The 55,220-nt window shown below is 35.0% G+C and overlaps 2 protein-coding genes across 2 annotated transcripts; one reads left to right on the top strand and one right to left on the bottom strand.

Annotated features, from left to right (window-relative positions):
• Positions 1-23,991: 23,991 nt before the first annotated feature.
• LOC114256100 (uncharacterized) lies at positions 23,992-41,145 on the bottom strand. The gene is made up of 8 exons (XM_028195678.2): positions 40,636-41,145; positions 29,895-30,353; positions 26,920-27,221; positions 26,712-26,811; positions 26,377-26,648; positions 26,141-26,220; positions 24,232-24,430; positions 23,992-24,145 (listed from the first exon to the last, which is right to left on the bottom strand). The coding sequence occupies exons 1-8, from the start codon at positions 41,074-41,076 to the stop codon at positions 23,992-23,994; spliced, it is 2,007 nt and encodes a 668-aa protein (XP_028051479.2). The 5' UTR covers positions 41,077-41,145.
• LOC114263129 (protease Do-like 7) lies at positions 34,079-38,042 on the top strand. The gene is made up of 10 exons (XM_082896550.1): positions 34,079-34,106; positions 34,213-34,279; positions 34,573-35,122; positions 36,013-36,195; positions 36,278-36,383; positions 36,871-37,041; positions 37,165-37,244; positions 37,321-37,548; positions 37,718-37,749; positions 37,841-38,042. The coding sequence occupies exons 1-10, from the start codon at positions 34,079-34,081 to the stop codon at positions 38,040-38,042; spliced, it is 1,647 nt and encodes a 548-aa protein (XP_082752676.1).
• Positions 41,146-55,220: the final 14,075 nt, after the last annotated feature.

The following is a 55,220-nucleotide window of genomic DNA, read 5'->3' as shown; positions in this document are numbered from 1 at the left end:
AACATAATTACACCGATTTTCTTTTTAGTAAGATTACTGTAACTAATAAAAATAGTGTAAAGATATAAAGATAAATAAGAAAATATATATTTCTATATAAAAAATGAATTGTTGATATAAAAAAATCAAGGTTATTGAAATTAAAATTTTAAGGAGCCTAAGGTCAAAATTGTGGAGCTTGTAGTATTTTCATCAAATCTTAGGAAAAATCTATATAATTTACTCAAATTTCTAATATAGTAGGTGTTGATTACTATATGCAGATTTTCCAAATTTAAATAGATTTTGTTTTAATGTAATACATGATGAAATTAAAGATGCTTAGGAAAGATATGATTGTTTTATATTGAATCGAGAATAAAATTTAGGCCAAGTTTGGGAACATCCCAAAAAGCTAAAAAGTCAAAAAGTTACTCAAAAAGTTAAAAAGTTATCACTATTCACCAAAAGTCAACAATTACGGCTGCACAACTCTCAATTCTAATTTTCTCCTACAAATCCATTTTTACAATTTTTTATTTCACATTTTTCCATAAAAAGTCAAAAAGTTAACCCAAACATCCATATTTTCAACCTCAACTTTTTAGTCTAAAAAGACAAAAAGTACACTTATTTAGGCCAAGTTTGGCATTACCTAAATAATACAAAAAGTCAAAAAACCACTATCTTATTTAAGTCACATCATCTTATTTAAATCACATCACCTCTCTAACACATCACATCAAATCCAACCCAAACCCAACCCATATAAGCCAATAAGTCAAAAAGTGCACTTTTTTAGAACATCCCAAACCAACCCTTAGTCTTCCCAAACTTGGCCTTAGATTAAGTGTTTTGGTTTTTTTTTTTTTTTTTTTTTTTTTGGGCAACCAACATCAAAAAATTACAACTTTGGTTAATGTGCTTGAGTATGTGATTTAAAAGTTATATGAAAATTTTGTTCAAAATTAATATGGAAATAATATTTCTAAAACTATAAGATTTATTGACAATTTTGTTTTGATTTGAAGTAGAGGTTAGACCATCTCCAACCCTTCACCAAACCTAGCATCAAATTTGAAATTTGGTAAAAAAAACACTGTTTGGAGCTCTAACGGTTTTACCAAATTGATATCAAATCGAGAATTCACCAAACGTTTCACCAAAAGGAGGACATGCTCCGCATTTCACCAAAACACTGTGCATGACCGTTGGGGGAGACCAACCGGTTGACCAACCGGTCGACCACCACAAGGTTCAAACAGTTGAAAAAAAAAGTTTAAACACTTGAAAAAAAAAAAATTTTGCCTCATCGGTCGACCAACCGGTTGACCGGCTGGTCGACCACTAAAAGGTTCAAACAGTTCAAAAAAATCAAAAAAAAAAAATTTGACTTAACCGGTCGACCACCTGGTTATCCCGGCACAGATTTGATGAAAATTTGATGAAAATCAACCGTTGGAGCACTCGTTATCAGATTGAGGAAAAAGTCATTTTTTTATTCAGATTTGATGAAAATTTTGGTTCAGGGTTAGAGATGCTCTTAGTATCAGCTCATTAGCCCATTCAGTCTGCCTGGCCTAGTCCAATTTTGTAAGACTTGGGAACACTGTTTTACCAATAAGGCTGGGTTGGATCAAAATTTTCAATCCGAGATATTAATGGACTGGGTTTGGGATTTATCCTTCCAACCCAGTCCAACCCGATCTGCTATTAAATTAATTAATTATAATACATTAAATATATATGTTTTTGGTTGATTTTATTGAAATTCGCATTTGTGGTGATGTGCCTGTTTGGTGCAGCTTAAAAGCTGCTTATTTCAGCTTTCAGCTTAATTTAAGTTATTTTGATGTGTTTGGTTTAACTTATAACTTATAACTTATAGCTTTTTGGAAGTCAGAAATCAGCTTATTCTTTGAGTGGGGCAGGATATGCTTAATTTATAAGTCAGAAATCAGCTTATGTTCATAGTTATAAGCTATAAGCTGTTTAGGCATAAGCTATAAGCACTTTCTCACAGTTCTACCAAACAGGGCTGATATGTGATTAAATTTAATTAAGAAATTCTTCAATTTATACACGCAATCTTTCAATTTATAATGACGTCAATATATTTATTTAAGAAATGTAATGTGTGAGTGAATATAATTATAAAATATTTTATAAAAAAAAATTAGCATATAATCCGATGGGTGGGTTTGAGATTTATAATTATTTTTTGGATCAGGCTTGAACAAATGTAAAGGCCCAATGTTAAGATCATATCAAATTTGGACAAATACAAAATCATTTATTATATAGTATCTATCCGAACCCTGGCTTAACAATTTGTTACTCTAAGGTCTTAACGCAATAAATTATCGAATTGTTAAAACATACACAATAGCATTTGAATTTAAATTACATCTTAAATAACTTGCCTTCAAGAACCCAAAAAAACAAAAAAAACAAAAAACAAAAAATCAAGAATTAAGGCCAAGTTTGGGAAGACTAAATAAGTACACTTTTTGTCTTTTTAGACTAAAAAATTGAGGTTGAAAATATGGATGTTTGGGTTAACTTTTTGACTTTTTATTGAAAAATGTGTAATAAAAAATTGTAAAAATTGATTTGTAGGGAAAAATTTGAATTGGGAGTTGTGCAGCCGTAATTGTTGACTTTTGGTGAATAGTGTTTACCTTTTTAACTTTTTGAGTAACTTTTTGGCTTTTTGGCTTTTTGGGAACATCCCAAACTTGGCCTAAATAAAATGGTAATAAATAAACAAATAAATCATCTTGCAGAAGATCAAGGTAAAAGTTTGAGCTTATTTTTACTTGGATTTCGTTAATTCACTTGCTAATAAAAGGAAAAATTATATATCACTAAATTTCTCTATAAATAATTATAGATTAGTGAAAAAATTTATCAATATAAACAAGAGCACTCAGTTGATAAAATTCAAATTTTGAATTTTTCTTGGTCAAAGGTCCAGCCACTCAAATATTTTGTCCCAAAGGACAAACTCAATCAAAATAACCAAAATATCCCCACTACTTCCCTTGCGCACTATTTCTTGCACTCTCTTCAAATCTCAGACTATCTTCTTTATCTTCTCACTTTGATGAATCAAGAATGGCCATAACTAGAGAATCGCCACCGCAGCACCTCTTCCTCTTCCCTTTCCTTCTCCACTACCTCATTGCACCGTTGTAACATCTCTCTCTCTCTCTCTCTCTCTCTCTCTCTCTCTCTCTCTCTCTCTCTCTCTCTCTATTCTCCATTCCATAATCCTCCTCCCTCGCCGACACCCACATTCCGAATCACCGTCGGAGTCCATGACGAGGCAAGGCGAACTCCATCACCGGCTTCAATGCCCACTAAACGAATTCATTATCTTCATTCCATTTCCGATTACCGATCAAATTGATCAAAGCAGAAATCAGTCTGTAAGGTATGGGACACAATTGGGGAATATGAGAGAAACAGACGTAGAATTTGAGGCAGGACCTGAGCTCTTTGGCCTCGTTGGGTTCGATTGAAAAGGCTTGGCTTGGGGTGTCGACGAAAGAGAGCAAATTAAAGGGTATGGCTTTGGGAGTGAGAGGGTTGTTTGGTGGAGAGGGATTGAGCTTGAGAAAGGTCGAAAATAGTGGACGTGAAGAAAAGGAAGTGTAAGACGCTGCGGAAAAGACGAAGAGAATGAAAGTGAACCTTATGGAGAGAGATGGACTGCTTATCCTTGTCACTCTCTTTCCTCTACACTCTCTCTTTCGATCATGTGGATTGATTTTCAGAGATGCCTTAGATTTGATCTTGATTGTCCAAGATTTGATCTTTATATATATATATATATATATATTCATAGATCTAGTTTTGGTAGTTCAGAGCAAATATAGCGATTATGGTTTAGACTCGAGCCATTTGATGGTTTGGATCCGGGTTTCACTGTATTATATAGTTGTTCATGTCTTGTTTCCACTTATTTCTCCTTGAGTTGGCTATTGGGTTATGTTGGTTGCGTTTAGAACAAGTTGGTAGCTTATTTTTTTCAAATTATTGTTGCCTAGAATTTTGCCTCATCGCTCGAACAAAACTTCTTGCGCTCAAGCGGTCCCTGTGTACTCTTAGTATTTTTGTAGGTCTGCAAAAATATTGAAAGTTGGCATTCTTCACTTGACCGAAGCTTCTTACGCTCGAGCGGTGCAACTTAATGTGTCTGGTCGCTCAAGCGACACATCTTGCGCTCGAGCGAGCTGTACGTATATCAATTCGTAAAGTCACTTTTTTGAGTCACTTTTTCACTCCTCTACCTCTCTTTAAATATTTGAAAACCGACTGTGTTTGGTTGTGTTTTGCAATCATGATTCTGCACCTTCATTCAAGCATCATGTTTGGTTAGAGTTCTCAAAACACGTTTCCAAAACTATGCACAAAACACTGTGTCTCAGGCGCGGTTTTCGATTTTTTTTTTTCAAATTTCGCCTAACTGGTCATCCCACCGGTTGACCGGAACAGTGATTTTTTTTTTTTTTTGCAATTGATATGTTAATTTTTCTATATTCGAAAAAAATATTTTCTGAATTTTTTAAAAAATTTTATGTGTTTTAAAACAATTTTGAGTTGTATGTTTGGTTATGACTTGTAAATTTTTGTATCACATATCAAATGTCACATCAATAATTCCCCACTCAATTCAAAACTCTTTTCAAAACTCTTTACCAAACAAATTTTTCACACTCAAATCATAATTTCAAACCTCATAAACTCAAAATACAACTCATACTCTCAAATCATAATTATAAAACTCTACCAAACGCAACCCTATTTTCTCTCACTTTCTCTCTAAAACTCACCTATTTCCCTTGAATACACCTAGATCTGCCGATCTTTTCACCCATGTCCCTTTGTTAAAAAGGTCAAGCTCAAAGAGGGCTTCGTTCTAATTAGAGCAAAGTTGGTTTTCGGCGTCTTTGAGTTTCCCACTCTCTCTCTCTCTCTCGTGTTCTAGCTTGAGATAGGGATATCTCCACACTTTCTTATGATTTTTAACTTAGCTATTTGTGTATTGAAACAATTGTGATTTTGGGAAAATTTTAAACAAATCTAGGGTTGTTGGTTAAAACTCAAAAGATGGATTTTTCCAATAGTTTCATGGAAATGGTTGTGGGAGTGGAAATGAGATTGAGTCATGATAAAATAGTTAGTTTCATTATGTGCAAATAATTTTAGAAGAAGAGGGGTTTTGCCCCAGCTATGTTAAATGTTGACTTTATATAAATTATGGCATTGATGTTGAGAATATGAAATTGGATTCGTTTTGATGAGAATGGTGGAGTTGGATATGTATTATCACCCACACCTTAAACTTTGAAAAGTTTATTTTTATTGAAAATTGTTTATCTGTTTAGAAATATCTATTTTGGGCTATCGGTGGAAGATATTTGTGATTGTATAAGAATTAGGAAAATTGAAACTATTTTCTCATTTAAATGCATTGAGCATTATCTCGCATTTATATATTGGCAATGTTTATCGTTTTGAGAAAAATGGGTGAATCTGAAAAACATGTATTGTCTCGTTGAAACAAGTCGGCCTACGTATCCATAACAAAAGTCTTAAAAATCGCGCGTATACATGAGTGCCGATCCCGCGGACAAAATATTCGTAAAATGGAAATAGTAGTGCTTGTATAGCCTACGTTTACATGAATGCCGGTTCACGGTTTCCTGCGGACAAAATTTTCTGTGAAAGGTTGTATTGGTTATGAGATTCCCATAATATGATTCATTGCCCTGTTTTCTATTGTAAAGGAAATGAATCATCATACTAACTTGGCATTGCATAGTTTTGAAAAGAGATATAAAACGTGTTGGCACAAGCATTCTATATGCATTCACCTTATAGCTTGGTTAAGATTTATATACTGTGTTAGATTATTTCTATTGGGATTTAGCTCACCCTATGTGGGAAAAACATTTCAAATGTTGATGATATGCCTTCACCAAAACAATAGCTTGGGAGGACTTGGAGTAAGAGGTTCATTTTATTGATTTTTGTATATGTTTCGTACAGGCCAACGGCCTTTAACTGTATTGGACTTGAATTCCACTTTTGTTGTAACCAAGCACTGTCTTGGGGAGGTGTAAGCCTCTAAGGCATTTATTATTTGTTTAATTTCATATCTTATCTCTTGTTGTAACATATGCTATAGATTCAAGATTAGATTTGTGAATGTATATCTGCATATATTACCCTTTTGTATATGCAATTGGGATTAATGGAAGATAATTATTTCATCGCTTGTCATTATGTAATTAATATTGTGAATGGTTTATTGTAATTATTTCGGGACGTGACAGCAAATATAGTGGTCTCTGTCTCTTTTTTTTTCTTCATTCCGACAGATAGATAGATAGATAGATAGATAGATGAGGAGAGACAGAAAGAGATGTTGTTGTTGTTGTTGATGATGATGATTTGCAACAAATAGTGGCTTAGTGTATTGATTAGCTTAGGCCTAAAAAAAGTCAAAAAAATCACTATAAATTGTCATATCGCTCTCTACTTTTTTACATATTTTTTTGTAAAAAATCAAAAAATTACTAAAATAGCATGTTCCCAAACAAGGCCTTGGTGTATTTATTTCCTCAAATGTTGTTGTTGTTGTTGTTTTGCTTGGGATTAGATTTCAATAGATAATACCCTTTTTTCTCTAGGTTTGTATTCAACAAATAGGTTGAAAATAAGAAGAAGAAAAAAAGTTTGGAAAATTTCAATAGATAATAGAGAGAGAAAAGAGAAGTGGAGAGAGGAACAGATAGACAGAAAAAGTTTGAAAATTGTGTGTATTTGAATAGATAGGAAAAAAAAAGGTTAAAAAATTTAACAGATAGTTCAAAAAATTCAATAGATAAAAAAAATTTCAACAAATAGGTGAAAAAATTTTAACAGATAGACAAAAAAATTTGAACATATAGATATAAATTTGAACAGATAGTCAAAAAAAGTCAAATAGATTATAAAAAAATAAAAATAAAAATTAACAGATAAATTAAGGGATAAAATTGAAAAAAAAAAATCCTTTTAGAACAACAAAAAAATTTCTCACCAAACTATTTTATAAAGAGTAGACCTCTCACTAACAAAAAAATATTCATGAATCTAATGTCTTATACCCTCCCTACCTTGGACTTTTCAATAATTATCTCTATTAATAATTAAATTCATAAGTTTTTTAATGATTTTGAAAATATTTTTTTTTAAAACACACAGGAGCGTAATTTCCCCTTAATAAAATTGTAGAATAATGCTTGGGACCCCCTTTTGGGGGTCACCCTCTCACCCCCCTTTGCCACGTGGCAGGGAGTGATTGGAGGAGCAGGAAAAAAAAAGAAAAAGAAAAAGAAAAGGTAACCAATGAGAGAGAGAGGGGGTCAAAGGGGGTGGAGGGAAAATGGGGGATGAATTTGTGTTTATAGATGTAGATGCCTTTAAATTGTAGTCATTTTCAGGTGGGATTTTTCAAGTAAAATCTGAAATTAAAAGAACTTAAGGCTTGTGGAGTCCACTAGGTATCATGTTTTGATTAATCAAACCATTCATTTTGTAATGCCCTTTGTGTAAGTTGTTCATGAAAAAAATTAGGTCAATTCAATAATCATAGCCATTTGATTTTATTGTGTTTGTCTCTAAAAAAATGAATAATTTATTTTTAAAAATATATTTGTCGTCCATTTTTTTAGAGACAAACGCAACAAAATGAAAATGATACAATTATCGAATTGACTTGATTGTTTCATAGATGATATATATTTGAGACCCTACAAATGAACAGTTCAGATTATTTAAATGACTATCGTGACTCTCAAGTTCTCTCAAGTTAAGATTTGAACTTGACAGAAGATAAATCCATATTTTAAAGGGTTCAATTTCTCTGAGAGAACTGCTCGAGCTTGTGAGGTTTATCACTAGTTCTATATTAATTATTCAAACCGTTTATTTTGTAGGACCTTTTGTATATCATTCAATGGAAAAATATAGTTCAATCTGAGAATTGTAACTTTTTTTTTAATTTTACTTTGTTTGTCTTTGAAAAAATAGATGACAGGTGTATTTTTGAAAGGGAAAAAAAAAAGGTATGTTTTTTTTAAATAAATCACATTTTTTTTTTGTACACACATGTAATAAATGAAAAAGTTATAATTATTGAATCGATCTAATTTTTTCTTTTTTATGAATGATATACACAAAAAAATCTTACAAAATGAACAACTCAGATCATCGAAACAGGATACGTGGTGAGCCCACAAGCCTGAACACAATTCTTTTAATTTTAAGGCAGTATTTGGCATCCCCTACAAAAGTGTATTTATTTATCTTTTTATCTTTTTTTGGGTCACATTAGCTCTTTAATTTTTTGCATATCTTTTTTATAAAAGGTTAAAAAATATACTTATTTAGATCATTCCAAACACCCTCTAAATGTAAGCTTGAGTGAAACCCACTCCTATTTTATAATTGCTTACAGATATATTTGATATGCAGACTAAATTTTTAACATTAATTGAGATTAATAATACTAAGATCAATATCGATATTTAACATAGAGTAAGAAATGAGATTATCTAAATTGTATGAGTTCTTGTACTATGTTGGATTATGGCAATATATAGGAGAGAATTACTCTTGACAATTGCATAGGATAACAGGTCTGAAGAGAGGGGTGGTATTGTTAATTGGAAAAATTATAAATTAGTGTAATTTTTAAAAAGTAATTATAAATACATGATAAATTTTATTATTAATTTGTAATTTCTGCTTGTCAATTTTACTATTTGAGTAAGTTTAGATATCTATAAATGTATAAATTTATATAATGTGGAGTATATGTATAGAACCCATTCTTTATTTTTATATTTGTAACTTGTTCTCTAAATTTTATCTGTATTTCTAGAATACTGGTTGTCATTTAGAAAAATTAACAATATAACAGTACTCTCAATTCACCAATTAATATATCAATTAGTGTATTAATATATACTACGATATTGTCACTTTAAAATAATATATATTATTTATTATATAAATTATAAAGATTCAAAACTTTTAAAATTATGTCAAATAATTTATTAATACAGTAACTAATATATCAATTCATGTGTATAATTTTATTCATTTTTGTCAATCAAAATATTTTATTACCAATTTCAATTCCTCTAATCTTCTCTATAATTATTTTAACGAGATGAATTATATTTTAAAGAGCATTATTTTTTTAACAAAGGAATGTGTAAATTATTGATATTTTTGCGGTGATGCAGGGCGGTGATTTAGGAGAAAGATTGGTATGGAAGTCAAAAAGGAAAAAACAAAAGATATGAAGGGTCAGATTGATTCTGACATTCCCAACCATGCATATTCGTTAGTGGAATTATTTATTTTCTTGGTTTTGTTTAGTGGAATTATCAAATGAGTTTGGAAGATTCAGGAGCTCCTTGACAAACTTGTCCCTATTAATTGCATAATTTACATGATTATAGCTATCTTCCATTAAGAGCATATATTAATTGTGCGAACCTTCCTTTTGGTGAAATTCAAGACACAAAAATTGATACAGATGGTATAAAGATGTAAGAATATAAATTTTAGTATAAAAAAAATATGATAATATCATTTTTTTTATTAATAATATCAATAATTTTTGATAAAAATAGGACAAGCGTTATTTAAGTTAAAATTTTAAGAGAATCTAATACAGGTATGCTAAATAATTAAGGACAAGTGTTATTTAAATAAAAAATAGTTAGTTATACTGATAAAAAAAATAATGATGTTATCATCTCTTTTGTAGTTAAATTTATTTTACCATATTAATATTTATATTTTCATATCATCTGCATTAATTTTAAATCATTTAGACTTAAGAGGAAAGTCAATCTAATTATATCAAAATTATGAAAGAATTTATATTTTTTTTAGTCTTCAAAGGTGATAGTGTAATTTACTCAAAATAATTATATGGGACTCTCACTTTGTGATACTTCAAATGTTTAATTAATATCACATTAATATTAAATTATATAAAAATAAATAAGTAAATAAAAATAAAAATACTAACTAAGAACAATAATAATAAAATAAATATATAAAATATAAATAATGGTGTAACTGTTGTAATCTAACTTGACATTGATTTATTAACTGTGCAATTAATATATTAGTAGTTAGCTGGAAGACTGAGAAGTAAGCCCCCTGTGAAGCCTAGTGAATAGGGGGATGAATCACCAATTTAGAATAATGATACGGGGTGACTCATCACCACTGGCCCAGGTATGTAACGGAGTCCTGTGAGGCCAGTGAAACCAAGGAAATAAGTAAAAAAGAGAGAGCAAGCGAAGAATCGAAAAATCAACGGAGATAGGAAAGAGATGGTAAAAATTAATATTTAATTGAATTATATTCACCTTACTTGTTTTTACTTTTTAAAAATTTTTATTTTTTTATTTTTCGTATTTTTTTGTTTTTATTAAATTTTTTTAATAATTTAAACAATTTTTTTTTATTTTTTAGACACACCTAACATAAATACACTTAAAAAGTAAAAAAATTATAAAAAAAACTTTTTTAAAAATTCACTAAATACCAAAAATAAAAAAAAATACAAGAATTCAGTATAATTTTTGTATTTTTATGTATTTATTAAATTTTTAAAATATTTTTCACAATTTTTCTACTTTTTAGATACATCTAAGTAAGGTGCATCTAAAAAAGTATAAAAAATGTTTAAAATTTAAAAAATATTCACTAAAAACAAAAAATATGAAAACCAAAAAAATCAATTTTCAAAAAACTTAATCCAGAAAACTCAAACCAAACACACTGATTATATTTTAAGTTATTATAATATATTTTACGTATGTTTTGAATTATCATAATTTATTTTACGTAAATTGTATTTTATAAATTATATTAATATTTCGATTACGTTGATTATTTGTTGAACTCTTTTTGTTTAAATTGAAACCTAAAATATGTTTGTTTAAATTTTAAAAATTATTTGATAATGATTTTATAAACAATTATTTTCTATAAGTCTCACTATGAAAATCCCATGACTTAGAAGACTTAAATAAACCATTGGCTTCTGATTGATCACTTTGTGGCTTTCTTTTTGTCATGGATCCATTGACCTCTATTCTGATTGTCATTTCAGTAACCTCTATTTTGTTCTATTCTATACCCTGATTATGATTATTTATTTACATAATTTTTGTATTTCATCAGTTTATGCGACTTCGAATAATTTGTTTATTCAAATTAAATTATGTTAATGTTTTAACTTAAATAACTATCCATAATATACTCTCAGGATAATATTTTTCACTCTGTTATATGTTTATAGCTGTTATCCCTTTCAGGTGCTGAGATATAAAGAAGAATTGTACCCTCGTATAGTGGGACTGAACGGAAATTGATGCCGATCAGTTACTTTCTGTTTTTCTTTTCTTTTTTTTTTCTTTTTTTCTAAAATTCTGTCACTACATAAAAAATAATAAAGGTCCTATGGATGTATCTCCTTAACAGTAGAATGATTACCAAAGTTAATTTTTTGTTTAATTATTTTCTTTACTTCCTTTCTGTTCCCGCCTGCGTCATTTAATTTATTAAAATTAGAATTAATTAATAAATTACGATTTTAGCCCTAAGTATCTGGGGGTTAGGTCGTGGCACACTTCTCCTCAAGTTCGAAAAAAAATAATTACTCTCACATTTTTTTAGGTAATTACACTGGTCTCCATTTTAGTAAGACTAAAACGATCAAAATTAATGTAAATAGTTGGTAAAAACTAAAAATAAATAAAGATGATATACATTTTAGTAGAAAAAATATAATAACATATTTTTTTTCATTCATACGACTAATAAATTATTGATTAAAAGTAAGCCTAATTGTTATGTTAATTAAAATCTCAAAGAAAATAAGTGTAATTATTTCAAAAATGTGGAACTAATTATATATATATTAAAACTCATGACAAGTGAATGTAATTTATCCAAATTATATTTTGCTCAGTTCTTTGGTGCTATAAATAGATAAAAATAACATGTGATATATAACCAAAAAAAAGATATTATTTTACTTTCCAAATTTACCCTTGATTTTACATATTTATTGGCCCTTTCTCTTACGTTTCCGACACGCAAGGATCCTCTAGAGTGAATCGGTGGAGTGAGTTGGTGGAGTGAATGGGTTTGGGCGCAACACTTGTTCCCACTAAAAGAGCGAATGGCTGAGATCTTCCCTTATGAAAATGATGTTTTGGTGAAGGAAAACCAAATAAAAAATTTTCTTCCTTTAAGATCGAAACACGAGATAGAGAGAGAGAAGCTCTTTTTCGCCAGTGCCACTAGGGCATTCTCAGACCAGCCTCTTTCTCTCATCCTTTTTCTTTTAGTCATCCGTCGTCTATCATCTGTCCTTCGCTGCCTCTTTCTTTCTTCATTCTCCTTTTCTTCTTCTTCTTCTTCTTCTTCTTCTTCTTCTTCTTCTTCTTCTTCCTTCTCCTCTCCTAAAGCCCTAACCTTAGATCTAGGGTTTTTAGAGAGTGGTGATGGCAATACCCATCACGACCCAAACCCGGCCCTATGGGTTTAGCACCGTAACCGGCCAGTAATCCGAGATTACCGAAGGCCTGCAGAACAGTAGTACAATAAACAGAGTACAGGGCCTGGCGGAAGCCAAAACAGTAAATAAACAATGCCCAATGAGCTGTGACAGTCTGTATGCCAAAAAGATTTTTCATGCATTCACATGTACAAACAATACAGTCTATACAAAATTTACAGTCACACAGTACAGGGACCTAATCCCTTGATAACAGTACGGTTAGCTAACAGTCTATACAGTAAATCAAACAGTACGGAGACAGACGGTGGAGGGGGAACAAGACACCTCAAGGCCATAGCATGGCAACTAGGAACCTCGCAGTGAGGCACAAAGGCTGGCTTGACAAAACTGGAGTCTAACCCACGCTCCTAGCTCCGATCTGGCGACTGAGCACCTACATATATATATATAAACAGTGAGCTAAAGCCCAGTGAATAACATAATGCGTAAAGGGGTTATGAATGAAATGTCCTTACAGTAATGAAATCAGTTCATTAACAATACTTCAGTCTTTCAGTCAGAACAGTTATTCAGTCATATGTGGTACATCCATTAGCATAGCAGTAAACAGTAGGTCTTAAAGGCCGAGCAGTAATGATGGCCATCAATCAGTAAACAGTAGTGGTTCCACGAGGGAACCGACAGAGATCTCTGTAACAGTAACAGTAACAGTAGATGCCAAGGATGCCACAATACAGTTTAGAATATAGGACATACATTCATTCAGTAAACAATATCAGTTCAGTAAACAGTTCAGTTCAGTATTCAGAAGATAATCATTTGAACATATCTTTACACAATCGTTACTCACAGAGTTTGGGCTACAGTATGCTAGAGCGTGTCTCCCCAGTCGCCAACCCTACACAGTTAACAGATTGAACACACACTAAGCCACACAGCTGGGAAAGATAATAACTTAACCCCTAACGCCTCGGTGTGTTCTACATCTATATCCTCAATAAGATGCCTTAAACTAGGTCTAAGAATGCCTAGAATGGGATGAGGATGCAAAAATGCACTTTTAAAAGCATTTTTAGATTTTAGCAGAAAAACAGAGTCCCGCTCGAGCGCAGGTTTCCCCGCTCGAGCGGTCATGCAACAAAGGTACACGCTCGAGCGTCAACTTTCCCGCTCGAGCGTACTGTAAAAGTACTAGATGGGTGAAATCTCCGCTCGACGCCCGCTCGAGCTTGAGACATGACTCTGCTCGAGCGCCCAATCCTCCGCTCGAGCGGACTGTAAAACAGTGCAGAGATACTGGATGCTCGGATTCTCTGCTCGAGCGCCAATTTCCCCGCTCGAGTGGGAGTGAAAAAACTGGAAAACCCAGATTGCACCTCCAAGCTCAAAACCAAGTTGTTAACAACTCAAAACCGATCCTCTTGGGCTCATTTTCTGGAAAACTCTTACAAACACATGGAATAACTTGATTCAAAGCTCAACTTTGAGAAATCAAAGCCCAAGGGTGGTCAATCCAAACCCAATTTCAAACCATTTTCCAAGAACAATCCTCAAATATAACATGCATGATCTTAAATCATTTTCAAAGCTTTAATGCTGTTTCAAAAGAGCTCAAACCTTCAAAAACAAGATGAACTCATGGAGTATGACCAAAAGATGGACATGCATGTGAGGTATTATGAACTACCACCTCAAAACTTCAATATATGTACATGCATACAACAATTAAGCTTCAACATAGCAATTTGAGCCATAGGGTGGCTCTAGACTTCAACTTAGCTCTAAACCATGCAAGAATCAACTCAAAACATGAACAAGAAGACAATGGAGCTACCTTTAGTCTTGTAGTTCAAGAAGGGAGCTCAAATATGCAATCTCCTCAACAATTCTTCAATTTCCAAACAATTCACAAGCAAGATTGAGATGAAATCAACTCCTCAAGTCTCTCTCTCTCTAAGGTCGGCTAGAGCACCAAACAAGGCTGAGGAAATGTTGTTTTAATCAAATGCATTAGGTGTAATAAGGCTCAAAAGGTTTGAGGTAGTGGGCCACTACAAGGCTAGTTTGGTAAATAAGGCAACTATTGCAATTTAACTCATTTTAATCTAATTTAATCATACCTAATCACTTTTTCAATGAATGTACCATAAAATTACATTAATTATGAGGATCATAAAACACTAACCAATTCCCGATTCGGCCGCCGATAAGGCCTTCAATTAGCAGTTTAAACATAAAACATGAACAGATCAAACAAACAGTCAACAGATAAAATGCAATTCAAACAGATGTATTCATTCAATTCAGTTTCAATTTCGGTCAGTCAGTCAGTTCAGTACTTTTAATCAGTTCAATTATCAGTCATGATCAATTCAGTTTAACGGTAATCGATGGTTATCGGTAATCAATCAGTCATTAATTGGTAAACAGTATGAGGGTTGTTACAATACCAGTGCAGGTGGTGGGTCTCCCGAAACCCTTCTCTTTCCTCTGTCGTCTGCTTGTCCTCTTCTTCTGAAACTCTAATCTTAGATCTATGGTTTTTAGAGTGGTAATGGCAACGATAGTGGGCAGTGATGGCAGTAGCATTGAGTCGCAATCTGGGTTTGCAAAGGTTGGTTATGATCAAGAGAAGAAAAGAAAAAGAAGAGGAAGATGAGAGCTAGCCGCGAATGACAAAAGAAGAAAATGAGGAAGAGGTTAGTTGGAGATGAAAGGCCACTGGCGAGGAAGGTTTCAGGAGAGGAGTAGGAAAAAGAAGATAATAAGGAGAAATAAATAACAGGATGGCGGATGGCAGACAACAGACGACAGGCGGCGGAAATGAGGATAAGAAGAAGAGGTTAGCCGAAGATGCCCCAACGGTGCCAATGATAAGGAGCTTCTCTCTCTCTCTCTCTCTCTCTCTCTCTCTCTCTCTCTCTCTTTTCGATCTGAAAACGAAAAAATGATTTATTTATTTATCTTTCTGGTTTTCCCCCACGAAAACGATGTCGGTTTGGTGAGGGAAGATCTCATCCGTGCGCCCCTTTAGTGGGACAAGTGTTGCACCCAAAGCATTTCACTCCACAGATCACTCCATATTTTTTACATAATTACACTAACTTTTCTTTTAGTAAGATTAGACAATCGAAACTAATGTAAATAGTGGGTATAAACTAAAATAAATAAAGATAATTTACATTTTAGTAGAAAAAAGATGATAACATAAATCTTTTATTCATACGACTAATAAATTATTGATAAAAAATAAGCCTAATTATTGTATTAATTAAAATCTCAAAGGAGATTAGTGTAATTATCTCAAAAGTGTAGAACTAATTTTATTTTTTAAAAACTCATAAGAAGTGAATGTAAGGGAAATTCTACTTACGCAACAAAAACAACTCATTACAGTCCATATTTAAAAATTAAAAAAAAAATTCCTATTACACTTTTATTCCTGTTTAAAATTACTAAAAGACCCTTCCAAACCCTAACCCTAATTTCTTACCCCCGACTTTTTACCAACATCTTTGCTGGGCACCACCATTGCCATTACTGTCGACGATCCCATTCCTATCGTCGATGACACCTCTGTTTCTTCCGCTACCTTTGACATCAAACTCCACCATTGTCGTCTTTCCTTTCTTCTTTCTTGTTTCCTTTCATTGTCGCCCCATTACAACCCAACCATGTTTCGCACTCCTCTCTTCCGTTGAGCTTCTCAACCCTAACATGAATCAGACCCACCATGTTCCACTGTTGCAAAAACATACAGGAAAGAGAGAGAGAGAGAGAGAGAGAGAGAGAGAGAGAGAGAGAGAGAGAGAGAAAACCCTAGGGTATGGTTGTGACGGTGAGGGATTGTGAAAGTGGTGGTCGGCGAAGGAGAGATGTTGGCTTCAACAGAGAAGGGTTACGTGATGGTGATCAGAGAAAGAAGAAGAAGAAGAAGAAGAAGAAGAAGAGCCTTACGGTTGTCGGAGGAAGAAGAAAAAAAGTGAGAGGGAAGAATAGGGTTATGGTGGTCAGAAATGGCAAGAAGGGTGGTTGCTGGCATTTACTGTTGGAGTAGCGGCAGTGACATGGTGGTGATTGGGGGTGGAGGCTAGGGTTTAGGTTTAGAAAGATAGGGATAGATTTGATATTATGATAATTGTAATGAAAACAAATGATAGCATTGGGGAGATTGCTGCGCACCATGCGCAACAGTCACTGTTGCACGGTTAATGGAGCCTTTTTTGGCCTTCATTCTAACGATCCGAACTGTTCACTTTTTAAAAGACATTGAGTAGAATATACCAATAAAAATTCTAGTTAATCGGAAATTGGTATCCTTTTCATTTAGACGTATTTATATCTAAAAAATTGAATGGTAAATTTAATTTTAAATATAAATATGAATACAAACATGTCTTGATAAAAGGGATACTGATTGACTTGAACTTTTGTGTGGATATTCTATTCAATGTCTTCTAAGCATTGAATGGTTTAGATTATCAGAATGAGATTCGAAGAAAGCCCCAGCACAACAGTCACTGCTAGTCATAATGCGCAATTGCCTCCTCAAACTGAAAAATGATTTATAGAAAAAGTGTAAAAAAAAATGGGTGTAATTACTCTTAATGTAATTTACCCAAATTGTATTCACTATGCTTGGTTTCCCTTTTCAAAAAATACTTTTCAGAAAATTCTACTTTCTTATTTTCCGTATTTTTTTGTTTTTACTGATTTTTTAAAATATTTTCAGTAATTTTTAAAATTTTTAGACATACTTAACTTAGATGTATCTAAAAAGTAAAAAAATTGTGAAGAAAATCTTTTAAGAATTCACTAAATACCCAAAATACAAAAAAAATATGAAAATTCAGTACATTTTTTGTATTTTTATGTATTTATTAATTTTTTAAAATATTTTTTCACAATTTTTTTACTTTTTAATACATCTAAGTAAGGTGCATCTAAAAAGTAAAAAAAAATATTTAAAATTTTAAAAATATTCACTAAAAATAAAAAAAAATACGAAAATAAAAAAATTTAATTAAAAAAACTCAAACCAACACAGTGATTGTTTTGAAGGTAAAGTAATTTCCAAATTTACGCCTAATTTTTCATATTTATTGGCCCTTCTCGTACGTTTCCGACAGCCAAGAGAATTATGACCCAATAAATTCGTAGGCTGTGAGTGAGCTGGAGTTCAGCTTAGACATTCATGTTCAAAGACGATTTCGCAATTGGTAGAATCAATTGGCAAAGACTAATGGGTTAGTTTCAAAGTTAAGCCTCACTTTTATTACCACTTTTATTACACGTCTGGTTTTGATTTAAGTTTTGTTATAAATAAAAAAAATAAAAAAATGGTTAAATTATAAATACATTTATCAAGATTTGTTTAAAATATAAATTATTTCATGTAGTTTTAAAAATTGCATCCCACCGCTTAAAGTTTCTAATTTCATAACAAATAATTCTTTTATTATTAAATCATCAATTCAATTAATAATTTTTAATGATATTAAAAATTTATTTCAATTAATAATTTAGATAATATTATTGTTATTTTTAATTACATTCCACCGCTTAAAGTTTCTAATTTCATAACAAATAATCCTTTTATTATTAAATCATCAATTCAATTAATAATTTTTAATGATATTAAAATTTTATTTCAATTAATAATTTAAAAAATTTTATTATTATTTTTCAGTTAATTCTATTAAATAAAAAATTTTGACATGAAAATATTTATAATTTTTCAAATCACATAGTGCAATTCATATTTTAAGCAAACTTTAAATGATGTATTTGTAATAAACCCAAAACATTGTTTTATCCCTACATGATTATTGTTAAAAATATAATAAAAAAAATATTAAAAAATAAGTAAAACCTGTCTTATAATTAATTTGAATAACTTTTTTTTTTTTTTGAATAATTAAGTGTGTAGACCAATTTACATGCATCTCAACTAATTGCAGGAGACTTTAAAATTAACAAATGGACATACCTCCAATGACTTCAAAATTTGAAATATTTGATTTTCGGTGAGATTTGACCATAAATCTTGGGATGTTTAGCCATATGGCTTCACTATTTCTAAAACATATTTTACCCACTTTTTGACATTAGAACATTCATTAGAACATTCCACAGAAAGCACATGTTAGCATTTACCATTTAAAAGTATAAGAAGGCTTAACACCTTAATATTTTTATTAAAGTTTTATGTTTTTTATTTTTAATTATAATAATCAATTCTTTGTATTTTAAGTCAAGTTGTAATATTATTTTTTCGTTTAACTACGGTTGATGAGATTGACAAAAATTAAAAATAGAAAAATCAAGTTCATCTACTATTAATGAGGTTGAAGGATAAAAAATTGATCATTATAGCCTGACTTAAAATGTAAAAAGCTAATTGACACAATTGAAAGTAGGACTAAAGAAATTTTAATAAAATTACGTAGATGCTAAGTGTGATTAACTCAAAATATAATTTGATGTAGCACCGCCAAACAGGCACACCACAAACATGATCTTTTAAAACACTTTCATGGGTAATTGATTGACTTTTTTTTAATTGATTGACTTGAACACATTTCTATTGTATAATGTTCTACTAAACATATATATTTATGAAATTAGACAATATATATGTTGTTCTATTTCATTATATAAATTAGTTTAAAGTTGTGTTTGGATGCTATCTCATTTTTATTCTCCGTAAAGCAGCCTCCCTTTGGGGTAGTTTAGTTTATTATATGGAGAAGGAGAAGAGGATGATTTTTTTATTTATTAGTTATTTTTTATAATTGGCTAGCTAGCCAGTTTGTGTGTATTTTGACTAATGGAGAAGTTGTCTTCTTCTACAATACTATTGAACATTTTCTTGCTAAGATAATTTTAATGAGTTAAAATATATTTTGAAGATGTTTTGTTTTATAATAATGAATGATTGTAATTCAATCATATTATTTTGTGCAAATAACTTTTATGTATTCTATTCATCTTTGCTCGAAGTAATAAGCAATAGGCTTAAAGCACTTTGAGAGGTGCTTTTTAGAAAGTTTGGATCCAATTTATTTATTTATTTTCCCTAATAAAAAGAGGGTCTTTTGGCGTTGCTTAAAATTCTTCTTCTTTTTTTTGTTTCTGACATTTTTTTAAAAAAAATTTACTTTTTAAAAACAAGTTAACAAAAAGGCACTACAAATTTTAAAAAACACGATCACATTTTTTTTATATAAAAAAGACCATTGAAAAAATGATTTCCTACCATATATGAAAGAGTACGGGTAGCTCTAAATGTATGGTTGTGGTGACCTCATTAGATTTTGAACGAACACCGAAAAATTATATATTTAGGCAAACTAATATCATCATTTTACAAAAATTAGATTTACCTTCACTGTAAATAGTCAAAATAAAATTTTAAAAAGTTAAATCTAATTACTTGTAAAATTAGTTTTTATTTTTAAGTCCTCTATACTTCAATCTCTCTAGTGTTTTCGTATCAAAAACTCTTTCTCATCACACAATTGAGTTGGAGAAATTGATCGTACAGAGGCTGTTAGGATAAGAATAGGCTCACTTCCATATCTTATCTCTTTGTACATAAGGAAAATAGGGTTAACTAGATTGGATGATCTATTTCATTACTTTTATCAATAAGCACTACAATAGTAGGAAAAAAACATTTGGAAAAATTACCATTCAGTGATAATTTTAGAAAGTTATTACAAATTGGTGAATTTTTTTTTTAATTTTAGTAATTAATATTTATAAAGTTTAAGTGTATTTCGTTTTTAGAACTTGCACTCAACTAATATTTTCCCAAAACATTTTATGTGATGAAATTCATAAAATCGATTACCCAATAGAATGACTGATCAATAAATGAATAATTTTTTAAGCACATACATTGAAAATTAGGTATTTAATAGCATTAATGATAAGACGATTGTGCAATAATTTCAAAATATAAAACTGCAATGTAATTTTTTTTTTCATACATATATATATATATATATATATTTTACATATATGCATATATTTTCTTAAAATAAAATTTTTGTTAAGTTTGAGAAATAACTTTGAGAGTAAATTCAAGGCAGTTGAATGAATATCAAACTATCAATCAAGAAGGTAGATAAATCACATGTTTATTATAGCATTGATGATTAAACGATTACCCAATAATCTCAAAATATAAAACTGCAACGTAATTTTATTTTATTTTTTTGTATTTTTTTTGTATTTTTTATTTTCATGCCGACCACATGTGATGGGACTTAAGGCTTGGTTTGGTTTGGTTTGGTATTTGTATTTTCATATATATATATATATATATTGTAAAAACATTAGTATAAATCTATATAACTCTTTGCTTGTTTATGATTTTAAGAAATTTAGATTGTCTTTAACAAATTACTGAATATATATATATATATATACATATATTTTCTTAAAATAAAGGGCAAATTACACTTACCTCCTTGAGATTTTTGACAAATATAGAGATCTTTCTTGTGATTTCAATAATTACAGAAACCTCTCATATTTTTGTTGACAATATCAAGATTTTCCCAATCCGTTAATTTAGCACAAACGCTGATACTTTTTTTTTTTAATTTAAAATAACCATATTACCCCTTTGAACTAATAAACTATTTAAATAAAATTTTTCACTCAGCTCTCTTGAGATTTTGCATATATATTATTAAATGTCCATGCATATGTTAACTTTACACCCTAATAGTTTAATATAAAATCCTAATAATTAATACAATACTTATAATACTTATTTCACACTATATAAACAATGAAATATTTATTATTAGGATTTAATTTTTTTTTTCTTTTTTCTTTTTTTAAGTTGAAACAAATGAATTATTTTTTTTCCAGCAATTTGTCCTACTTATTTATTCACATGTACGGAAATTATTTATCCTTAAATTGTTAAGATATTATTAACAAATTTTAATTTTTATCTTTGAGTCATTAAATTTCTAATCGATGCATATTTAAAAAAAATGCAAGTTATTCTTACATGATTAAAAAAATTAAAAAATAAACATAGAAGTAAAAAAAATCTAATCGCCTCACAATAAATTAAAATTAATTAATAGGCAATGAAAGATCAATAAATCATTAGAGAATAACAAACAATTCAAACAATTTCTCATTTCTTACACCTAAAAATAAAATTAATCTTTACTTGAATGGAGAAATTATTTTAGAATACTAAAATTCTTAATTAATTTGTTGTATGATACTTAAAATATATTTCTCGATCTTTATTTTTCTCATTTAAACTATTTTTATTAAATTAAATCTTAAAATTAATTCTCACCTTCATTAATGGTTAAATTTTTACTTTATTTTTAATTTCTCACCTTTATTTTGTTCTATTATTACTTATAGCAAACTATTATTATTATTTAAATTATTTAATTTTACTTCTTCCGTATATTTAATGCTCATATAATTTTATTGACAAGACTGAAAAACCAAACTCTAATACTAATTTAAATACACAATGAAATAAAACACTTCCTAAAGAAAAAAATATAAATGTAATTTAATTACCCTATTAAATATATATGAAATTATTATTTATTTTTCATAATTTTTTTAAAATATAAATACAATTTCTTGACTCTATTTTTTCCACAAGAAGTTTTTGTACTTTTATAAGTAAAAAATAAAATAAAAATTCAACCATTAATGAAGGTGAGAAATAAATTTTAAGATTTAATTTAATAAAAATAGTTTAAATGAGATAAATGAAAATGGAGACATAGATTTTAAGTATATTTAGTGTTTTATTATTCTCAAATAATTTCTTCATTCAAGTAAAGATTAATTTTAATTGTAGGTGCAAAAAATGACAAATTGTTTGAATGGTTTATTATTGTCAAATGATTTCTTCATTTTTCATTCCCCATGAATTAATTTTAATTTATTGTGAGGCGATTAAATTTTTTTACTTCTATTTTTAATTTTTAATTTTTTAATCATGTAAAAAACAGTAACCTTCATTTTTTTAAATATGCATCGATTAGAAGTTTAATTACTCAAAGATAAAAATTAAAATTTGAGAATAATATATGATTTGAGAAAATATAAAATAATAAATTTTTTTTTTACATATGAATAAATAAGTAATGCAAATTCCGAGAAAAAAATAAATCTATATATTTTAACTTAAAAAAATTCAAATAATAAATGCATTACTTAAAATAATAAATTTTAAGTTATTTATTTAGTGTGAAATAAGTCTCATATTAAATTATTATGATGTTACCTAACATTAATTTTAGAGAGATTATTTATTTTCAAGAATTTTATCAATAAAAATTAAGTTTTTTTTTCTTTGTTGTTGCATTAAATGATTTAATAATGTCTTAACAATTTAAATTTTTATTTAATATTGCATGAAACTTACGAATTTTATTAAATAATGGTAAAATGTGTATGGATTTTTGATAATATATATGCAAAAGTTTAGAAAGGTGAGTAAAATTTCTCATTTAAATAAATAAAGTAATTAATGGAAAATTTCATCATTTTTGATATGATATCAGCATGATATCAGTAAATTCTGTTAAATAACCTAATAGTGAGAAAATTTTGATAATAGTTTCAAAAGTAGGGGAGATTAGTATAATTATTGAAACTACAAGGGAGGTTTTTATAATTATCAGAAACCTCAAGGAGGTAAGTGTAATTTATCTTAAAATAAAATTTTTGTTAAGTTTGAGAACTAACTTTGAAAGTAAATTCAAGGCAGTTGAATGATATCAAAGTATCAATCAAGAAGGTAGACAAATCACATGTTCATGGAAATGAACATTAATTGAATGAATAGCAATTATCAATAATAAGAACGTAGATAAAGAAAAAAGTCATGGAAATGGACCATTGAGAGGACAAGCTTTTAATTTTATTTCCCACACACAATCTTGATCAAACTCACATCACTACCTGTCAAACAAGACTACGTATTAATACAAACCTCAAATCACAACAACACCAACAACAATAGCAAATTAATACTCACAAGTCTTCATCACCCCAGTTTACTGATGCGGCACACCTAAAAACCCATAAAAATTTAAATAATCTTACATCTAGATATGGAAAGCACACCTAAAAGCCCATAAAAATTTAAAGAGTCTTACACCTAGATATGGAAGCATGCATGGAACTTTTCCTATTCCATCACTCACTACTACTAGAAAAAAGACTATTTGTGTCAGAAGTATTTGCCACGATAGTTTTTCATTACTAAAAGTTTACTCTTTGTCATCAGTAGTACTTTTTTCGTCTCTAATACTATCTGCGACGGAAAAATATCTTTAGCGACGATTAACTCTCGTGGCAAATTTTATTTTCGTTTCTTTTTCTTGTAGGTACTAATTGAAGTCATTGAAGAAGCCAATGAAACTTTGAACCTGTTGTCCTTCAATTCCAATTCTTACCAGGAATCCTTCATCAGAATCTTCAAGATTTGGCATCAGGAATGCAGTTTCCGGGACAGGAATGGCCAAGAGAGCGACACTTGAAAACCTTCCCCCCAACCGAAATCAAGTTCATGGAGAGGGAATTTCAACCAATCGGTCACTATTGTCAATTCGCGCATGGAGGGGAAGAACTTGTCAGAGGATTCAAGCGCTTTCGTGTAGAGTTTAATGTATTCATCAGTGATGATATCTTTTGCTTCTTGAATTTTTTGAATGTTGATGTGAAGGGGTTGTTCCAGTAGGTCTTTCACCGAGCATGAGACTGAAGCAAGAACAAAGGCATTTCCTGTGAAGTTGTTTCCAAGAGGTGGTTGAAGCCTGCTTCTGGAATCTACAGGGAATTGTAGACATATGTTTGTTTGTGGATCTAGAGTAAGGGCTTTTACTCTTGCCTGTATAAAATAATTGTTAGCAAACAACATGAATAATTAGTAGGAGTGCTTCTTAAACAAAGCTACAATATTCAAGGGTAAATTTCACTACTATTTATGAAAATATAGTTATTTTTTTATTCTATTTCATCCTTAAACTAATAATTTTATTTATTTAGTACCTAAATTTTTTTATTTCAGTTCAGATGGTCTAATTAGAGACAATCTGTCCAAATCAATCGTGGTAAAAACCTAACCAAAAGGGCAAAAATAAAAATTTGTAATTTGAACAACCTTAATTATACAACTAAAACAACCAATGGGGTTATAGTCTGTGTGGGTACTACCCCTTTTGCCACCAAATCTTTTGTAAGAGAAGGTCTTGGGTTTCTACTCGTAGGAGTGGAACGGAAAACAAGACTTATGTGCTTGCATGGAGAAGGGTGTGAGTTCTACTGTTCTATCTAGGCACTAATCTAACAACGCCTACTCAAAAAAAAAAAAAATATATATATATATATATTATACAACCAAAACACCCATCTTCTTTAATTTTTTATAAGCAAAATAAAAAAACGACCATCTTTTTTTTCATCACTCATTTTGAATTACTAAGGCCAAGTTTAGGAAGACTAAATAAGTGTACTTTTTGACTTTTTTTGTATTATGTGTAGAAAAAGTAGAGAGAAAATGTTGATTGATGTGACCCAAAAAAGATAAAAAAAGATGAAATAAGTACACTTTTTTAGGTTAGCCAAACTTGGCCTAAATAAAAAAATAAGTATTTTGTTATATGATTTAAGTTGTTCAAATTTTGAAGGGTAAATTATGTAATGGTCCTTGTAATTTACATGATATATCAATGTGGTCCATTTTGTTTTAATTTGCTCGATTTAGTCCCTTAATTTAACAGATTGTGTCATTTTAGTCCAATAAATAACGGTTGTTAAGTCTGGTGGACGGAATGTCTACACAATGTATCAATTTGATCCCTACAGTTTACACAATGTGTCAATTTGGTTCCTATTATTTTAATTTGCTCGATTTTGACAAGGATCAAATTGACACATTGTGTAAACTATAGGGATCAAATTGACACATAGTTTGATTTTTCGTCCACTAAACTTAACAACAGTTATTTATTGGACTAAAATGACACAATCCGTTAAATTAAATGGCAAAATCGAGCAAATTGAAATAACAGAGACTAAATTGACACATCGTGTAAACTACGAGGACTATTTGTATAATATACCCAATTTTAAAATAAGTTTCTTTTGTCTTTTTTTGATCAGCAAAAAGGAATCTTTATAGATGCAAAAACCAAACAAGTAAAGAGATTACATCAACAAAGGAGGAGGAAGAGGAGTTTGGCGAGGAACCAAACCCAAGGAGAAGAAGAAAACCAAAGATGAGAACAGCAAAAGCAAACCAACAGACCAAAAGCAAACCGACAGCAAACCAATAGCAGAAAACCAGCCCACTGCAATGGACCTTGGGATTAACCAGAACTCCGGGCACAAAACCAGAACAAGCCTTGCTAGTGACCTTGGCAGTATGATCAGTCAATAGCAGCCAAAAAGAACCAGAACAACCCGACCCCAGCAATCAACACAAACCAGAACCAGAATTCACCATGGCAGATCTTCACCCAGCAATTCACCACAAACCTGAGTAATTCACCAAGGCTGAAGCTGCAATACAGCAATTGGAGTGCTGTTGCGACAAGACAAAGCCCCACCAACAAAACCTATGCAATAGCAACCAAATAGCAATCCCAGAAGTTTTAAACCAATGCAGTAGTAACCAAAAACCAAACCCTGTAGATTTAATTCTTCCACAGAAGAACCCAACCCCAGCAATCAACACGAACCCAGCGATTCACCACAAACCTCAAGGGGCCAACCTGATCTGATGAAGATTGGACACGATGTCATAGACTGAATAATTCACCACCACATGGCATTTGATCCACAAGGCTATCTTCACCTTAATTTTCTCGCACAAATCTTGAATGTTGGGATGAGCACCCTTGAACACACAGTCATTCCTCATCTTCCAGACAGACCATAACACAACAGCAGGTACAATCTGCCACGCTTTGAGTAACCAGCCTTTGAACCTACCTCCAGCCCACCAATGTAGCAGGTCTGCTACTGATCCTGGTGTGGCCCAAACCTGATCCCACTAGTCAACCATAGTAGACCAACACTTCCACACTAGAGGGCAAAACAAAAGAACATGATCAACAGTTTCCACCTCAGCTTTACAGAGAACACAGAGAATGTTAGCATTCGAATCAATAGCCCCTATTCTTTGAAGGAAGGAAGTAGTTTTTACCCTGCCACGCCAAGCCAACCAACAAAGGAACTGCATTTTTGGAGGAGCAAAGCTTACCTACACCCCCGGAGGAACACCCAGACCAAGGCCCCTAGCTGCGACCCTCCACCTCCACACAGATGCAACTGTAAATTGCCCTGATTTCTCTGCTGCCCAGGAGCAGGAATCCTCAATATCAGATCTTAGAGAAGGGGATAGAACCAACAACCCTAGCAGTCTCTGAACCTCCTCCTCTTCCCAAGCTAATAAATTCCTTCTAAACTGAAGCTGCCACCCCCCTAAAGTGCTCTTCTTTGCACTGATTTGATGCAGAGACTCCTCCTTCTCTGTTGATAAACTAAATAATTTGGGGAATTCAGCTTTCAAGGCTCTGCTATCCAACCAAGCGTCATGCCAGAAGTTGATTCTCCTCTCATTACCAATGATGATTTTGTCTTTAACAGTTACTATTTGGACTAAATACTAACAGCTCGTTTGTTTTGAAGGATAACTCATGGGATTGGACTATTAATCCGGAGGGATTAATAGTCCGCTGTTTGGTATGGATTTTTTGGTCCGGATTAATAATCCCTCCGGACTATTAATCCGGAATTCACTGGCTTATTGTATCCCTGGGGGGCCTGGGACAGAATCTATGGGATAATGTATCCCATGGGATTGGCTAGCTTTATTACATCTTTGACCCTCTCATCTTTCTCTTAGCTTGTCCAAATTCAAAATTTTACTCTGTATGAAAGTAAAACTTTACTCTGTATAAAAGTAAAATTTTACATTCTGAAACTAAAAGTAAAATTTTACTCTGTATGAAAGTAAAACTTTACTCTGTATAAAAGTAAAATTTTACATTCTGAAACTAAAAGTAAAATTTTACTCTGTATGAAAGTAAAACTTTACTCTGTATAAAAGTAAAATTTTACTCTGTATTAAAGTAAAATTTTACATTCTGAAACTAAAAGTAAAATTTTACTCTGTATGAAAGTAAAATTTTACTCTGTATAAAAGTAAAATTTTACATTCTGAAGCTAAAAGTAAAATTTTACTCTGTATGAAAGTAAAATTTTACTCTGAATAAGAGTAAAATATTACACTCTGAAACTAAAAGTAAAATTTTACATTCTGAAACTAAAAGTAAAATTTTACTCTGTATGAAAGTAAAATTTTACTCTGTATGAAAGTAAAATTTTACATTCTGAAACTAAAAATAAAATTTTACTCTGTATGAAAGTAAAATTTTACTCTGAATAAGAGTAAAATGTTACACTCTGAAACTAAAAGTAAAATTTTATTCTGTATAAAAGTAAAATTTTAGATTTAATATTCTTATTATTTAGTAAATAATTCAAAAGGGCAAAATAGTCTTTTAAACATTTATCCTTCTCCATAATATCCCAAACAAACGTGGGATTTAATAGAATAGTCCAATCCAGACCTCTAATCCCATGACTAAACAAACATAGAATACAAATCTAGTCCGACCAAATAGTCCAGGGACAATGTATCCCAGGACTAACAGTCCGATGGATTACAATCCCTCCTTATCCAGTCCGTCCAAACAAACGCACCCTAAATAGACAAATGAATGGTATAGGCATAAAAAAAATAAAAAAGAAAAAAAAAGATAATAGTCTAAAGGATAAAATTAAAATGAACTCACCCAAAAAATTGAAAGCAATATTTTAAAGCTCACATCTTTTTGCTTTTTTCTTTTTTTTTTGTGTGGGAGGGGGGTGTTGCAAACTCAATTGACCATTCATATACACTTTTATTTGAGTGGTCATGGATCAATCATTGCTAAAAGCAAGTCTTGATAATTTCTCTCCTATTATGGGATTCATTGTTGTTGAGTTGATTGTCGGCTTCATTGTGTTGTTTATTCTATGTTATTATAGATTAATTGTTGGATTATGATTGTTCAAATTAAATATTCTCCTACTGATTGATATATAAAAATAAAACTAAATAAATAAAAATATGAACTATAATGTAGAAGGACTCGCTCATCTTAATTGAACCTTAACTCTATAGAAGAAATGATGACCATAAATTAGGTTCTTCAAATTCTTTATCCTTAAAATAAGACTGTTGCTTCAATTGACCAAAAATTGTGCTTGTTACCATTTTCCTTTAATCAAGACATATATATGTAATTGTAAACTGATATCATTCTAGGTCCTGAAATATGAATGTAGTTTACACACCACACAACATTCTCGCACACATACACAAAGACACTCACCTTATACTATCAAAAGCTTTGCTTAGCCCCACACACTATTGAATTGTTAATGACTAATTTATCTTAAAGTTTAAATTATTAAAAATCCTTATTTTTTATGTTCCCAATATACCCTTCACATGTGGCGAGATTTTCTTCATAAGTGGGCTAAACACGTACAAATATTTTAATTATAAACGTCACTACGAGCATAAGATAGGATTTATGCAATAAGCGATGTTAAGTTTGATACTGGTGAAAGTATTCAGAAGATGCTGTTACATAATTTATAACTATAGGGTATAAATTATTGAAAGGAGTTGGAACTTGAATTTCATTAATCCCAACTATCACATTTTATTGTTGGAAAACTATAGACCCAAAGCATTTTCATAAAATGCTATGCTAGCTTCATTTTGGATTCACCTCACACTCCATCAAAGTGAATGCAACTTCTTCCTTTTCTTTTTGTATCAACATTTTTTTTTTCTATATTAATTCAACATGAAGGATTACAAATAGTTAACAAAGACAAAAGAGAAAGTTTCATGAAAAAGGGCACACACCAACTAGATCATCACATTGCATTAGCAATACTTTTCTGTTAAATTTTTTGGGTATGTAGTATTACTGTTTATTATTTGAAGTACCTTATTGAGTTCAATGATTTTCATACTCTTATATACATACTTTTCTTTACTATTGTTGCACAAGAAATGAGCTCCATAGCCTCATGATACCTTGCGAAGATTATTCTAAAGTTAAGTTGTTGCTTTAGAATTTTGAGTTATAATATTGTGAGCATAAAATAAATGCTTCCAATTCTATTTAAACTAGTGCAATAAAGGCTAAAAGAAATCTCAACTTGCCTTCCAAATTTGTGCACATAGAAGATCAAATGTAGAACACTTCAAGAGCTTGCCTCTTTCAATTACTAATTCCTTCCACGCCTCAACAACTTCCTTCTTAATGCTAAGTGAGATTAGTTGGAGCCCTCCTTGTGGGTCAATTTGGCTGAATTTCGCAAGCTCGGTTTCCCAACGCCTATCATCAGATGCCATGGCTTGCATAGGTATTCTATAGAGATCTTGAATAGCTGCAATATGGTCTTGTTCATAGATTGAAGTAGCTATGGGGGTTGAATAAGGAGTGCAAATAGCATTCAAGAGGGCATTTCTTGAATGGTTGGGCACTATAAGATCGGATTCATCTTTCCCGGTTGCTATATGAGCCCAAGATGCCAGAAAATTGAATGCCCCAATGCCGTCAAATAGGGTATGGCTACTTCCAAAACCAATTGAAAACCCTCCACAAGCAAACCTTGTAATCTGCAAATGGGGAAGAATACTAAATAATATTTGAAATAGGTATCTCATGATAAATATTATTCCATTAAGTTTGAAATTAAAAATGAAAATTTTCATTTTGTTTTTTGAGTTTTCACCACAGATTGAGAGATTAGAAATTGCAACCATCCATGCAAAATTGATTTTTTTTTCATTGGCCAAAAAAGAAATATTATTAACTCGAAACTAAAAAGTACATCAAAATATGAGAATTATGGAACAACCATCCTTGCAATATTGATGGTTAAGATGATTTATTGAATTCAAGTCATGGGGATGTATGAAATAATTAACCAATGGCTGTATCTTCCCTTTTATTTTATTTTTTTGTTTAGTTTTTTCCTTTTTCTACCATAGTGTGACTTGAATTTTGATCTTGATATTTGTGGTAATCATATGAGGATTAGATTTTCCAGGTTGATCATGACTAACCATTGAAACTAATCAACAGAGCAAAAGCTTGGCTAAATATGTGCATGAGCATGATTAGCATAATCACTAATAAAATAGAACGCGAATCAAACACAATGGTGAGTAAAAATAAATACATATATGAACTCACATAAAAGATCTATAGTAATTAAGAACAAAAGAATTATGAAAACTTGACTCTACGGGTTAAGGGTTTCTTGCCTCTTTCGTGTCAACCAACCAACTAACCCTTTGTGACTAATCGAGTTGGAGATTTTAGTTGACTTGCATGGCTATCCATGTCTAGCAATTGATATATGATGGAAAGAAAAATATAATGTATCAGAATACATGATACACTACAAGAATTTACACAATTGTCGACCACTTTTGCCGACCAAAAAAATTTTAGTCGCAAAAAAATGACATTTGGCGACCAAATATTAATTAGTCGCGAATGATCATTATTTTTGGCGACCAAATATTATTGGTCGCAGAAGGTTATATTTTGGCGACCAAAAAATGAGTTGGTCGCAGAAAGTGGTATGCATTTGCCGACCAACTATAAATTTGGTCGCGGAAGGTCACATAATTTTTGGCGACCAAAAATTTGGTTGCCAAAAACTTATTTTCACCAACCAAAAAAAATTAGTCGCCAAATTTATACTTTTTGCGACTAATATTTTAGTCGCTGTTGAATGAGATTTGACGACTAAAAAAATTTGTCGGCGAAGGTACCTTTTCTGCGACCAATATGGTCTTTTGGTCGCCAAAGATTGGGAGGAAAATTTGATTTTTATAGAGGCGGGAATTGAAAATTTTTGGCGACAAAAAAATTTGGTCGCCATTACTAAAACGACGTCGTTTTAAAAATACAAATTCACCTTCACACGCTCCCTCTCTCTCATTTCCTTTTGTTTGCATCACTCTCTGCTACTGATTACCCCAACACACTCCATCCACCAGCTCCAGCTATGTAAAAAGCATATACATACACTTTCAAAACCCATATCATAAATTTCTAGGGTTTGAATTTTCAAATGCAAATCCATTCTTCTTCTTCTTCATAGATCAGAGAGAGAGAGTGTGTGATAAATTGAAATTGATAATGCCAAGGCAGAATCGGGTTGTGGAGGGTTTGATTCCCGGATCCTGCAAGATCCGAAAGAGGGATTGCTCTTCGTCTTCGTCCTGTGTTGCAGAATTACCAATTCAAGCGGGCCATTTTGGTGGGTAAGCCTCCGGGATCCAGATCGAGCACTCCGGTTCCGTCTTGGAGGACGACGGCCGCGGCTTTGGATTCTCGCAAGTACGCGCCGTCGCAGAGCGGTGGTGGGAGGTCGAGGCCAGTGTCTGCGAGGAAGCTGGCGGCGACGCTGTGGGAGATGAATGAGGTTCCGTCGCCTAGGGTTGGGGACAATTTGGAAGAGAAGAAAGCGATCAAGAGAGAGATGAGAGTTAGAGAGAGAATGGAGGTGCCGAGATCTGTGCATTCGGGTTCTCTACCTCCGCATTTGTCTGATCCATCTCACAGTCCTGTTTCAGAGGTGGGTTTCTTTTTCTTTTTTTGATAAATTTCTTTGATTGCTGTTTGGTTGCTGAGAAAACAGTTGAATAGAAAGGAGATTTTTAAATTTTTTTGTTTTTGTTTGAATCAATTGAGGCAGAGCAGTAGCAATTGGAAGTGTTTGATGTTACATTCCTTAGAAACATTGACTTGGCATTCCAATTCATCGTGACTGCTACTCTATTCTACGTTTAAACTATTCAACATAGTTGCTTTTGTTTGAAATCTTCAATCTCCTAAATTCTTTTTCATTATCCTAACATAAGATCAAATCATATGTTATTCAATTACTACTCAGTATTTTTTAATAAGCCCTTCTTTGTCACTTCATCTGTCTATTTCTATTCTTTCATATTTGGTCTCTAAGAACACAGAAACCAAATACAGAAGAATTTTTCAAGACATAACAATCCCATAAATGGAAGTTGGCAAGTCAAATTTGAGTTCAAAGGTAGCTTGACAAGTTTTATTGCCAATTGGTGGGAGAATAATTACAACATCGAAAAGTAAGGCATAACAATCCCACAAATAAAAATTGGCAAGTTAAATTTGCGTTCACGGGTAGCTTGAGTTTCTTTTATGTCAATAAGTAGGACAATAATTATAAATATGAGAATATTATATCAAGCTGATTATTAGCTCAACAATAACTAAAAATATAACACAAAGGCCTACCTACTGAACTTTTAGACCAGCTACCCACAAGGTTTGTGTTTCATATCTTTATTTCTTCCCCTTTTATTTGTCAATTAATTAATAAGATGCTGCATTTCAGCTACGTAATTAAGTCATTTATTATTTGCACTTTTGTCTGCATCAGGTGGGAGCGACTAGGGGATATTATTGTGCTTCCAATGACATCTTTCAAGGATCCAGCATGGGATTCAGTTGGAGCTGAGCTTTGGCCTATTGTTGCCAAATCACTTGGTGCCCAGAGACTTGCTCGGCAGGTAAGTTCCATAAACAAAACTACATCTGATTTTCCATGTCTGCTTGTTGATGTTGTCTTTCGTTTAATGGGCTTCAAAACATATTTATTCATGCCGATTTGGTGTAGTGTATTTTTTATTGAGCTGCTTTTGTTCGACATGTTAGATTACACAGTGATTGGAAGTCATATGGAATTTGTATATTTATGTTCATTAAATTGGTTGCTAATTGTAACTCTATGGAGACATCAAACATGTAAATTGTAATATAGTGACAATACAAATTTAATGTGCCAAATATTATTGAGTACGGCCACTTTCTAGCTGGAACAATAGACAACTGGAGATTCTTTTGTTTGGCACCAATAACACCAATGTTGTGTTGTTATAATGTTGTAATACTATCTGTTATTTGCATATCCATTGAGCTCACTGTCAGGACAAGTCATAGAAAATTCCCTTAAAATTTCAGTCAGCAAAATGATTTTGATGCATTTGTATTTGGTTTATAGTGAATGGCTCTCTGTTAAATGATTGTGCTGGTATTGCTAGGGCCGAGTTGCTCCAACTGGAACTAGGGACAGTTCTTTGGAGATGGAAGTGAAACTGTAACATAAGTAGTCACTTGTGAATTTGATCGTAGAATTTTAAAAGTAAAACTTTGGCTCTCTTTAGGAATAGAATGTTAAGTCAGGAAAATGGACTTCTACTCTATTATTGTCTTGGTCTTTAATCTGCCTTAAGTCAAGCACTGTAGCAGAACTGGAGGGTGAGCATGGCTGCCTTGTTGTTCTGTGAGCATGGTGGTTGATGCTGACATGGTCCCAGGTGTGTTCTGCTGGTATGTTTTTCTACTGGGTGTGGGTGTGCTCTGCTGGTATGTTATTTATTTATTTATTTTTTTTATTTTTTTTCTGCTGTGATTCTGCTCTAGGAATACCTTTGGGGGTGGGTGAGGGTAGCAATGTGGATCAAGTGACTGTGAATGCTACTGTGTTAAGGTGAGCTGGGGGTGGGCCGAGCCACTGCTGGTATGATCCTTGCTGTGTGTGGGTGGACTGGAGTCACAGGCTTATGCAGCTTCCGTTGGTTTTGGTTAAGGTTCTAGTATGTTAAGGAATTGATTAAACTCAGAGTGGCTTTTTGGATTAAAAGCAACACTGCAGGGTTTTACTACTCAGTACAGGATGTTGTTTCCCATATCCAACAAATTAGAACCCCATCAAAGGTTATTTAATGGTGTATGCTATTGCTCTATGTTGCTGCTCTGAGGCTACTATTTGGTCTGCTGATGTTCTGCTTTGAAGTTGTTCTTTTTGCTGCAGTCTGTCCTTGTCACGATTGATCGCCATGAATGGTATGCCCCTCCTCAGATTTACACGCGCAATGACAGTACTGGTTTATGGAAAATAAAGCCTGCTTTGCCACCTGAATCTCCATTCTTGTCCCTTGGCATGAATAAGGCCGAAAAAGCTCCTGCAAAACATACAGCTCCATTAGATGCTGGTGAGGCTAGTCTAATGGAGCATGTGCATCATGATATCAACCAGGAATCAACAGATGGTTCCCCTAGTATCGAAACTAGTTCTGAATATGTTGCTGTGGGATTACATTCTCATGATGGCTCTGACGTTGGAACCAAAAAACGGCAAGTAGAAGAGGATTCATCTGCTGATAGCATTGTTATCGCTAACTGTTCCTTACATGAGCCTAGAGAAGAAAAGTTGGAGGACTCGACAAACTCAGAAAATGCTTTCCTGGAAGATTGTCAAGGTGTATCAGTCACAACAGCTAATGCTTCAGTAGCTGAGCGTGTTATAGAACCTACTCTTGTGATGTTTGAGGTAATTTTGTCGAGGATTCATATTATACTGTCTTTGTTGGTTGTCTTTTGACTGTTTATTCTATTGTATTAATTTTTTTTTTATTTTTGCTATTTTTGTTTATTTATCATTACTATTATTAAGTATTGTCATTACTATTAGTAATGGAAATAGTAAAAGTTGTTTGTTGCTGGATGGCATCAGACTTGACAGGATTAAGAGTCATTGGAAAAAAGAATAATATAAAAAGAAGGCAAAAGATTTGGAAAGACAATTACTGAGCATGGATGTGTAAATGCTAAGTCCAGAAGATACTTGTGAGTCGTGACCATACTAGTTATTAAGCGGATGAAGAGTTGGGATTCAAAACAAATTTGGTATTCTTGAAGAAGTAATCCTCTCATCATTTTTCTCATGGATCTGCTTTAATTCTATTATAAAAGTGCAACACCTTTTCTTTTCTACACCTATTTGGCTATTTTGATTTCTCTTTCATGATATGATACATGAGGTGACAATGATGTAGGCAATATTTGCGTTCTTGAAACAATATATATGTGAGAGGGAGATAGAAACTATGAACCCACTGATGTTTCCACTTGTACTGCCTTTAGCCCAATGTTACTCAGATGCAAACTGTTTTCATACATGGAAGGAGATCACAGTATAAAGAACAAAATGAAATATTTGAATTTTGCTTTCATTTCCGCCGTCAAGCATATGGTCCTTCTGAGATTTGTGTATGAGTTCTGTCTGTGTTTTCATGAACTATAATTTATTATTATTATTATTAAAAATTATTGTTACCGTAGCTATGGTAGTTGCTGTGTGGTTGAGAATGGTTTGATGGATGAGCATTTTCAAATTAGTAATCCTATGAGAAGTAATTCACCTGATGTGAAAACTTGCAGGTTCATGTACCACCATCATGCATGGTTGATGGTGTGCGCTCGCAACATTTTTTAGGAACTGGTGTTATTATATATCATTCTCATAACATGGGATTGGTTGCTGTTGACAAAAACACAGTTGCGATATCTGTGTCTGATGTGATGCTCTCTTTTGCTGCCTTTCCAATTGAAATCCCTGGGGAGGTAAAATTTTAAACGTTGTTCAGGACTGAAGACTGTTTTCATCCATCGTGATTTAGCCACTACCCACTAACTTCTTGTGCAGGTGATTTTCCTCCATCCTGTCCATAATTATGCTCTTGTTGCATATGACCCTTCTGCTCTGGGAGCTAATGGCGCCTCGGCAGTTCGTGCTGCGGAACTTCTACCTGGTAGGTGTATTATTTGTTGATTCACCGATCTCTGTTTACAAATATGGAATGTTTCGATTGAATTCCAGAAGAATACCTAGCTTGAGGGCCTATATTATTATATATTTAAAAATGGGCATGAAGTGGAAATCCATAACTAAGAAACAAAAATTTATCGTAACTGTAGATGGATATTTAGAGAGCACATGCTTTTCGTGAACATTTTTAACCAAGGATAGTCAAAGCCATGAGACTACCCTGAAAAGCCTGATAATAATGTGCGCCAGAAGCGGTCTCTGTGTAATACCATTCCTTGATGTTCTCACTATGCTGCTCTTTATAGTCTCTACCAAAATAGAATGTAATTATTTTTACTTTTTACCATGTAGATTTGCATTAAATTGATAAGCATTTCCATGATATCAAAATTAATGCACTTGCATTGTATGAATGAGACTCTCTGTTCTGTTAATGGTAATGGAAAGAAAGATCATACATGTTGTGACAGAACCTATGCTGCGTCGTGGAGATGCCGTCTGTCTTGTGGGATTAAGTAGGAGCCTGCAAACTACTTCAAGGAAATCTGTTGTCACCAACCCTTATGCTGCTTTGAATATTGGCTCTGCTGATCGTCCGCACTACAGAGCAACCAACATGGAAGCCATTGAGCTTGATACTGGTAACTTGACGAGTCATTTTAAGGCTTGAAATGGATATCAATTTTTCAAATGTTGATTGTCCCGCTGTCTTGTGTTGTTCTTCTTGATAAGTTTGTCTTGGCATCATCTGATTTGGGTTTCAGATTTTGGTAGTACATTTTCGGGTGTGCTAACCGATGAGCATGGCAGGGTTCAGGCTCTATGGGGAAGCTTTTCCACACAGGTTTGTCCTGTTCACTCTTTCTTGTGAGCTGCCTTATTAGGCAAACTTGTTTTGATTCTTCCATTCCCAATTACAGCTAAAATATAGAAGTAGTTCATCAGAAGATCATCAATTTGCCCGAGGCATTCCAATTTACACAATCAGCCAAGTCCTTGACAAAATAATATCTGGTGCAAATGGACCAAAGCTTCTCATAAATGGTGTCAGAAGGCCAATGCCACTTGTCAGGATTTTAGAGGTTGAACTTTATCCAACTTTGCTTTCCAAGGCACGTAGTTTTGGACTGAGTGACAAATGGATCCAGGTACACTCCCTGATATGAATTTCTTTTTTCTATTTCATGCTTTCAATCTGGCTGCAGTTTCCTTTTGTTTTAGCATCTAGATATGATTTGGATCTACTGACAAAATACCAAAATACCAAAATACCAAATTTGTCAACTTATTAATTATTGAAGTTTATGAACTTATTAGGTAATTATTAAAGGGTTGACCGTGCTTATTAGGTATATAATTTGTCTTCATGCTGGACTCAATTTCTTTTGGTTGATTGTTCCTTTTAGTAGTCTACCACTCAAATGTACTTATATTCTGTAGACCAAAGGCTAAATCTCCACCTCAAGATGCTTTACTAAAACTGGAAACAGAGCAAACTTTCACTGAACTATCTCAACAGAGCTCCATGTTTGTTTTTAAGCTGGGTTTAGTTAAGCTCCAATGCTGTCTCTTGATGAATGGGCTTGTTGTTGATGCTAATGATACTTGCTCGAATTTCTTGTTGCTTCTTCTTCCTCCATAATAATATATTCTTCTATTTTCTTAGCTTTTGTCTTTGACTGTGGTAATATTTCATTTAAATTTTGTTTGTCTTATTATCGAAATTATTATGGTGTGTTCCCGTTGAGAGGTACATTGCTTAATGTGAGGAAAGCAAGCCATAAACAGATCATGGAGAACGCTGAAATCACAAGCATCAAGCAGATTCTTGGACTTCAGCATGGAAAACAGTATGACAATGTGAAGACTTTGAGATATGGTCATTTGATGATCATGACTGATCAGGTTTAAAACATTTAACTTCTTGTTTAGTCTTTTCTTTTGGTTTTATCTATATGCAATGGACAATGGTGAAATTTTATATGTTACAAAAATCTGTTTAGAATGTTTAGAATCTGTTACCAAAAATGTGTTACTAAAATGTGGGACCTCTAGTGATGTTTAGAATGTCTCATGTCATTTCTTTATGTCAGTAGCTTTAGGGGAATTGAGTTCTATCCTTTTTTGTATTTTTCTTTCATGATTGTTCTTCAAGTAAGTTATCTTTTTGGACAAAATAATAAAATCTAATTTTTCATGATAACCCACAACACTATATATATATGAGTAATGCAATTCATCACTGTCAATAGGAGTAAATGCTGATAGTGTTTCACAATTGAAGAGTGCTGTATGGAAAGAACGGCTGGAAGGTTATTCTCTCTCCATGTCCAATGTTTATACTTAGTTTTTCTGATTTCTCTTGAACATGTACCATGAGTTTTGGTGATCATGAAGGGAAGAATGAAAGAGTGTCAAAGTTTATGACGTTGGGTTTACCACTGTATGGAACGTCAATTGTGCCATTCCTCGAATTTATGTGCTATGTTATTGCCTATTGGGAAATTGGAAAGTAAGAAAATATTTATTGTGCTGAAGGGCCCACTTCAGGTGAATTGCAAATTTTAGGTCATTTAAAGGGAATGGAGCTTTGATAGTTAACTATGCCCGAATAAGTTCATGTTAGGTCTTCAATAACTCATCATTTGTAAGATATGCTACCTAGAGAAGTAATTAGTGTATGATAGAACTGCTCAACCTCCAATTAGCAATCATTGAATTTTATTTGTGTTGGAGTAGGATTTGACAATGACACAGGTATTTAACTTTTTTGCTTATCTTACTGGCAGGGTTGTTATGGCTGTTAGCTTATTAATCATCGTGTATTGAAATTTGCAGGTACAACAACAGGTACAGCTTTATTATGCCAGCTAGTTGTCTTAATACGATGTACATGTTTATAGGATTTAATTGATTTTTGCAAAGATACGGGTTTGCAATCCAATGTTGCTGCCACTATCATGCTTCTCTGATAAATTTTCCAATTCTGTTTCTTTATTAGGTGCCTTACATCACTACTGCTTTGACGGATGCGAAGCTTGGCACGAAAGGGCGCAAGGATCTTTTTGATTGGCTATCAAGGCAACTTAGTGGATTAAAACTTAGAATATGAATTATGTATTGTGTTGAATAGTTAATGAATTAAAACTTAGTGGATCCTTTTGATTGGCTATCAAGGCAACTTAATGTATTGTGTTGAATATGAATTGAAAACTTAGAATAGTGGTATTGTGTCGAATGTTAATGAATTATGTATTGTGTCAAATGTTAATAATTCAGTTAATTTGAATGATGCTTTAAAATTATCAGTTTATTATGAATTGATTGAATTATAACATCATTACAGGTGTATTGTTTTCCTGCTTTGACGACCAATTTATTAGTCGCGACATCCAAAATTATTTTTTTTCGCAAAAAATGACAATTGCCGACCAAGAGTTTTGGTCGCAAAAAATACATGTATTGCCGACCAAAACAGCTCTTGGTCGTGGAATCTCACTTTTGCCGACCAAAAGTTTTGGTCGCGAAAAGACACAAATGGCGACCAATTTTTTTGGTCGCGAAATGTGACAATTGGCGACCAAAAAATTTGGTCGCGAAATGTAAAAATTGGCGACCAAAAGTTTGGTCGCCAAATGTGACAATTGGCGACTAAGAAATTTGGTCGGGAAAATATTACTTTTCGCGACCAAAGTGTTTTGGCGACAAAATAAATTAGTCGCAGTAATTAAATATTTCGCGACCAAAAATTTAGTCGGCAAAATCCAACTTTTGCCGACCAACCATAATTTTGGTCGCGAATTACTTTTGCCGACCCTCAATTGGCGACCAAAGTAGCGACCAAAAAATTTGGTCGCGGATAACTTTTGCCGACCAAAAATAGACTTTTAGCGACCAATTTTTTTGTTGCCAAAAGTGCTAATTCTTGTAGTGATAGTATCAGCTGATATTGAACAATATTAACATATTAGTAAATAATGATATGAAAAGTTCTAAATCCAGTACGTATCAACTGATATTCAAAACTTACATAGACCTTTCCAATAAACATTTTATGCATGCATGATAATACATAAATATCATGAACCGATCAAGAGAACATAAACTTCTGTCTATTTCTCATGTTAATTAAGTTATCATTTAACCCTAAAAATTTGAGCAAAAATAGAAATCAGTTGATGAAAATAAAAAAAAGATAAAAGTTTAACATATCTAGGGTTTCTTTAGTTCTGAACCTGCACAACAACTAATGGGTTTTTTGATATATCTTCAGCATCAGGAAGCTGAGGAACCAGTTTTTCATAGCAAGGCTTATATTCACATAGCCTCCCAAGCTCTTCAAGCTTTGAACCGGTTTTTGCAGTTATTGCAGTGACACCTTGGTTATTACAATCAATCTCTAGCTTTTCTGTTTCCGCGTTGATTCTAAGCCTCCCCGCTGTAGGAAACCACGAAATGAGCACCTTTTGCAGAGCTGTTTTGGCTCTGTCAACAACATCATCTGAAGAAGAAGAAGATGTTTTTTCATTGTTGAACTGAGACTTGTAAAAGAAGATGGTGTAAAGAATTGCAGGAGATATCCTGTCCAGACCGGAGAGTTGGATAGTCTGTCTTTCAGGCTGTTTGCTTGGCCTTATTGATATAGTTTCCTCCAAGGTTATCTTGAGTTCTTCCATAGCTGATTTCAAGGATCACAACTGAAATTTTAATTGGTTTTGCTGAAATTATGAAAGTTGTCTTGTCTCACCTTCATCCAAAGTGGCAAACCCTAGAATTATATAACGGATAATTCCTGGTAGCTCGAATGATTGGCTCAACTTTTGGCTCGAATCTGTAAAACGACGTCGTTTTACATTTTTTTTTTTTTTTTCCCTTTCTTTTTCTTCCTTTTCTTTCTTTCTTTTCTGCTTTTCTTCTTCGTCTTCTTCGTTGAAACCAGGAACAGAGGGGAAGAGGAGAGAGGGAGCTCCCCCGCCTCCGCTCGCCGTCCTCGTCGCGAGGAGCTCGTCGCCTCCGCCGCCTCCGCCCGCCGTCCCCGTCGCAGCACGCCGCCGATCGTCGCAGAAGCTCCGACGTCGCAGCACGTCGCAGCACGCCGCAGCCCCGCCTCCGGCCCCGACTCCTCCTCCAGCCATTTTTATGGCCCCCTCCCCTCCCTCCCTCCCCCTTCCTCCTCCTCCTCCTCCTCCTCCTCCTCCTCCGACGAATTCGAGCCAAATTCGAGCCTCGAATTCGAGCTACGAATCATCGCCGTTATATAACTTCTATACTATGGGATACTGTTGGGATATGTTTTTTAAGCAATGATGCTCATTGCCAATAGTTGTATTCATTGTACTTTTAATTTTCATTAATAAATTTTTAGGGAAATAATAATTCAGTGTGTTTGTAAAAATAATTTCAAATCAGTGAAAAATTTTACAAATTTTAATAATTGAAGTCATAAACTTTTTCATTAAACAATAATTATTTTGAAAAGATACCACTATTGTGTTATTTTTCTTAAATTTTTAGTTTTTACTTATTAAAAAAAATAAACGAAAAAAAATATGGACTACCATGTGAGGAGGTCAACTTTGAAAAAAAAATTGAGGCTCCGTTTGGTAAGTCTCTCAAATTATAGTTCTACCCATTGATTTGAGTGTGGTGTTTGTTTTGAGTTTTCAAATCATAATTCTATACCCATTTCTCAAAACACAATTCAAAACATAATCATTACTTTTCAAAACTTATAGCCAAACACATAATTCAAAACTCTTTTTAAAACTCAATTCAAATCAATATTTTAATTTTATTAAGATTTTAAATATTTTAATATTTAAATATGTTACGATTTTTTTAATTTTTTGAATATTTTTAAATATTATTAATTTTTAAATATTACGATTTTAATTTTTTAAATTTTAAAATATTTTATAAAAATAAATTCAAACTTTATTTTATAAAAATATTTTAAAATATTTTAATTTTTTTTGTTATGTATTTGGTTACGATTTAAGTGTAGAGTTGTGAAAGTAGTATAGAGTTTCGAGTTATGTGTTTGGTTATGAATTTTAAAAATAATTTCTTAATTGAGTTTTGTTTTATGTGTTTGGTTACGATTTGAGTATACAGTTGTTTTTAAATTTAAAATATTAAAATTTTAAATTATTTAAATTTTTTGAATATTTATTTTAATTTTTTACTTATTAAATTTTTTAGATTATTTAAATTATTTAAATATTTATGATTTAAATTTTTTGAATATATATTTTGAAAAAAAATTTGTTTCCTTTGTAGTATTTTCAATTAAAAAATTCATTAATGTTATTTTCTGTTAATAATAAAAAAAATTATTGAATTTAAAAAAGAATTTGGTTATGAGTGTTGATCAGAAATTTCAATAGTGTGAAAGTAGTATGTTTTATTATGAGTTATAACAATTTGAATTAAGTTTTGAAAACTCTTTCCAAAACCCATAATCAAACAAACTTTCTCACATGTCAAATCAAACTTTCAAAATTCAATTTCACACTCAATTCAAAACTCAATTCAACACTCTATTCAAAAATCATAACCAAATAAATTTTCTACACTCAAATCATAATTTCAAAACATACAAACTCAAAATACAACTCATATTCTCAAATCATAGTTAAAAAACCTTACCAATCATAATTTCAAAACACACAAATTCAAAAAACAATTCATATTCACAAACGGAACATGAATTTCTCTCCAATTAGTCAACCGTACTAGATGGTACAGCCCAATCTCGTGCGGTCACCACATGGTTTGTTATCATAGTTAGCCATCTTCATCTTCACAAGTTTTGATCATTCAAGAAAAAAGTTAGATTAATTTGATAATAATGTCATTTTTCATATTAATTTTGTAGTATATTAGTAATATTATATTTATCATTTATATTTTTAAATCAATAAAATATATTATCATTAATTTTATTTTTTTTAATATATATTAGACGATTATGACTATTGATTGATTTTTTAATTTTTTGTATTTCATAGATGAATTATAGACATAACTAGGTCTTGAAAACCAATTGAGCTAATTAACAAAATAGGTCCCGCCATGACAAAAACAATCAACTTAACTGGACGATTCAATCTAATTCTGAACAAAAAAAAGGGTAGCCTCCTCATAAATAAGACCCTCCCCCCCTTCCACGGTCGGCCACCCTCTACGATCGGCCCTCTTCATGGTCGGCCCCTCCACTCGGCCACCCTTTACGGTCGGCCCTCCTCATGATCGGCCCCTCCACTCGGCCACCCAACACGGTCGCCCCTCCTCACGGTCGATCCATTCCCTTGGTCATCCCTACCGATCGGCCTCCATCCTGCCGATCTCTAACAACCCTCATCTTCGTCATTAGTATTCCCTTTGTTGAACTAAAGCTACACTGGGGAATGGGGGACTACTGACGTGGTTAGGCCCATAAAGGCCATAGCCCACTACGAACAACTCAAGCCCATCACTTACAACCCAATACATAAGCCAATTGATGAGGTCCAGAACAACTGGAAACCAACATGACACGAATGACCAATAATACTTAGGCACGTGGCAGGCAAAGGGCAAGCCACATCAGCAGACAAAGATCTGCAAAGTTACTGCCACTACACATCGCTATTAATGCAGCCCCTCACAGCATTTATTACGACAATACCTCTCCGTCGAAACAGCACGCCCTCACCCTGAACAAGGTAAGCTACAGCATAGATTTTTGGCTAAGGTGACAGGTCGGAAGGGACAACGAAATGATGACCAAAGGATATAAGTAGATGTTGAAGACAAGAAGAAGGTTAAGCTTTCTATCTCTAATTCATATCTCTACATTCCACTTCTCCCTCTCTCTAACTTGCTCGTCGGAGGGTTCGCTGGGGGACACTCCGTTCCCTGTTGAACTCTTATGCAGGTTCTCAGGTGGGCTTGACCACTCGGATATTGGCTTGACGTGGATCAGTTCGACCTGTTCTACCAAGAACCCGTTGTATCATAACTGTATCATCAGTTGGCGCCGTCTATGGGAAGTCGCTTTGCTTCGCGCGCCAGTTGTGCTCATTGTCACCGGGGACCCTGTTCTAATAACCTTTCCTGTTACCCATCAATGTGTATGGTCACGACTAGATCCATGGCTTCTCACCAAAATGCCGCCGACCATCAAGCCGACCTCCCCAATCCAAACAACCCACCACAGTATTTCATCGAGCTTACCAACAGCATCAATTGCATGGTCGAGTAAAACCAAGCCCTGATAAACGCTCTACTCCAAAGGGACCTTCCTATGCCTCCTCCACCACCTCCAGATATTCCGCCCAACCAAGAACGAGCTTTGAGCCACACTATCCCGCAGCCCTATCCACCCAACTTGGAAGGCCTGCAACCTCCTCCTCCTCGTATAAATCCACTACCTCGACCCCCGCATCCATCGGTCCTGGCACCAACCCCTGAGGGGGAAGCCAGTAACGTCCAACCCCCGCTCCCTTCCGGTGATGATAACATCCCTCTCTGGGATGCAGAACTCCGAGCCATGAAGCTCTAACTCCAAGGGGTCATGCAGAACATCCAGCATAAACCCTCTACCACAACAAAAACACCATTTGTTGCCTCCATCCGAGACAAACCTCTACCCCCCAAGGTCAAAATGCCCACCATCGACTCTTTTGACTGCACAACGGACCCAATCGACCATCTGGAGACCTATAGTACCCTCATGATCCTCCATGCATTCCCTGACGAGATCATGTGTCGAGCTTTTCCCGTGACACTGTGTAAACGTCCCCGAACGTCCCGGGAGGAAATCTCTCCCGTTTTGTTCAATGGGCTCACTACAGTTCAGGACTCAATGTCACGGTCCTGTATCTAATCTCGCAGAGTGCAATGCAAGACCGATGAAATCATCAAAGAGTCCAAATCCGGCAAATCGTTTTTGAAAATAGATTTTCTGAAAGAAGTGCCAAACATGGACTGCTTTGCCAGATACAGAGTCGCCACCTAAATATTTTATTTTGAGAAATTTAGGAAACCCTGAATCGTTGCCTAAGGCCACGTGTCCGTCATTACCAAAGTTACTTCGGCTCGGGAACTTGGGTACGATTGGGGAAGGTCACTTCGTGAGCACCCCCGTTCGCCCGATCAAAGATCGGCCTCTACTAACCATGATATCTAGTTTTGAAAACATTATGCGTTTTTATTCCGGCTATTAGCCTAGATTTACTATGTGATGCGCACAGCATACAAGTATAGACTGGGTCGCCTGAATTTGAACGAAACATCTCACGTTTGTTTTGAAAACGGTTTGATGGTGCTACCCGCAAGTAGGCGTAAATGTGGATTTGCCACCCCCAGGTGGGCTTAGAAAACAAGGTGATTTGCCATTAGCTAGTGGGCTCAAAACTCACAATTTGATCAATTGTTCCAATCCAAATAACCCAACCTTCGCCCACAGGCATTCAGACAGGTATATCATATAAGCAAATAGTCTCATGGTAAGTATGCTATCATGGAAGTCACTCACATACATGCAAGGATGTTAAAGCATAAGTACTTACCGAGTACTCCAAGTCAAAACAGAAGCTATGTTAGAAATCCATGCATGATCCTAACTATACAGAAATGCCTAATGCAAAACATGCAAAATGCGACTAAGATAGGCTCGGCTATTCTAAAGATGGCATGTGATGATGCTACAGCTAACACGTATTCAATTTGGAATTGAAATACAAATGCAGTTAGTATTGTGCACCGAGACCGGTGCATGCAATACAGATGAATGAATGCAAACATGCTATCATACTGTATGCTAATTGAAACATGCCCTAATCTAACCATCATAAGCAGGTAAATAAAAGGGAGAAAGACGTGGGGTTGTGTAGACGTCCCCGAACGCCCCCGGGAGGAACGAGCTTCCGTTCTGTTCATATTGGGGTCACTACAGCTCAGGACTCTCAAATTTGTCAGGGTTCTAAGTCTGAACCAAAGAGTCCAAATCCGGCAAATCGTTTTGAGAAAAAACAGATTTTTGAAAGAAGTGCCAAACATGGACTGCTTTGCCAGATACAGAGTCGCCACCTAAATGTTTTTTAATGGGAAATTTAGGAAACCCTGACTCGGTGCCAAAGGCCACGTGTCCGTCATCACCAAAGTTGCCTTGGCTCGGGAACTTGGGTACGATTGGAGAAGGTCACTTCGTGAGCACCCCCGCTCGCCCGATCAAAAGATCGGCCTCTACTAACCATGATATCTATTTTTAAAAACATTATGAGTTCTTATTCCGGTTATTAGCCTAGGTTACTATGTGATGCGCACAGCATACAAGTATAGACTGGATCGCCTGAATTGGAACAAAAACATTTCATGTTTATTTATTTGAAAGTGGTTTGATGGTGCTACCCGCAAGTAGGCTAAGACGTGGATTTGCCACCCTCGGGTGGGCTTAGAAAACATGATTTTGCCACTATCTAGTGGGCTTAAAACACACATTTGATGAATTATTCCAATTCAAATAACCCAATCTTCACCCACAGGCATTCAGGCAGTTATATCACATTAGCAATTAGCCTCATGGTAAGCATGCTATTCATGGCAGTCACTCACACGCATGCAAGGATGCTAAAGCATAAAACTCACCGAGTACTCCAAGCTAAAAAAAGAAGTTTATTAGAAATCATGCATGATCCTAAATATACAGAAATGCCTAATGCAACACATGCAAAAATGCAACTATAGCAGGCTCGGCTATTCTAAGATGGCATATGAAATGCTACAACTAACATGTATTCAATTTGGAATTGAAAGTACGATGCAGTTAGTATGATGCGCCGAGCCCGGTGCATGCAAAATAGATGAATGAATGCAAACATGCTATCATACTGTATGCTAATTTAAACGTGCCCTAATCTAACCATCATAAGCAGGTAAATAAAAGGGAGAAAGACGTGGGGTTGGAAGACATACAACACACACACGCACACTTATTACAGTTATGCCCTCGCGCAGAGGGTCCAAATAAATAATACAGTCCCAAATAAAAGAATATTACAGTCCAAATATTACAGTCCAAATAATATACAAATTCCCAATTAATTAACAAATTAACTAAGAAAGCTGTAAAACTGGCGTGCAAGCCAGGGACCGCCTTGCTTCTGATGGATGATGCATGTCCGGGTTGTCTTGCGCGGAAATCCACCGGGATGCCCCAATTAGCCTCTGTTTAGCAGTTTATTCTTGGAAAGCGCGCCGAGCCCCGGAAGACTGCTGATTCTTCATTTTGCTGCAACAGAGAGCAGGAAAGGGGCATAGCAATGTATTTTCACAGATATATGCATGCCTCGATCCTCGTGCCACCAATCACGCATATCGATGCATGATGGCAGAGGGGTCGAAATGTGCAACTCAATATGGAATGAATGCACACGAAAACACAACCAAACCTAACTCCATCATGGGTAATCCGGAGTGTCGGTGACTAGGGAATTGAGATACATTCCGTCACTCGGAGTACGAAATGCACCTCGTTTCCCGTGCCCGGGCTAACTCTTATTCCGAACACAATGCGATATGTATGACATGCATGAATGCAACTAAGATACAGCATAGCATGCACAATGCTATGAAAATGAGATGCCTCGAAGTGTGTGCGCACGGGCACGCAAACCAAGAAAATGCATGAATGCGATCTAAGATACAACCTAGTATGCACAATGCTATGAAAATGAGATGCCTCGAAATGCGTGCACACAGGCACGCAAATCAAGAAAATGACATACGCAATGCAAATGATATGAAAATGCGATATGGGCTTACACTAATATGAGAGAGACTCAGCCACACTCACATAAGAGGCCGATGGATGAAAATGAAGTGCCTCGAAATGCATGCACATGGGCACGCAAACCGAGGCAATGGCATATGCAATGCAATGGCATGGAAATGGCATATAGAATGCAACATGGACTTATACTAACATGAGAGAGCCTCAGCCGCACTCACATAAGAGGCCGATGGATGAAAATGAAGTGCCTCGAAATGCGTGCACACGGGCACGCAAACTGAGGCAATGGCATATGCAATGCAATGGCATGGAAAAGGCATATAGAATGCAACATGGACTTATACTAACATGAGAGAGCCTCAGCCGCACTCACATAAGATGCCGATGGATGAAAATGAAGTGCCTCGAAATGCGTGCACACGGGCACGCAAACCGAGGCAATGGCATATGCAATGCAATGGCATGGAAAAGGTATATAGAATGCAACATGGACTTATACTAACATGAGAGAGCCTCAGCCGCACTCACATAAGAGGCCGATGGATGAAAATGAAGTTCCTCGAAATGCGTGCACACGGACACGCAAACCGAGGCAATGGCATATGCAATGCAATATGGCTATGCAAACATGTTAATGGGATTGCAGCATCGAAAAGTGGGGGAAAACAGCCCCGAAATGAGGCGAAAACACACCCGATGCGAGGAATGGTCTCGAAACATGAATTTTGGGACCCGAAATGGCCTATGGCTATACCAAACATGCACAATATGGATATGCAATGAATAGACAGTAGCAAGGCAGCCCCAAAATTAGCATTTTACCAGCACAAATCATGGCCAAACAGCAAGCAAAGATAGGGCAACAATGGCATGCAAAAATGGCCTTAAACATGAGGTTATGAAGCAACTCACAGCTGCTAATTCCAAACAAGTTAGGACCCTTCAACAACATTGAAGAGGGGCCAAAAATAAGCATATTTTCAGAACTGTAAAAACCCTAAAAACAATCATAGACAAGGCTAAGTTCTTATGCAAGAAAAAGGGCCAAAAGGTGGCCAAAGAGGCAAGTGGTATATGCAATGCCCAAACTGAAAAATTCCCTTCTACAACATTGAAGAGGGACCAAAAATAAGCATATTTCCAGAACCGTAAAAACCCAAAAACAGTATACAAACATGCTAGAAATGCAATGCAAAATAAGGCTCAAAAGAGGCTATAACATGAGGTATGCAAAATATTCCACAAATGGCCAAAGACCCTTGATGAAACATGAAGAATGGGCCAAAATAAGACTATTTTCAGAACTGTAAAATGGCCAAAAACAAAAGCATGATAGGCTAACAAAACATGCAAGAATGGGGACCAAAAGAGAGATACAACATGAAGTGGCATATGGAGGTCCCAAACCATGAAAGGACCTAAATGAAACATGAAGAATGGACCAAAATAAGACTATTTTCAGAACTGTAAAATGGCCAAAAACGAAAGTATGGTAGGCTGCCAATTTATGCAAAAATGGGGGCCAAATAAGGGATATAACTACAAGTGGCACATGGAGGCATCAAATGGTAAGGGGCCCTTCAACAATGTTGAAGAAGGGCCCAAAATAAGCACATTCACAGATTACATCATGCTCAAAAACAGATTACTCATGGGCCAAAAATAGCATGCAAGATTATGACATATAAGAGGATCAATGAAGCAAGTGCATCATGGAGGACTCAAACAGGGTTGAGTCCTTAATGAAAAGTGAAAATGAGCTCAAAAGAGGGCCACTTTCAGTTAGGGCCGGAGCTTGAAACAAAAAGCATATAGGGCTTATAAATGGATCAAGAAAAAGGGTCAAAAGAGGAGAAATGTCACTCACCCTTGAAGACTAAAGCTTTTGTTGCTTCTTGGACCAATTTGCAGCTCCTTTAGCCTTTGAGAAGCCCTCCTTGTTGCTGGAAATGAAGTGGTGATGGTAGAGCTTGGTGGTGATGAAGAAAACAAGGTGTAGGACTTAAGGTTTTTTAGGGAAATGAGAAGGATGGAGGGAGATATGGATCTTGAGGCTTGAAGAACAAATTTTCCAACCCCCAAAATAAACAAAGGCAGCTGGTTATAAGGACCAAAAGGAGGGTGTAAAGGTGGGGCAAAAAGGAGGTAAGCTTTCCCCCACAAAATATCCCCCGGATTGGGATATTTTCTGGGGGAAACAGCTGCACAGCTGTAAAGTACCAAGCATGAGGAACATGGCCGGCCCCTTACTTTTGCTGCAGGTGGCCGGCCGGCCACCCCCCCTAGCCGGCCAGCTAGGGGTCAAAAAGGTCAACTTGAAATAGTGGCCGGCCACCACATATTGGTGGCCTCCCAGGTCTCCTCTTCACAACCCTGTGGTTCGAATTTGGAAATTCTAAAACAGGAGAGAGAACAAGCCAATTTTAGGAGGGGTTCAAAAGGGTCAAATGGAATTAGTGGCCGGCCACCAACTTTTAGGGTCCTCCCAAGTATGTACATCACAAATATGTGGTTTGGGGGTGAAGAAAGTGGCTCTAAGGTGTTCAACATTAGCCCGGAAGGAGGGGTTCAAAAGGGTCAGGTGGAATTACTGGCCGGCCACCAACTTTTAGGGTCCTCCCAAGTGTGTACATCACAAATATGTGGTTGAAAGTTCAAGAATGTGGCCCCAAGGTATTCAACATTAGCCCGGAAGTGTGAAAAACGGGCGCTGGAGGGCGTCGGAGGATGTATAACTGGTTGCTGCTACAATTACTGGCCTCCCACCCTTCAGTGACCTCCCCGGTGATAAAACAGAGGTACCTGCCAAAAATGAACGAGAACCGATGCAAAACGAATGTTCGGGGGCCAAAACACGCAGTTCGGGGTCCCGAAAATGGGCTGTTAAGCACCGAAAGTGGCATTCGGGCACGAAGTGGGTTTCTCAGACCCCAATGTCCCTCAAAAGGGACTAGAAAGGAAGTATGCCAAAAATCAGAACAAATGGAGATGGTTAGGTGGTCTCGAACCGAGGCGCACGGCCAACGATTCCGAAAAACCGGAAACCGGACTCCGAAATGGGCAAAATGGCCTACGACCACGAAATGTAGCCTACGGACATTGAGAGATGGTCTACGGGACCTCTCCCTTCCCTCAGGAAAAGAAACTGAGAAAACCAAGCCTGGTTCGCAAACCGAGGCAAAGCACAAAAGAGGGTTCGGAAGTCCGGAGGCAAGGCTCACGGCTGCGACTCTGAAACTTCTGAACGAGCACAATATACAACATCACCAAGCGCTCAATCAGTGACGTCTGAGTCTTAAGGTCGGTCAAAAATGGGGTGTCTACAGGTTGGAAGACATACATCACACGCACGCACACTTATTACAGTTGTGCCCTCGCTCGGAGGGTCCGAAAGAATAATGCAGTCCGAATAAATAATTACAGTCCGGAATGAATAATTAAATATTACAAAACCCTAATCAATTAACAAATTAACTAGGAAAGCGATAAACTAGCATGTAAGCTTATGGACTGCCTCAGCTCTGTTCCGAATGGTGGAATGATGCATGCTTGAATTGCCTGGCGCGAAAATCCATTGCGATGCCCCGATTTGCCTCTGTTTGCAATTTTTCTCGGAATATTGTGTAAAGCTCCAGAAGGCCGCTGATTTATGATTTACTACAACAGAGAGCAACAAAGGGGCATGGCAAAGTATTTTCACATATGTATGCATGACTATTCTTCGGGGAGTGTAGTCCTCGATCCTCGTGCCACCAATCACGTATATCGATGCATGATGGCCGAGGAGTCAAATTGCACGACTTGATGTGAAATGAATGCACATGAAAACACAACAAGACCTAAACTCTATCATGGGTAATCCGGAGTGTCGACGACCGGGGAATTGAGACACGTTTCGTCACTCGGAGTACGAAACGTCCCTCGTTTCCCGTGCTTGGGCTAACTCCTATCCCAAACACAATGCAAATGAGATGACATACACAATGCGACTAACATACAACCTAGCATACGCAATGCTATGAAATGGCATACACAATGCACGACGCAACATGACATACACAATGCTCTAACATATAACCTAGCATACGCAATGCTATGAAATGGCATACACAATGCATAATGGACTTACACCAACATGAGTGGACCTCAGTCACACTCACATCAGTGGCCATTAGATGAAAAAGAGACAACCGAAATGCGTGCACACATGCACGCAAACCGAGGACCGAACCTAAGGCATAAAGTACCACTCTACCAAAGCATGGCAAGGATGAAGCATGGCATTCAAGCATGTAATTTTTAGCACTGAAACATAATGCTAAATGGTCCCGAAACATGGGAATATGGCACCCGATGCATGGAATAAGCCCCGAAACTCAAAACTAGTCCAATACATTGAACCACAAGTATGCAAAGAAAGCATTATTTGATCATGAAGCCTAAAGACAGAGCCAAGGCAGTCCCAAAACATGCACATTTCTAGTTTAGAGCATGGCCAAAAGATGCTAAGATGATGGGCTAAAATAGCATGCAATATTGGCTGGCAAGCATGGTTTACATGGCATGTAAATGAAGCAAATGAGAACTCATCAAACTAGCCAAAAACAGTGAACCAAACATGCCAAAATACGCTCAAATAATCACTGAAATGCAGCCAATGCATGCAAAAATGAGGGGCTTCTTTGGAGGGCCTTGCAAGGGGTTGTTAAGCACATACAAGATAGACACTTAGCATGACCAAACCAACTCTAGAAATGAGTTATGACAGCCCTAAAATTCACAAAATTGGCCCTGAAATCAGTCAAGGAAGCATACGATGAAAGGCCCCCTCAAAAGGCCTTGAATGGAATTGTTCTACACATGCACTATAGACATAAAATATGATCAAAAGAGCCCCGGACAGACCTAAGGCAGACCCCAAAACTCACAAAATTGGCCTTGAAACAAGACCTCGATGCATGAAAAAAAGGGTCCCTTTGGAAGGCCCAAAAGACCCCCAAACAAGACAAGGAGAGAGGGGGTCACCCCCCTCTAATTTTGGCCCTCAAAAATGCATCAAAGCCACTGAAAATCCACTGGACTTCAGTGGCTAAGAGGCCGAACCATGGCCAATGCAAATGCTCTAATGCATAGCCTTAATCACGAAGGGATGAAGCATGCATAGGGGGAAGATGACCCCAAACAGAAAAGTGACCTTAAGAAAACTTGAATAGGAGCTCAAAATAAGACTTTTTCCATTTTATAATAAATCTCGAAAATGTTCACAAATAAGGCTAAAGTATGATGCAAAAAAAGGCCTACAAAGAGGGGTAAAGCATGGAAGGGTGTAGGAGGCCTCAAACAGAAAAGTGCTCTTAAACAAACATGAAGAAAAGCTCAAAATAAGACTATTTTCAGTTTACACCAAGGCTCGAAAATTCTTGCAAATGGAGCTAAGGTATAGGGCAAAATAATGCAAAAATGGGGGAAATGAGGACTTATCCTTGAAGAGCCGACCTCCAGCAGCTTTTGGACCAAGTTGGTGATCTTTTAATCTCTGCAAATGGCTTTCAAGGTGCTAGAATGGATGATGGAGGTGTGGTGCTAAGGGTTATAGTATAAATGGACCAAGAAAGTTAGGGTTTTGGAGCTTGGAATAGTGGCAATGGAGGATGGAGGGTATATGCCTTAAGCAAAAATGTCTAACCCTTAGTTATGTAGAGGAGGGCCTCTCTTATAGAGAAGAGAGGCCAAAGATTCTCTTGGAAGCTTCAAAGATCCTCCATACACGTGTACGGAGGATGCACCAAATGGTCTCCAGCTGGCACAGCTGGATTACACTCAGAGAGAGTAAAAAGCAAGAAGCAGGCCGGCCAGTTCAAGTGGCCGACTGGCCACTCCCCCTGGTCGGCCGACCAGGGGTCAAAAGGTTCAAGCCCCAAAGCTGGTCGTCCATGAAGCCCTTGAAATTAGCTTTCCAATGCCGCAAACCTTGCATTAAAATTCCTCCTGTGCAAAAAGTTATGCCAGTTTTGGTGAAGCCGCGCAGATTCGGTCCAAACGGACTTCAACCAGCCATATCTCCCCCACCCGGATTTGTCCTTAAGAGATTCACCACCCTACGAAAGTACCAAATGAAGCTCAACCCGGAGAAGTGCGCCTTCGGCGTAGGATCTGGGAAGTTCCTGGGTTTCATGGTCAGTCAGCGGGGCATTGAAGCTAACCTTGAAAAGATCAAGGCCTTGATTGAAATACAGTCACCCAGAACGATTAAGGAAGTTCAGAGACTCACTGGCCGAGTTGCTGCCCTCAACCGTTTCATTTCCCGCGCAATGGATAAATGCCTCTCCTTCTTCAAAGTTCTTCGGCAAACTTTTGAATGGACGACCGAGTCCGAAGAGGCTTTTCAGTAGTTGAAGCAGTGCATGGTCAACCCCCTCTCCTTTCTCAGGCAATCACTAGTGAACCCCTCTTCCTCTACTTAGCCGTTTCAAGTACCGCAGTCAGTGCAGCTCTTATCAGAGAAGACGACTCTGTTCAACGGCCGGTCCACTACATCAGTCGAGCCCTCAGGGGTGCCGAACAGAATTACCCACTGTTAGAAAAATTGTCCCTAGCCTTGGTCACTACTTCCAGACGAGTCCGTCCTTACTTCCAAGCCCATTCCATAGTGGTCCTCACCGACCAACCTTTGAAGAAGGTAATGCAGTAACCAAAGCTCTCTGGCAGACTCATGCAATGGTCAGTGGAACTCAGCCAGTTTGACATCTCCTACCGACCTCGAACAGCAATTAAGGGGTAGGCTGTCACTGATTTCATCATAGAGTTTACTAATCCTATCCCAACCATGGCCACTCCACCCCCACCAACCCCTACCGAGCTAGAGGACCCTCATTCTTGGACTCTCAACGTCGACGGATCATCTCGCAGAGAAGGCAGCAGGGCTGGCCTCATCCTCACCGCCCCTGAGGGTGGTTATTTCAAATGTGCTCTCTGTTTCTTGTTCGATGCCAGTAACAATGAGGCCGAATATGAGGCATTGATAGCAGGGCTCCGCCTAGCCAG

Source organism: Camellia sinensis, chromosome 11 (assembly GCF_055761805.1).
Source record: "Camellia sinensis isolate YWXY chromosome 11, ASM5576180v1, whole genome shotgun sequence".
Classification (NCBI taxonomy): domain Eukaryota; kingdom Viridiplantae; phylum Streptophyta; class Magnoliopsida; order Ericales; family Theaceae; genus Camellia; species Camellia sinensis.
This window is presented reverse-complemented; position numbering and strand designations above follow the sequence as displayed.

Coding starts and splice junctions, on each gene's coding strand:
- LOC114263129 (XM_082896550.1), top strand. CDS start 34,079: ATGGTGGTTGATGCTGACATGGTCCCAG. Junction 35,123..36,012: donor CTACTCTTGTGATGTTTGAG/GTAATTTTGTCG, acceptor GAAAACTTGCAG/GTTCATGTACCACCATCATG. Junction 37,549..37,717: donor TGAGTGACAAATGGATCCAG/GTACACTCCCTG, acceptor TGAACTTATTAG/GTAATTATTAAAGGGTTGAC.
- LOC114256100 (XM_028195678.2), bottom strand. CDS start 41,076: ATGGAAGAACTCAAGATAACCTTGGAGGAAACTATATCAATAAGGCCA. Junction 26,812..26,919: donor ACAGTTGCATCTGTGTGGAG/GTGGAGGGTCGC, acceptor TTGGCGTGGCAG/GGTAAAAACTACTTCCTTCC. Junction 26,221..26,376: donor TCCAATCTTCATCAGATCAG/GTTGGCCCCTTG, acceptor GCTATTGCATAG/GTTTTGTTGGTGGGGCTTTG.